This window comes from Vanessa atalanta, chromosome 6, assembly GCF_905147765.1.
Source record: "Vanessa atalanta chromosome 6, ilVanAtal1.2, whole genome shotgun sequence".
NCBI lineage: Eukaryota > Metazoa > Arthropoda > Insecta > Lepidoptera > Nymphalidae > Vanessa > Vanessa atalanta.
This window is the reverse complement of record NC_061876.1, coordinates 9,716,011-9,788,099: the sequence shown is the minus strand read 5'-3', so window position 1 is coordinate 9,788,099 and position 72,089 is coordinate 9,716,011. Positions and strand designations below refer to the sequence as shown.

General features: G+C 32.7%; 2 protein-coding genes across 4 annotated transcripts; one reads left to right on the top strand and one right to left on the bottom strand.

Moving 5' to 3' along the window:
* Positions 1 to 28,762: 28,762 nt before the first annotated feature.
* On the bottom strand, positions 28,763 to 39,924 carry LOC125064474 (armadillo segment polarity protein). 3 transcript variants are annotated; one of them, XM_047671534.1, is made up of 16 exons: positions 39,804 to 39,924; positions 39,440 to 39,507; positions 39,028 to 39,152; positions 38,203 to 38,308; positions 37,863 to 38,073; positions 37,132 to 37,714; positions 36,901 to 37,047; positions 36,671 to 36,793; positions 36,176 to 36,346; positions 35,647 to 35,817; positions 35,311 to 35,505; positions 34,876 to 34,990; positions 33,968 to 34,122; positions 33,512 to 33,578; positions 32,591 to 32,623; positions 29,893 to 30,104 (listed from the first exon to the last, which is right to left on the bottom strand). In XM_047671534.1, exons 2-15 carry the CDS (start codon positions 39,474 to 39,476, stop codon positions 32,619 to 32,621), a joined length of 2,211 nt encoding a protein of 736 aa, XP_047527490.1. In that variant the 5' UTR covers positions 39,477 to 39,507; positions 39,804 to 39,924; the 3' UTR covers positions 29,893 to 30,104; positions 32,591 to 32,618. The 3 variants fall into 3 exon arrangements, with proteins under 3 accessions (XP_047527488.1, XP_047527489.1, XP_047527490.1); XM_047671532.1 differs by lacking the exon at positions 32,591 to 32,623 and having other exon boundaries at positions 28,763 to 30,104; XM_047671533.1 differs by lacking the exon at positions 32,591 to 32,623 and having other exon boundaries at positions 28,763 to 30,104; positions 35,311 to 35,502.
* A 1,659-nt stretch (positions 39,925 to 41,583) lies between these two features.
* Positions 41,584 to 62,405, top strand: LOC125064688. Its single transcript, XM_047671871.1, has 8 exons — positions 41,584 to 41,764; positions 41,881 to 42,036; positions 42,640 to 42,763; positions 43,802 to 43,905; positions 52,508 to 52,657; positions 56,150 to 56,230; positions 59,103 to 59,261; positions 62,028 to 62,405. The coding sequence occupies exons 1-8, from the start codon at positions 41,756 to 41,758 to the stop codon at positions 62,403 to 62,405; spliced, it is 1,161 nt and encodes a 386-aa protein (XP_047527827.1). The 5' UTR covers positions 41,584 to 41,755.
* Positions 62,406 to 72,089: the final 9,684 nt, after the last annotated feature.

The following is a 72,089-nucleotide window of genomic DNA, read 5'->3' as shown; positions in this document are numbered from 1 at the left end:
TGAGAAACAAAGTAATTTTACAGGTAAGCAATCAGTATCGTCCAACAAACTCAGTACCTCCTGTAAGTAATATGAACCATTACATACAATGCGCTACTCTGCGCGGGAAGGTTATATAACATCTCGTTGCTGTAATCACATTGACTCACTCACCCTTCAAACCGGTAAATATCATTACAAAGTATTACTGTTTGTCGGTAGAGTATCAGATATTTTTTATTTTATCTTAACGGACGCTTGTCTTTTGTTTTACTTAGCTTAATTGAAGAAAGGTTATATGTATGTTACATTTTGTAAAAATAGAATTTGATATCATAAATTTATACGTTGTAACGAAATGTTAAATATTTCCAAAATGTTACACGTTACATTCATCTACTCATATCTTCATTTGCTAGTGTTAGTGCTTTTTAAGATAAGTATTTTATTCAATTTGACACTTCTACTGCACTCTACTTTTTTCTTCCTCTGCTGTCAAATTTTACTTAAAGTGACCAGTATCCAAAATAATTTATTGAATTTTATTAATTGTTATCATCTACACATATTTGACCGAAAAATTGATTATACCACATATTAGCGGCCTCACTTGCTTTTTAGGATGGTCATTAATTATTAGGCAAATAGCCTATCCTTGGAGTTCAAGCTTGCTTTCAACCATATTTCATCAAATTTGGTTCTATAGTTTGACCGTGGAAGAGCAACAGTATTAAATAATACTTAATACCTCCTAAAACAGATTCACCGAATCTTCAATGGTTTCGGATTTTCCTGCACAGTCACACTTAAACAATTATCATGTTAATAGATTTTTGTTTGGATTTTTCATAACTATACAATTATAGCAATAACATACAGTGCAAATAAAAAGTATGATACTATAAGTTTAAACACAATTTTATACATATATCTTTCTAAATAGTCTTCCATTCGGGTGCCTTGTCGATCAGAAATAGTTGCTCACCAATACTGTTCAAATTCGTTGATCCAGCTTTCGGCAAGCGTATCCATCACAGTCCAGTCTCAGCTACGTATTACAATATTGACAGACATTCGGTGAGTTGGTGGTTTCTTCCCAAACGGAGTTGCGTCCATATTATCGAAATTTCGATTGCACGGGGAAAGTGTAAGTTAGTTTTTATATTTTATTTTCTTATATATTTTTTCATATACATAAAAAATTATTTTATATACATTATATGTAAAAATGTAAATAGTTTGATGAATATTTTTTATGATTTATCTCTTTACCAATATCAAAGTGGATTTTAAATAAAATCATCGAGTCACGTGATTAGGACTTAATGTCATACGTAAGACGAGTAAATATTTTTTTTATATATTTATGTTTTTGTACGTTAGTTATTATAAGAAATAAAAGACAAGGAAGACAGGTAATACTTCAAACTGCCGAGTCATGGAACAGTCTCTTCAGCCAGCTTACATTCTACATATCCAACCGAAAGTGCCGTTCAAATAAAATATATTTAAATTTCACCAGACTTCTAATCCGTTCAAAGACTCTCAGAAAATAAATAGATATGTACTCAAACAATTACTTTCCTTCTATGAAAGGTACTTGGAGCTGGCTGTGACAAATACACATATAACAGAGTGCATAAAAGTTAGCCTTCAGCGTTACTCTTCACAAGTTGAACTTCGATTAGCAGAAATTAATAGACAGTTTATAACGTTTAAGTAACGTAAGTTGTCCAGTCTTATATTTAGTACCACAGTTCGAAATATCCTTGAGTACTATACTGTAAGTGTGGAGTCTCTGCTACGAGGTCCAGGATTTTTCTATCACCTCTTTACTCCAATAACAAATGTCACGAACTGTAATCATATACACAGATACTCCATTTTTATAGAGCATTTTTATATTTTTACCAATCGTTCTGTAGCCTCATTAGGTAAAATTAAAAAAAAAACACTTTGTAGTTAATTATTTGTTACAGAAATTTAAAATATTTTTAATAAGTTTAAGATCTTTGTTACTGTAGGTCAGATGACATTCTGTGTCTGCATCGAGAAAAATAAAATCATTTGTATGTTATATTCCCAAAATCAATTGTAACAGCATCCCTGTTTTGGTTTATTATAAATTTGTTTTGTGGACCAACAAACAATTTAATACATAAAAGTCAGATGTGCTGGACCGGATTTAGGCTCTCAATCTTCTGTAAAGAGCCACGTTTTTATCCACTTGTTTTATCATCATACAAACTCATACAAACTTCCTCTTCTTCTTTGTGCACTTGAAGGAAGGTCGTACTTGTCCTGAAATGCCTTTACTCATAGGTCGACTAGCTTCCTCCACACGACTCAGTCTTCAGCTTGTCTCAGGACGGTTGGAATATTAAGTTCCGTTATATTTTGAAACTAATCGGACCAGCGGGTAGGTGATCGACCATCTTTTATTCTCAATCTTCCCTACTACAATCAATTCTCCCAGATTTTGTGGTTGTCTCCAGACAATATCACCAATATGCCAACGAGTCCTTAGTTAGGACTCGTTGGCATAAAGTGGATAATCTGGGAGTCTGGTACATACTCTTGGCATATAGTTGGCATATAGTGGATAATCTGGTGATTAATTTAATGATTGGTGGTGATATAATGTTTACTTCTGGTAGTCTGTACCAGATGGATTTGTTGTTTTTTTTTTGGTTTCCACAGTATGCGCGAAATTCTTCACCACACCACCACATTTCGAAAGCCTCGATCTTCTTTCGGTCAGCTGCATGGATAACATATTCGAACCGTACAGAGGACTTTCCTGTTTTTCCAGATTCTAGTTAACTAACTCATAGTTGCTTTGGTCATCTTCATACGTCTCCTGATTTCTCTGTCGCAGATTCTCTAATTGCTTATAAATGATCCCAGATACACAAACTCATTTACAAATCCCAGGTCTTAGAGTTCTCCTGTTCGTGTAAAAGTTCCAGCTCGATCTACACACACACACATAAAAACTCACAAACTCATATTCTAAATGTGCATGACTGCATGACTCATGGAATATTCCTAATAGATTGGTCAGCTTTAATTTTAATTTCGGATTTTAAAAGATTTAGTTAGTTCTAACAGTAACATCTTTAAAATTTAATTTACTTTATAAATAAAGAGTCCGTAAATCGGTTAAGGGAAGTGCATTTTAATGCATCTTAAATAATTAATTTCGATATACTTAAATCAAATTATTTATGTAACATTACACGATTTCCCTTTCGTCCGGGTTTTTTATTTGGTGACAACTGACAATCTTAACCCTTTTCGTGCCGAATTAAATTATTTATCTTTATACATATTCTTTTAAATTTCAATTAACAGAATGGAATTAAAGGGTGGAAAATAAAGCGAAGCGGGACAACATACTGACCTCTATAGTTTGTTTGTAAAATTATCATATTCAAGCAGTTGCAATTTGTATCTTTTATTGCAATGTTATGTTGTTTTGTTTGTTTATTTAAATTTATTTTTTATTTATTTTTGTACATAATTAATTATTTTATTTTCGTCTCTTATTCCAAATAATGTTTACGTCGCAATTGCAGTTAAAACAATTGGACTAGTGCGAAAATCTTAAAAGTGTAACGTTGTAATTCGTATATAATTAAGACTTAAATGTTAATAATTGTTATGTAATAAATATATTCAGTCTATTATTTCTAAAGTTTATTTTCTTAGTACTGGGTGTAGACATTAGTAGAACTATTCTATACGAACTAACTCCAAATTCACTTGACTTTCAGGCAGGATATCTTATATAAACTGAATTGACATAACATTGTATTTGAAATATTGGTAAACAGACTACTTAGTTGTTTCGTCGGTTCTTATCGGTAATCTACATTGCGACTGGTGAGTATAAGTATTCAAATTTTTATTAATTTGACACAAACTCCATTGATGATTCATGTACTTGAGTTACTATTTAAAATGTTTTCCTTAATGTAAAACGATATTTCTATAGTTTATTTGCATGAATACAGTATACATTTCCAAATTCAGCTATATTCTGTTATTGTAATTGTATCATGATTACATCGAAATACAATCTGTATTGCAAATATGAAAGCATTCGCTTTTCTTCTATTTATCAGTAGGTACAGTGCGCCGTCCGTCTGAATCTATTAAGGGGATTACTATGCAGCCAGAAGACGAGGGTCGCTGAGCTACGTCTCATACGAATAATGTCACAGCGTCACACCGACACGTAACACGTTTCACCGGTAATCTAATTGTATTATGAGTTTGTTTAACGTTTTTAAAACGAATTTAAAAACTTACAACGCGTGTATGATTTAACATGTTGATATATATAATAATTTTTCTTTATTTTTTAAAATGTAGGTTCTATTTTTTATAATTTATAGTCATAATCAAAATAAAATTTATTTAAGTAGGCTTTTACAAGCACTTTTGAATCGTTATTTAACAAATTGTATTAAATGAAGCTACCAGCTAGTGAAGTTATAAATAGCAATTAAGGCTACGTTTTGGTACATTTATATGTATGTATTAAAGTAGTGAATACTTCAAAGTTATATCAAACAATTAATTAAATACGTATTTAATTTATGACTTATAGTTTTTAAATTGTAATGAAACGTATTCGTATAAAGTATAATTCGATTTTACATAATATAATTATACTAAGAGTGATAAATTATAATTTATAATACGAGATGGCCCAGTGGTTAGAACGCGTGCATCTTAACCGATGATTTCGGGTTCAAACCCAGGCAGGCACCACTGAACTTTAATGTGCTTAATTTGTGTTTATAATTCATCTCGTGATCGGTGGTGAAGGCAAAAATCGTGAGGAAACCTGCATGTGTCTAATTTCAACGAAATTCTGCCACATGTGTATTCCACCAACCCGCATTGGAGCAGCGTGGTGGAATATGCTCCAAACCTTCTCCTCAAAGGGAGAGGAGGCCTTTAGACCAGCAGTGGGAAAATTAACAGGCTGCTAATGCTAAATTATACTATCAGACTTCATCAGAATGATCATATTTTATTGTATTTTCCTATTAAAAATAAATATTTATTTCATTCAGAATTGAAAATGATATAATATTGTCTATACATTTAATGTATCGTGTTAAAATTACAATTATACAACAACGTTCATAATTTTTAAAATTATATGTGTATATTTCAGTATTTATAACGAATTATAAATACTGCAATAGTACGGTGTAAATGCTAAAGGTCTTAATCCTCATCAGCTAAATTATTTATGCATTTAAAAGGATTTAGTCTTAATATGAGGTGTAGCGGCGCGGTCACGACTTCCTGAATCTACGTCGGCGTTGAAAAGTTAATTAGGGTCGTCATTATAAATACTTATTTAAAAACTCGTCTTATATATAAATAAAACTGTATTGCGATACGGCTTTGCGCACTGAGGGTTCCGTACCCTAGTGGTACAGATATAAAGATACAGATACAGACGAAACTACACTGATGCGACAACAAGAACAAATATACATTTTTTTCTTACAAGTACAAATATACTACTGCTTCTCTCTTAATTTCATGAAATAGACATCCGTTGTATTTTAACGGGAAGTACCGTATATGTTTTGATTCCCTTTGCAAATGTATCGGAAATGTGACCTAAACGGCCATGTTTTGATTGCGTTGACACAGAGGGTTGACCTTATCGCAGACCTAATTATTGGGTATCAATTCCTGTATGCGTTCCTGAGAAGAAAGGTCTTGACGGATAGACATACAACAGACGGACAACGAAGTTATCTTATAAGGGTTCTTTTTTTCCTTTACTGGTACAGAACACAAAAAAGGATATTGTTATATCTGTTTTACATTAATATACTTCGACACCGTTAACCTGATCAGCATATAACATGTAATATTATTATTAATAATAGTTTTTTATAGTATTATATTTCTTATCTTTATTTAATTTAGGAGTAAAGATTTTAATTTCCGAGTGCAATGAGTTATTAGCTAGTTAAAATAAAACAAGGTAGATAGGCTAATCTTGTTGTCAGTATTAGACAACAGTGACTTGCCGAATTTCCCTAATAGCGCTAACGCTAGCTGCAAAGGTGAACCATGAAGGCGTGAAAGTATATCACGCGATGATTTATGTTTATGCCTATTAATATTTGGCAAGATCATACAGTCGATAATAACCATAGGTTACTGGCTCAAGTTTAAACAAGCGTCGTTGGGTTTATTTATGTTATGTACCACTACTAGATCAATACTAGATTATACAATAAATTTTTTTATATAATTTTCTAGAAGATAGAATTATATATTTATTTATTTATTTTTAGAATATATTTATTGGTTTTGTTAAATATTTTTTCGGTTAGGCTACACTTTACAAAAACTTTTTGTCAAGCGTCACACTGTAAGTTACGATATAAGTGTTTTGGATATCTCTGATTAGTATATGTATTAGATGTGTTTAATATATATGTTGTAGATGTACCTATCTCAAATAAATAAATATAGTAAGATATATATTCTACCGCCAAACAGCAATACTTTGTATTGCTACATTCCAGTTTGAAAGCTGAGTGAGCCAGTTAATTATAGTCATCATGTTAGCCGAAGGACGTCCACTGCTGGACATAGGCCTCCCCCAAAGATCGCCACAACGACCGGTCTTCTGCAGCCCGCAACCAGTCACTAGGGTATAACACCGTAGTTTCCAAGGTTGGCGGAGCATTGGTGATATAAGGAATGATTAATATTTCTGGCCGATATATTTGGATACTAATGACCACTTAACCTCAGGTGGCCCATTAGCTTATATGACTTATACTTATAAAAATCAGATGTTTAAATTGTAGAGCATAAAAAAACCCTAAAATATTGTATAGACCTTTTTGATGACAATTATAAATCTCGATTCCAGTTAAAGATTTTCTAAACACCGCACACACACACATAACTAAAAATCAGTCTTCTAGGCTCACATGTGATTTGAAAAGTATATAATGACTGTACTAACTAAACAATTAGAGTTCCGTATAATTAGATTGGCAGGTTTGGCGTTAATCCGTTATATATTCTTAGTATGATAAATTAATAACTCTTGGAATAATATATTTAATATCGGATTTTAAATTAACATGGTTATTTTTATTACTATAAGTATTTGAAACGGGATATTTACAATTTTTTTATCGGGTGGAGTTCGATATTTCGAGATTATCTACGAATGTCTCGTTCACAAGACATGTGAATAAGACATTCGTAGATAGTGTAGTATGAAGTAATATTTAATATCGTCTTGAAGATAACATACAAATATGCATTTAATTTTTATATCGATTTAAATTGTAATCCCGTTTTCAAATATCCAATTCGCTCGGTACTGACTCGCTACTCAGATTTCTAGGAACCGGAAATTACAATCGCTTTGTAGCAACAGACAGACGAATACTAGGAATACTATAATACTCCTGTAATATACAAAAATAATATAATTTGTCTTGAGTATTTTTGTAATGCATACTATCAGTCAGATTTGTTTTTTTATTGTATTTGATTGATTAATCCTTGAGGAATGAGGAGGATTATTAACATCATGCCACGAAATAAAGCGGAACATCTAGCTAGCAATATGTGATACAATTTTTATTTTTTGTAGCGCCAATGTCTATGTAAGGTGGGGAGCACTTAGCATCAGGAGGCCTATTTGCCAGGCTACCTACCTACTTTATGAAAGAGTGTGCAAACGTTCAACAGATTTACCTAATGAGAACCCAACGGACCTTGTGTTCCAAATATACCCACTCAGCTATGAATCTTAAGCTTACTTGCTGATATGTCTTTGTGTATGCAGATATGTAGGTTTAAATTATACCACCTGCTGATCACATTCTGCCGTCAACCATCTAAACTGAGTATTGTTGTGTTCTAATTTTGAGGGCGAGTGAGCTATTGTAACTTCAGACACAAGGGACTTAACTTCTTAATTCCCAAGGTAGGTGGCGCCTTGGCGATGTAAGGGATTTTTATTAGATCCTATATAGTCAGTATATCTTGGCGACGGTGACCCACCTACCGATATTAAATAAAAAATGAAATAATTGCCTACAATTCTAAAACAATCTATAGTAACAAAGGATATCTGGTTAAAAATAAAAAACGTTCAAAATAAACGAACGTCCATGACTTGTTACGGGCACCTTTGTTAACGTGTGCTGTTACCACTTCCCAGTCGAGCATTGTTCGTCCCGCTAATAACTCGACACCAATTATAAGTTGGGACACCTTTCAAAATGAAACACAAATTGCCTTAGGTTGGCGTACCGAAGTTGTCACTGATTGACGCAGCCTGTAAAGACCTCTGACAATACAATTTGTTCATTGTTATGATGTCACGGGGACTCGTGACGGAATCAATCGACATATTTTTTATTTAACAATTCGTTTAGCTGTGAACGGATTGGTTACAACAAAAAAATGATTGTAAGATATTTTTGTTACTAAAAATATCTTACAAAATATAAATCGTTTATGGAATAAAATGTAATTTTAATTTGATTTAACCGTCAATTGTTACAGTTAAACTAGTTTCCGCCCGTGGATTCACTGCGAGTGTGTGAAATTCTTTTGTATCTGTACATTTTTTTAAACTAATAAACGTTTCAAAATATATAAAAGTAATTCGATCCTTTTATATAATGGTTCGTCAAAATATTTTTCATCACAGAATTATATTTCGAATTATTTATAAATTGGTTGTTTGGAGCAATTGAATTGGACCACAGAAACGCTCTTTAAAGATTCTTTTAAATTTTACAATTGGTTATGTTATTTATTTTGATACAATACATTATACATAATATTATAATGTAATTTAATTAAAACATAAAAAAAATATATAATAAGAATTAATTAATCCTAATTTTTTTATTGTATAATATTACTTTAATGCTAAAAAAATTATAAATATTCTTTTTTCGAGTTTCTATAAATCAAAACATTAATGATTCTTCGAGTTACTGATGTTAAACTGTCTCTATATTTATTAATCAACAAAGGAACCCGAAGAGCAATTCATTACTTCATTCAACATCAGATTAAGATATTTTCTTTGAGTAGTATTTTTAATGCGACCGCGCGACCACAGCTTACCGAAGTTTTAACCTCGGGGGTCCCGAGGTTTTCTCTAACGAATAACTTAAAACTTCCTTAGTACATCTCTCTCCCCCCCTTCGCTACGTGGTCGGCTTTGTGTTCGTTGAAACAAGGTAAGATATACTTTGAGAGAAAGGAACAAATATTTTTATGGATTTGATTTAATTTCGAGATGTTATTTTGAAATTGAATATTTATTAACTTTCTAAGGTAACTTTTTACTTGAGGCTTATTTTAGGTGGAAGGTAAATAAGGTCAAGATAATAATCGTAACCATGGATATTGTTAAAAATGTATTAATAGAATGAAATTATTTATTATAATTATTACATATTTTGTCTCTGTCTCTGTCTCCTAATATGACGAGATAACTTGGTGGTAGGGCTTTGTGCAAGTCCGTTTGGGTAGGTACCACCTACTTATCAGATATTCTGCCGCCAAGCAGCAAATTTTGGTATTGTTGTGTACCGGTTCGAAGGATGAATGTGCCAGTGTAACTACAGGCACAAGAGACATAACGTCTTTGTTCTCAAGGTTGGTGGCGCATTGACGAAATAAGGGATGGTTAATATTTCTAACTGAGCCAATGTCTATGGCGGTGGTGACCACTTAACATCTGGTGGCATTTTTGCCGGTCCACCAACCTATAACATAAAAAATAATAATTATAGAGAACTTTCACATTGTATATACCAATACAATAAAAGCCAAGCCAAGCCAAGCCAGCCTTTTTTATTTCTTGATCAGTGATGAAAGCAAATATCGTAAGGACACCTGCATGTGTCAGATGACTGTCTGCATAATAGCGTATCCACAATAATACGGGCTCTCATTAGTTGAGCGTCGAGGTATTAGCTTAAAAATATATTCACAAGAAACAAAATGCATAATAGAATGGAATGAAATGGTCCTTTAATTACATTTACAACCAACATAAACTTATGAACTTGTCTCTCATAACTAAAAAACTCTACAAATTTTTAGTAAACTAGATTATTGATATTTATTAAAACGTTTATATGTATTTTTTTCGTTAACATAAGCAATATTCCAGTAAGAAGATAATTCTACAATGAATCGTTTCCCGGTACATCGGGTCACATCGACCCCAATTGTCACGATTATTTCCCAAAAGGCCCATTGTCTAGGACGGTGCTACTTCGATTCTTGCATCGGATATTCGACAATCATATACTTGTAATTGGCGCTGAGAGATTTATTGCTACTGTCTCAATGAATCCACTCTAGCAAACGTTTTATCTAATCTTACGCCTCATTATTCCTTGATTGAGTGCCTCGCTTTTGTTTGTTTGATACTTGTGTATTAGATTATGTTGGAAGGTGAATTAGTTCTATGAAGATTATTGTCAATGACGATAGAATATTGCAATCACTAGTACGTCTACTGGCTACTTGTTTCGGGTATAGATAATGAAGTCTCAAATAAATGTTATCCGGATTGGTAATTAGAAGTTATACTTCTTTTGGTGCGTTATGAAAATAATATGAGTGATTTTTTATGGTGTGCGTATGGAAACTACACTATGAAGTTGCTCGCTAACCCGCCTATTAAATTTAAAGTCGCTCTAGTCTAGAGAAATAGATAACTTCATACCTTATCTTGTTCTCCAAATTTAAATTGCGAATATTTTATAATAAGAAGATTTTATTTTTCATAAGTAGATTATTATTATTTTATCATTATAATTTATTAGAAAACAGCATGCAAATGAAAACTAATTATAATTAAGTCGAAGGAGTTGAACTTTTCATGTGCGTTTATAAGTACACGTGCCTTTTTATGTTTAATAAATTGTCAGTAACTGTTATGAGTTAGACAGTGTCACGCTTCAGTAACGTTTATTAATTTGTTGCGTACTCATTATCGGCTTAATTTTAATTTATGTAATGATCCATTTCTTTGATTATCGCTTTACCTATATCTATCACAAAAAAATATATTTGTACGTTCAACGGTCTTTTATAATACTTTTTCTTTTTTACATGTTGTATATTTCTTCGAATATTTCAACTGACTTCAAAATGTATAAATAAAATTTCAAGTAATTTTGTAACATCAATGTCTTGGATAAATTAAAGATATTCAGTAAATCATTCAGTAAATGGACTGAGAAACTGCGTCAAAAACCGTTATACATAGTCATTCAGGAATCCCCACTGTTTATTATCATAATATATACCATTTTTACATAATTTTAATAAAAATAATAAATTTACTCAAAACTTATTATTAACCTTCAACAACCTACACGCGGTTTTACAGACACCAATAGTATCACTTAGAACTTTTATTTACTGTTATATGCGACCAAGGTACGACTAACAAGTTACGCATGTAAAACATTATAAATTAAGATATACCCTTTTGGCACATGGCACTGCGTGACTTGTATAGACGTTAACGAAAACCCGCAATGACGTTTAATAATTTTGGATAGGGGAGGAGGACTAAACACTTAGGTATAGTAACGAAAAGTTTTACCTAGTACTCAGTATCGCTATAACCGTGCTATGAAATTTCATGCCATATGGGTGACAAAATCGCAAATTTAGGGACTCTAATAGTTTAAAAAGTTTATTACTTTTTCACGCAAAAACAACTGAAATGATTTCAATGAAACTTTTCAATAATATAACAATAATACGAACTATTTCGGCGTCTCCTGCAAAAACTGTTTGTTACACGAATCTGTACTATATTATAATATAATATTATTAGAAGGTCAAAATTATTTGTTTGTATGTAAGGGGTTAACTCCGATATTAAAGATCCAATTCTAAAAAGTTATTCACTGGTATAAAATCTACACTAGGCCTGTTATAGGGTATTATATATAAGTCCTTATACCATATCATTTTCTTTATTAATATATAGCACTTATGTGTAACCGGGGCAGGCCGCTAGTAGATAGATTTACTTGGTGACAGGGCTTTGTTCAAGCCCGTCTGGGTAGGTAGCACCCACTCATCAGATATTCTACCGCCAATAAAACAGTACTCAGTGTTGTTGTGTTGGAGAGTGAGTGAGCCAGTGTAACTACAGATAAAAGAGACATAATATCTTAGTTCCCAAGGTTTTCGACGCATTGGCGATGTAAGGAATGGTTAATATTTCATACAGCGCCATTATCTATGGGCAGTGGTGACCACTTACAATTAGATGGCTCATATGCTCGTCCAGCAACTTAAGGCATAAAAAAATGGATAATGATATTTTACATTTATATAATGCATTTATAAGAACCGCTATTTAGTTTCAAATGGATACCTTCAAAACAAACATACTACTTTTGAATATATGATTATCATAACTCTATGGTAATATTAAATTCTTAATCAAGTGTTATTTCATAATTCGAATTGGTGATTGTACTCGTGTAAATAAAACCGCTGAATCCCGTGGTTCTTTTTTAAATCGATTTTATGGCAACCAACTCGAATCAACTCCATGATTTGTGCGAGAAAGTTATGAAACAAATAAATGAGCCCATAATAAATCCACCCCGAGTAAATGAACTACCTAATCAGTGCAGAGGGAAAAATAGGATTTTTTGCACAATAAAAACAACACTTCTCTGTTCGTAAAAAAAAACTCATTTCGCTTTATTGCAATGAGCCTAATTTGAATTGAGTGCTATGCAGTTATGGCTCAAGAGAGTGGATAATTTTAAGTATCAGACTCCTAAAAAGAAAACAAGGGTGGAACGAATACTGATTATGTATCAAAAACTTTCACATTACATTTTTTTCTCGATAATAATTTATAAATACCTACCATAAAACACGTCGCTTATGTTTCAGTCGTATCTATGTCCTTCAAAAATACTTAACAGATTTTGATGCAGTTTTCACTAATAGAAAGGGATTTGTGACGGTGTTTTTGGAAAAAACTAACGCTGACTAAACCGACTCCCTTGTTCATTGTTTCGATGTATATCTGGTTTTAGAAAAATCCACAGAAAAGTCCGCGATAGCATGTGTCTATCTTTTGAGGTAATTTCATAAAAACTAATTTTATTTATTACAAATTACTAAAAAAAAACTGTATATAGTTTACAAAGCCATTTTCTTCAATCATTTATTAATTCTTATTCATCGTAAATATGTTATTTACCTTGGCCATTTAATATAGATTTTTTTTGTTACGCTATTCCAGAATATGTTAGAAGATAATTTCATTCTTTCTAAACTATTGCCAAAGAAAAACCGTCTGCGAAACAACTTTAAATGTATAAACCTTTAGATCTAAAAATATACTTATAATTAATATTTAAAATTTATATCATATATTTATAAACTAAATATAAATGCTTAATATTTTCTCGCCAAGCACACTTCTAATTTTCTTTATTAATCAGAGTGGGTCAGTTAGATATATTAATTCATTATTCAATAAAACTTACATGCTAAGATACCTCGTTCTGCATATGTAGTACGTATAATATAATCATGATATGCTTAGATGTGTGTGTACACAAGTATGTGAGTGTAAGCTGTTTACTTATAAGAAAAATATACAGAGAAGTATTGGTGTGTTAATGTGCGTGGATGGTAGTCAGAGCTAAAGGATTATTATTTAAAGATAAAATTTAGGTACTTTTGTGTGAAATTCGCACGTCCTATAATATTTGATTGACAAAAGCATGGATCTTAGTCTCTAATTTTTTATTTCACTCATTTCACTTGTAGGTTCTGCTGATTTATATACACAAGTAAGACTTTACTAATGTTAAGAATGTATACTTGACCGTTGTCAACTCACACACACACCTTACTGTTTGCTTTTTGTCACACAGACGCTACATATGTACTTGTAGGGTCTGTTATTATCGATAACCATAGGTTAGATTAACAACATTTAAAACATAAACAAAGGATGGTATTAAAATTTAGACATATCAAATATGTCTTTATAATATGTCTTAATAAGCTCATGTCACACAATCATTGATAAATAAGGCATATTATTCAACACAAGAATAATAATGATACAAAAGCGTGGACTTCGTATTTGTTTATTTGCAGGCAAGACGTATGTATATAATTTAAGATTTGCTTTATTGACACACTCTATAATTGGAATTTTAATTGGAAAAGAGTAACTACTGAGTTTCTTGCCGGTTTTTCTCGGTAGAATCAACTTTCCGAACCGGTGGTAGCTTTAAATTTAATTCTACGCTGTAATAAGACGATTCAATAGTACTTTTATGAGATGAGATTAACTATGTCGAAATGGCGTTTCTACTACAAAAAACCTTACCATTATTTATGCTGTAATATTTAAGAAAAAGTACAATGCAATCTAACTCTAATTTCATCAGCCATTTCGTAAGCAAAGGAACCCATTTTATCGGCTAAATTATAATATCCAATGAACAAACAATATTTAATTCGTAAATAGTTAAAATATTTTTGTATTATGTAAAATAAAGCTTAAATGATATTTGTTAAATACTTTCTGTATTCCTTTTAAATGTCAACGCCAACGATTACTTGAAAAGTAAATGTTAACAAACAACAAAGTAACAAAATAAATCGTAACAAAAGAATTAGAAACAATTTCTCATTTAACTTTTTAAACTCGAGAACAATTCTTTAAACGCGGAAAAATACTGAAACAATAAATGTTTGGTACGATCTTCCGTGAATTTAATTAACATTCCAGCTACGAAGTGGCCAGTTCCAATTGTGAACTGTCACCGCCATTCCGGTCACCCATCAAACTACAAGCTATTACATGTCAAAACAAGTTTACTTTACTTTTGCAACTTAATTTTGTCCGTGGCTGTTCTACATTTGTGGTCTGGCCGGCTTCGTTTATAAATTAACAATGAGAAATAAATCTTTGCAACGATTTGAAATAAAAATAGTATATGTTAAATTATGATGCGGATGGGTATATATGGAATAATTTCATCCGACATAATATAGAGTCGAGATGGCCCAGTGGTTAGAACGCGTGCATCTTAATCGATGATTTCGGGTTCAAACCCAGGCAGGCACCACTGAAATTTCATGTGCTTAATTTGTGTTTATAATTCATCGCGTGCTCGGCGGTGAAGGAAAACATCGTGAGGAAACCTGCATGTGTCTAATTTCAACGAAATTCTGCCACATGTGTATTCCGCCAACCCGCATTGGAGCAGCGTGGTGGAATATGCTCCAAACCTTCTCCTCAAAGGAGAGGAGGCCTTTATCCCAGCAGTGGGACATTTACGGGCTGCTAATGACATAATATAAGGTTTACCAGCGACGTTATAGTGAGATTAATAAAGTTTGAATGATAGATTTTGATCACTAAAATTCTGATGCTGATGCTTGAATATGTTATATTCGATTACGATTCATGTTCTAACCATTTGACCATTTTGGTGAGTCTTTCAATATATTACTAATTATATTTTCTAAAAAAGTACTACCTACTTACTACTAGTTCGTAATTAAAGGAATAAAAACAAAATTCCGAATATAAAAAAAAGTTATCAGAAAGCGGAAAAATTCAAATAACGGTTGGAATTCATTATTTCAAGTACATTTTACTTATTCTTATTAAATAGTTTTGAAATAATTATAAGATTTTAATTTGATATTCATTTGGACGAACAATGAATTGCAATGTGCTTGTATTTATAAAATTTACGAAATAAATGTGAACTGACATAATAAACGTTAAAAGTAGTTAAAAAATATATTATTGATAGACTTTTCATTCAATTTTAAAATGTCATAAAAGTACATTTAAAATTTACACAAATGTATTGGTTATATAATATACTAGTTGTATTTTTTTTGTACAGGTAAAATTGAGTCATCTGCGTCGCGAAAGGGTCTGCGTCTACATTAAAATTTCAAGCCAATCGGTTTTATAGAATTTCGCTTTTATATTATGCAGATAAACAAGCTTGGTCTCTTGAAAAACATACCTGTTTTCTATGACAATAACTATCTCTATGAACAATTTACATATGTATATGTTGAGATTAATAATTTAATTTATTATAAAATAAATATAATTCATATAATATTCTGTTTATTTAATTGTATCCACACTAAGCAACCTTGTATCGTCGATTGCTAAACAAAATTTAATAAATAGCGTTTTTGTCTCAGTATATATACAAATGGCTACAACAATCATAAACTACTTGAATTTTATTATTAAAAAAAAAATAACAAAAAAAAAACTACTTGATTTTTTTTTCTTCAAATTTAAATGGAATCATACTGGAAGCCATACCTACCAAACAGAATATAATAATTTCGAAAATCGGTTAAAAAAAAAATAATTATAAAGTCCTGACTACAAACATAAAAAGTACTACTGAATATAATATTCTTCTTTTTTTGAATTTGGTTAAAATAGAACGTGTGTTTATGCTGTCTAACTTTATTCTCAAATTTTCTCAGACGTCTAATGACTCCAAAAGATTCTTAAAAGGTAACATGTAAAATATATTAAGCGAACAATATCTTATTTAAGAGGACCATAAAATGTCGGAGTGCTTTTAAAAAGTAGTAAAGAAACCGGCATAAATTCGGTAACAGTTGGCAGGTGAGCCCCGACTCCCGATCATTGGGATCCTGTTTTGTTTGAAAATATTTAATAAATCTTGTTGCCCGTTAATAACCAAAGTATTGGTCATAGCAGCTAGCTTAGATATTGTTCAATTATTAAATCAATGGACGCCGTTGCTCTAGGTCAAATAAGTTTATATATCATTTTTAGTAAAGAAATAAAGACATTACATAAGTATTTTTCTGTCTAACGTATTCTCGTGATATTTTTGATATGTTGCTTCAAAAGTTTTTCTACGTGACTTGTGTTCTGCGCTTAATTTAGAAGTCAGATTACTTTTCAACTATAGATAAATATACGTAGTAAATCACACATCATTGCAGCTATATACAATCAAAATCCAAAACAAAATTAAAATTTTCTTTATTCATGTAGTATTTTATTTATTAACTATATATTATACTACTACTATAAACGTATTTCATGTAAAAGTGATACCGGCTTGAAAGTGGATTCTATTAAGAAGAATCAGCAAGAAATGCAGTAGTTACTTTTTTCCACCATTTAAATATAAATGCTGGAAATCAATAGCCGTGTTTATCAACGTTTTTTTTAAATAAGCTTTGCTTTTTTTAATCGGGCAAGTTAAAAATAACTTTGGAATCTTATTATTGCAAGGAATTCCGTGCCCAAAAAAGGATGTATTAACTTTGCGAAGACAGAAACTAAGCGAATATAGTATACTTATCCTCCTCGTGTCTATGCAAAGATACATTGTGAATATACATAATGTTGTTTGTTGTACAGGCCCCGCAGACCACCGACTTTATATCGGCCGATAGTTTGGTCGGGTTGGCCTGCTAGTACGCACACCGAGCCAACTAAACAGTTCAATCGGTGATGAGTGCGCTAACTATCCAACAGTCGGCTGACTATACTTTAACTATTTGCTAGTTTCTAACCAATTGATGAAAAGAGTGGTCGCATCGCACCGCACAATGAAAATTAATAAAATATTGCATAGAATTGTTATTATTGCTCTCATACACCGAAGGAGGAAAATTAAAAAGAGAGTCCGAGAGTATTTATACATCCTGTCTTTAGTGATAGATTATTAAATGGAAAATTACCCAAAAAAATTTTGAGCGAAGAGCGAAGTGAACTATCGGCTGAGTCGGTCGACTGAAAAATCGTCGTGTGTGCGCGTGTGGTAGTAGCCAATACTGATTATACAGTCGGCCGATAGATTGCCGATAGTTTAGTTTGAATTGAATCGGGAAGCCCTGCAAACTTGTTTATCGGCCGATACCAAATCGTCGTAGTGTGCGCACTTGCGTACATATGCGTACTGATTAAGCACCCGATCAAACTATCGGCCGATAAGAAGTCGGTGGTCTGCGGGGGCTCGTAAACATATGAAGCAACTGTCAGTGTACCCACTTTATTAAAATCTCTTTATTGTAGTATGAAAACAGTTTCAATATGAAAAACCTAATAAATTCATACCTGAAGCCTAATGACTCAAAAGTGCTTGGACGAACTTACTCGAATAAATCACATTTCGGTTTTAATTTTATTGTAATAGATATCTGCTAGCTTGTTCGTTTGCAGATCATGACAATTTTTTTTTTTATGAAATTGGCTGACGACAAGTCTGTAATCTGATGGTAAGTCACTACCACAAATAAACATTTGTGCAGTAAGAAATTTTAACCATCCTTACTTCTCCCTCACCAACATTGGGAATTAAGTTGTTATGCCCCTGTGCAATTGTTGCCGCTTTTCGGTAGGATATATTTTCGGTAGAATATATATACCGAGACGAACTAGCTCAGAGCTCTAGATCATAACTTATAAATTCTGACAACAATAAAGAGTTATGTTAGACACAGAATAACAATAGCATTGTTCCGCTACTTTGCAAAGGAAAGCACGTAAACCTGCTGTTTCTGCAGCTGATCTCTCCGGTACTGTCAAATGCCACCTCATCACACTTGAGCACTATAATATAAAAAAAGTCTTACGTCTTCATAAGGCATTTATAAGGCACGTACACGAATTTTTATTTAAACTCAGCAGTTCATACTGCAATTATCATAATTATTATTTAAATTTATTACGAACAAAATAAAACCTATAACTCTGTATCAGAACATATATCTGACAAAAATGCATTAGTTGAATGATTCTTGAAATATACGTAAATTTTACACTTTTTTGTTGATTTAAAAAAGAGTGTTCCTGATTTTATTGCCGGTTTATATAATCCGCTGATCGAAACGGTGGTAACGCTGGACGATAAATAACTACATATTTGTAAAATTATTTTTCTATTTGAATGACAATATTTTGATTTGATATCTCATGCAATGTTTTATCGAAAATAATTATCAAATATAATTTTTTTTTTTTACATTTACAGTATTTTTTTTTTACATTTTTTACATTAGCAGCCTGTAAATTTCCCACTCTACTTTGAGGAGAAGGTTTTGGAGCATATTCCACCACGCTGCTCCAATGCGGTTGGGTGGAATACACATGTGGCAGAATTTCGTTGAAATTAGACACATGCAGGTTTCCTCGCATATAAACACAAATTTAGCACATGAAATTCAGTGGTGCTTGCCTGGGTTTGAACCCGAAATCATCGGTTAAGATGCACGCGTTCTAACCACTGGGCCATCTCGGCTCCGTAATAAAAGTAAATTTACAATTTAACTAATTTATCTGTATTTAAGTATTTTAATTATAATAATGATGATTAAATTCCCTTGCATTGAGTATAATTCAGCGGTATAGTTAAATATTTCATACTAGTTTTAGTATTAGGTTTTACAATTGTCGAAACAAGATACTCCGATTTTAAAACATATTATTTTGTAAATGTTCATGATATTTTTTATTATGTATATCATTCTGTAATAAAAAAAAAGTACAATATCACTTTGAGTGTTGCTTTTAATCACAAACAACTTCTAATAATGATAAATAAGCTGGACGGATACGTATCACGTTGACCGTAAAAATTATGCTATCTACCCTCAAACAGAGGTTTATTAAAGAGTCGTAAACGTGAACTGCAGGGGAGATACGATGCAACCTATAATGAGGGCCGTAACTGTTGAACTGCTGCGCAATAAAGTCGTTGTATTTTTAATAGCTGATGCATAAAATATTTCCACATAAACCTACACGTTGGAAGGATAACATGTATAACATCCTGTTCTGGGCACGTTTAGCTTACAAAAACAGTAAATTTCTATTGTGCGTATAATATTATTTGGGTAGGTAGGTAGGTACATATGAAGTCAATTGCCTCGGTAACGTGATACAACCTGGACAATGTTAGTAGGTTTATTTTTTTTTTTTATGTTTTAGGTGGCAAACGAGCAGGAGGTTCATCTGATGGAAAGTGACTACCACCGCCCATGGATATCTGCAACACCGTGGGGCTTGCAGGTGCGTTGCCTGGTTTTTAGGAAGAAGTACTTTTCTTGAAGGTTCCTAAGTCGTATCGTTTCGGAAAAACCGTCGGCGAAAGCTGGTTCTACAGAGTGGTTGTGCGAGGCAGAAAATGTCATAAAAATCACGTTGTTGTGGATTTTCGGAGTATCGTATCAAACCCCAATGAATTGATACTACCGGAAATTCCGATAACACTATAAATCTCACCGAAAATACCTTTTCCTATAGCGGCTATAAAGCCATTTAATTCTTTACAATTTCCTCTTATAAAGATAGTTTTAGTTCTTGTTATAGTTCTAGTACTCTCGTACAAGCCATATAAATAAAAGTGCGCACAACAGTGATTAGTGGGCTTAATTTATGATAAACTTAACATATACTTACATATAGGATTAAACATACAAATTATATATATATATGTACATTGGCGTGAAAAGGGAATAAATTTATTGCGCGTGTGTTTTCTTTTAGGTGTTTCTTGGATTAACGAGTAACGTACAATAGTATAATATTGCAAATGTTCGATTTTGCTCTATCCTCGAGTAGAGATAAAATACACTTTTATTTTTCATTTCATTTAACTTCAATTTCAGTTTAATATTGAAATCAAATTACTGTCAATGTTAAGTTGTGTATAGGTACATTTTTAGCATTAGCATTAGCAGTCCGTAAATGTCCCACTGCTGGGCTAAAGGCCTCCTCTCCCTTTGAGGAGAAGGTTTGGAGCATATTCCACCACGCTACTCCAATGCGGGTTGGCGGAATACACCTGTGGCAGAATTTTGTTCAAATTAGACACATGCAGGTTTCCTCACGATGTTTTCCTTCACCGCTGAGCACGAGATGAATTATAAACACAAATTAAGCACATGAAAATTCAGTGGTGCCTGCCTGGGTTTGAACCCGAAATCATCGGTTAAGATGCACGTGTTCTAACCACTGGGGCATCTACACTGGGTATAGGTACACCACATATTTATATTTCTCCAAAAATTTGAGAAATGCTGTAGTTTTAAATATTGGACGCAATAATAAATGCTTGTTGAAAATAATTTAAAATATCTTCATTAATGTCGGATAAGTAATTACCAACAAAACAAGCGGATATACATTTCTTAGGAAACTCGGAAATTCGGAAAAAAAAATCGAGGTAACACTTAATGACTTACTAATAACAAAATATACTTTTTCTCGTGTAGGTCGTCCACTAGATGCAATAAAAGTGAGATTTATATTACTATATATTTTACAAAAGATACAATACATCATCCGAACATATTCAGAAAAAAAAGCAAAAAATCTCATAAAGAAAACACTTACAAAAGTGATAAGTAATAAAAGTATGTATCGTTTAAAATCTAACGGTTTTTTCTTAACATGACACATGTTGACCTTTATATTATGTAATATTACGTGGGCGAAGGGTCATATGAATATACGAAATAAGAGTATAGAACGCTAATAAATGTAGGATAAAATCGCTTGTCAAGTTTAATAATTCTTTCCGTTTAAATTAAAAGTACCTAACAGCCTGTATATTTCCTTCTACTGGGCTAAAGCCTGCTCTCTCTTTGACGAGAACTTGTGAAATTACGGGTCAGATACAATTGTGACAGAATTTCGTTGAAATTAGACTCTTGAAGGATTCCAAAGGTTGTTTTCCTTCAAAGCCGAGAACGAAATGAAATATAAACACAAATTAATCACATGAAAATTCAGTGATGCTTGCCTGGGCTTGAACCCGCAATCATCGGTTAAGATGTACGCGTTCTAACCACGGGGTCATCTTAGTGTCCAGCTCCCCTGGTGTACAGTTTTCCAAAAGACCAAACCAAAACGTTTTAATGATTTTTTTATGTTTATAAAATTACAGGTAGGATTCCACATCGGTTGTTATCTTCAGCGAAAATGTATGTGAAAATTGTGTCGATATTTCATTATTTAGATAGATCGATTTTCTTGTGAAAATGTGTGAGTTCTTTACACTAATGATTCATTTTGATTACTGAGGCGTCGACGAGGGATGTCGGCTTTTAAAGGAAGACTTGAAATTACATCACTCTGCTTGCTCCTACTTCGGTTCCAAGAAAATATAATTATGATAGCGCTACAATAAATATAACGGAATAGACAGATCGTACGGTCGACGACGGTCATACTACAAATAATTAATTAATTTCCCTAACAAATAAGTATAATCACAATTAATTTTTATTATGTACGTAATATAGTCAATCAATATTGTTGTATAAATACTGAGTGATACTATGATTTAAGCAATGTCTATTTCATTGGCTTTATGCTGACATTAGCTAATACCAATTAGCTTTCAAAATCTAAAGATAAATCTTGAATAGGACAAAGGCACATAAAATTCTGCCCAGGATATCTTTGGCAGAATTTAGGCAGTGTAAAAAGGTGTATATGTGTACCATTCAGTGGTAAGTTCTAACTATACCTGAGGAAAATCGTGCGTTCATACATTCTATGTTCGTAGAATAGTAAAATCCGATCTTTGTCTTTACAAACATCCCTTTATATTTAATTTAGTCAAAATACTTTAAAATAGCGTCGCAAATGGTTGCCAGTGATTCAAACTATGTTCTAGATTTAAAAAAAATATTAATTTAAAAAAAATATGTTTCGTCGATCCGGTGTTATCATAACGTACCATTAATGTCATACTTAATTTCATCGAATATTTGCTTTCAATTAACTGAAATTAGACAGCCTGTAATTAAAAAATGTAAAGCATTAATGTTGGTAAGAGCCCTTCTCTAAGTAATGGTTGGAAGTTTTACACTTATCCCCAAAGTTAGTCGTAACGCCCACAGTTTAGAAATGTATAATTATAAGCTATTTATTTATGCACTCCCTAGAAATATTGATAAAACGAAGGTCTGTGAACCATGTAGCCATACATGGTTCACTGACCTTCGTACTCATTATATATTTATAAGTTTCAATTAAATAAAATATCTGTGTTATTAATTTTATTTGTCTCGTTGGTCTACTGATTCTTATAATGCTTCAGATTGTGTTTAAAACCCCGCTTCGGTACGATTCAAAATTATTATTTTTCTCTTTCATTGACCAATTGTGATGAGCGGCCGGAAGTTTAAAAGTTGAAAGGGGTACTTTTCACTGCATCGAAAAAAATACAAAACTCTGATTTCAAAAATTAGCTTGAATTAAGCCTAATTAATTTAATTTAATTTAAGCCTAGAATCAAGGCCTTAAATTAATAGAATAAAATAAACGGTAACGTATAATAATTATAAATGGTTTCAGTTGGCTAATGTTCACATAAAAATAAAGAAGCCGAATTTATCCTTATAATTATTATTATTTAGTACTTTACTTTTTTATACATATAAAAAAAGAAATTAATTAATTAGCTTTTCCTTTTTGTGAATGTAATCTTTTTTCTTAATATCATGATATTTATTTTAGTATTCAATTAAAATTATATTTATGAAAATTCATACTCTTAATACGTAAGCTATACACACATACATCGATGCGTCGTATAAAGTTAATCATAGAACTAGAAAGTGGTAAACATACGCTACACGTTCGGAAACGGTAATTATCAACAACAGTTCACTCCTTGATAATAACTGACATTATTTACGATGTCGATATGACCTCTATTCACCGGCAATAAGAGTTAACAAATCAAATAATTCTAATTACAAGTCGTCGCATGGGAAATGACCGAAAACCATTTAACCGTATCAAACATACATAAGTAAATTTCACGATGATTATCGGGTTGAGGCTGTGATTTGGGAAGCCCCCTGTGAATAATGTACTTTACTGGCATGCGTCACCCGTCTACAAAATGTTTTAAGCAATAATACAAGATACGTTAAACTGTATATTTGTTTATGTTATTTAAGTAGTTGTTCAGCGCCTTGTTGGCATTGTGCTTATGTTATAAAGCTGCAGATTCCGAGGTATTTATTGGGTACAAATCCTGTGTTTGATTAATTAAAGAGTTCTGCGTAGTCTGGAAGTTGGCAGTATTTTTACACACGTACAATTGCTTAAGTCCAGGGTCCATTTTTGAAATTTATTACTATCGAGCTAATTTTCCATGAGTAGCTTATTTATGATGAAATGCAACTTTTTCTTTTACAGTAATTCTTCAATCAATCGTTAATCAATTGTCAAAATAGACCCGGGATCCTGGACTATTTGTATGTTAGTAGATTTATCTTTTAGCGTTTGTTTAAGGAAATAATCTAATATAAATACAATAATAACAAAGGAAATTTTCTCCGTATATTATATTCAGTTTTATAGGTTATTTAACTTTTCAACTTCAACTGGTATGTGAAGCGAAAGTGGAGAATAGTAATGAAGACAATTCCATGTAGTTCTGTGTTCCATCAAAGTATTTCCATCCATCTTATCAAATTGCTGTCAGAGCCGCAACAATTAGGCGGCAACTATTTTATGCATATCCCGCCTACGTTAAAGTTAGTGCAAGATTAGTGCCGCGTACCATGGTCTAAGTCCTAATTGTACATAATAACTGTCGGGACCAAGGCAGGGAAGTTGGCTCGTGCGGTCTGCGGTCGCACCTACCTTCACTAACAATTTGCGGGCTACGAGTAATGTCGCCGTCTTACGATATTCCTCGTGTTAGAAGGTTTAACTAAAACTTCTAATTGTATATTCATTTATTTAGAAATGAGAGTTAAGAAAAATGTAGATAATTATTAAACATTCATTTAATTAACGATCGTTACGGTTTTGAGTATTCTTTAGTACAATTATTTTTTCGTTACTTATTTGACTATTTTCCAAGAAGTTTCAATAGCTATGCAATTTTTTTTCAAGTGTGACACATCGAAGGAGAATGAACAAATTATGTACTTCTATATCCTCTAAAAATTACATTCAAAATCATCCATAAAAAAAATGCAAATTAGATTGTATATATTTATTTTGTTACTGCACGCCGATTAATTAAACGTCGCGAGCGTACCTGCGTGAGTAGATCTATCGAACACACGCCTATCATTAAAACTGTACATTTTATTTATTATATAGAAACTTTATAAATGTCAAAAAAAAATCGGAAGGTGTTTCGTATTGGAAACACACACCACACCACACTGCTCCAATGCTGGTTTGTGCGTATACATGTGGCAGAATTTTATCCAACACATGCAAGTTACGTCAGGTTGTTTTCTTTTAAACAAGGCACATGCACATGGAAATTCAGTGATTCTCACCAAATTTCAACACGCAGTCTATTGGTATGGTATTAAGATTAACGTGTCGTAATCCCTGGGAAATTCCGGGGAGATTATCTTAAAATAAAACTGAAAAACTAAGGATATACCTCTCGTAGCATGTTTTAGCCAATTATATATAAACAACAAATAATTTTTTTGTTCGATTTTCTCTCTAATTACGTATTAGAGAACAAACATTTATGAGTAGGTAAGGTACCTATTGCTTGTTGATGATACCTCGTTAGTTATCAAAATAATGATTTTGTGAGAAAATATGATATTCATATAGACAGGCACAAACACAAACACATTTTTTCTCCTGTTACTCGATTGCATAGACCGAGTAACTTTTTTATGGGGTTCAATGTATACAGTTCTACAATAGGAGAAAGCTACACTTGGTGGTAGGGCTTGTATAAACAAGCCTGTCTGGGTAGTACCATCCACTCATCAGATATTCTACCGCCAAACAGCAGTAATTAGTATTTTTGTGTTCCGGTTTGAAAGGTGAGTGAGCCAGTATAACTACAGGAACAAGCAGGGCCGGATCTACCATATGGCTTTTTGGGCTTAGCCCAGGGTTCCATTGATTCAATGGGACTAAGTCAAAAAAAGACGATAATGCGAAAGAATCCATAACTTTATTAAATTAAACAGATCATATGGTTTGCAACCCTGTGAGTCCTGCAATTAATCAAACCCATTCAATGAATTTAATTCAAGTTTACATTCAGATATGACTTAGGTGGGCCCCTAAGTAGTTTTAGCCTAGGGCCCCCTAAACTTACGTTTCGGTCCCTGGGCACAAGGGACATAACATCTTAGTTCCCTAGATTGGTGACACATTGTCGATGTAAGGAATGGTTAATATTTCTTACAGCGCCATTGTCTATGGGCGATGGTGAACACTTACCATCAGGTGGCCTATTTGCTCGCCCGCCAAATAATACCATAAAAAAGATGAATGATTGTAGCGGCCTTTGCGGCGTAGGCCTCTCTTAAACTTTATCCATAAAACTATAAACTAAATCTATAGGTACATCTCTTTCCCGATTCATGTTCTTTTGTACCCAAAGAGATCCACATCTCTGAATGAAAATATCTCTCCATATTTTATTTGGTCTTCCATTTTTTCTTTTCCTCTCTCGTGGCAACCAATCTGTCATATATTTAGTCCAACCAATGTTACACATCCTATAGATATGTCCTGCCCAATGCTATTTGAGTAATGTAAGTCGTTTTCCAACATCTGTTTTTTTTTTTGTTTTTCTTCTAATAATGGCCAAACAGTAAGTTAAAATCAAACATACTTCTTTTTATTTTACGTTGGCAGATAGCAATCCTTTCTTCGTCCTCTTTTTTCAATGATCACGTCTGTCAACCGTATATTAGACGTGGTACCTAATACTGCTAGTTCGAAAATCTTTTTCTGTAGTTTAGTATTGATGGTGTTGTTTTTCATTATTTCTTTCAATCCACGATTGTTTTTCCAAGCTAAAGGTATCCTTCGTTGTATCTCCATGTCTGTATTATATTGAAATTATATGAACAAAAAAAAACTTATACATAATTTTGCTAAATATTATTATAACCTAGAATATAGAAGTACTCATATAAAAGTTCATCGTAGTAGAAATAAAGGCTGTTTTTATTTATTTGGTTTATAATTCATCTCGTGTTCGACGGTAAAGTGTATGTTGCGGATGAGATTCAGCGACGTGTATCTATCTAACAAGTGTGTGTATATGTGGAGTAAACTCTAAACCTTCTCAACCCAGCTTATCTTATTCAATAAGCTTTGTTAATAGCTTTGCTATATTACAAGCAGCTTTTGAATATCTAATCTACCAAAGTTGCGATTAAAATTCTGACGTCATTCAAGACGCCCTTTTTTCGCAAATCCTTAATGAATATCATAAATTATTCGAATTCCCGACAAATAACCGCGTGAATTCAATGTGTTGTTTTTTAGGTGAAATATATCTGACAACAAATTTTGAGTGGAAAAGGCTATTACGTTTGTAGGATCCTTGAAGCTAATAATCTAATACAGGAAGCTTCAGTTAGGTTGTTTTTAAGAGGCATTTACAAAAAAAATCCACTAAGCTTAACGTCGTTTTGATTACGAAACTAATAATTACTAATAAAGATAATTATTGTAAGTTTGAACTGTATATAATGATAGTTTGTTTTATGTAATCTAAATGATCACTTTAAATGTCCATAACCTAAAGGTGATATATATACAAGGAAAATAAAAATTCAACATAATTTTAATTTTACTTTATTATCCATAGATAAATGGACACAAAACCTCAAACTTCAGCAATGTCTTCATAGTCGAATTAGTATAAAAACATTGGTAAAGGTACTTAAAATATCAAATAGAAAAATTATATATGAGAACCCTAAAAGGAATTACACAATAATACTAAAATCTTACATTTAGACGGTTACAATAATCTAATTCTACTAAGTGTATGTTGTTACGTTAGTGTGCATCTCCTAAACATTTCAATATCATAATTAACTTATAGGATAGAAAACATTGATTTTGTTAAGGTGGGTATACATTTTAATATGATCATAATTAATAACGAAATAAAGTCGGATTTCGTTTGAACTAAGCCTTAAATATAGAACAGTGTTGCAAGTGCAAAAATTGAAATAGGAAAATTCTTCTTCCATACAAATTAAGGCTTATTTCAAAAGACAAAACATATTATACCATAGGTAAATAAATATTAATCGTTTTGTTTTGGCACTAATCATCATTGGTTTATTGTGTACACACCTTAACATCAAATAAATGGTTACTAAATATTCATTTGGGTACAGACATCTGATTTTTACAACTATTAAATTCAAAGGTGTTCCAACATTTTCATACAATGACATAATAATTATTACCCACAGATGCCATATTATACACGAAATTTCCTTTGCAGAAAATCTTATTGCAATATTGATAAATTAACTTGGAATATAACAAATTAAGAGACGTTATTAATATCTTTATGTATTTAATAAAAGATTAACGTCTATCTTATCTTCATCGATCGCGGAGATCGCGTTTAATCAATATTTCAACAAGACATATTACGTTGAAAATTATATTCAATGCAAAGCTGTTTATTCAATAGTTGCAAAACTACCAGACATCTCGTACCCAATGTTACACCACGAGACTCGTGACTGTCTGACATAAAACACGGCACTATATGAATGTCGAACTACTTCCTATACCATTATAATTATATTGTTCAATCTCTAATTAGCTTCTAACAGAGAACTCATTCTCGAATACATGTTCCTAATTTTAATCGTATTATTATTTTTTTTAATGAAACATTAAAAAATTCTAATTCTATTCAATATGCGTACACTCAAACAATTATTTCCTTTGTTTTTTTAGTATTTTTTTTTTAATTTTAGTTTCCATGAAATATTGTATAAGGTAATATAAATTGTCGAATAAAATATTAATGCCTACGGTAACTCAAGGTGGACTTACGGTATTTCTGAAGCGATATGCCACTTATAAACTGTTTAAGTGTACACGTATTCAAGTTATGTCGAAATAAAAACAAAATGGCAGTCAAGCGTGAATATAAAATACAACCCTTACACAATCAAACAGTCTTATGCGTCATTTAAATAAAATAAAAAAAAATGTCATTCAGCCAATAATATTATAACAAGTATAAATCGCACTACAAATTTCTTAAATGCACGTATTAGATAAATCAAATTACTTAATAACGCTAGAAAATATTATTTTTAAAGCCTATTTATATCTTAAATATTAAAGTATACCCTATTTTCCGATTACACGCATTTCATACGTTCGCGTACAAAATTCGATATAACCAATGCAGGGCGACATTATAATTTGTATGCGTTGCGAATAAACACGTCTCATTTGTATATCTCAAACATAGCACCCATGTAATTTTTGACATTTTAACGTGTAATATTCCATTCAAATATTATCTAAAACATGAAATTAAATTCATACGTCCGTGAAAGCTGCCTTTATTGATATGTCCGAATCTAATTTATCACAGAATTAAATTGTTTATATTATGTTTCATTGACGAAACCTTTTTGGATAACTGTATGATGTTAATGCATTAAGATCTTAAACTTATTTGTAACAATGATTGTACATGATGTGTCATAAAAAAAAATGTTTAACAAACAATTTCGGTAAAAGATAGAGACATACTATATCAAGTGAACATTAGATTGATATGAACTCGGATCCGTCTTTGGGATTGAGTAAGATCTAATTAGCTTTTAGTGCTGCTCGATAGCATTACTATCAAACTCGGGAACTAAGATATTACGTTCCTCGGGCCTTCAGTAACATGGCTCACGTACTCTTCAGGCCGGAAGAGTAAGTGAGCCAGTGTAACTGAACCTCACCAGTGTAGCGTTAGAAGAGATATACAATTTCAAGCAAGTCGTAAAGCTAAGTGTGTCATTACAAGTCCACATTCGGGTCAACAGCGTGTCTCTATCCCTACGGTGCGGAGGCGCCTACAGGTCGGTGTCGTACCAGGCGGCCACGTTGTTGTTGTCGTGCGGCGGCTCGGGGAAGGCGATGTCGGAGGCGGCGCCGGCGCCGTCCGCCTCGCCGATGTCCATGTCCATGCCGAACCCGCTACCTATCTCGAGGCCCTGCATTGAGTCTATCGGTATTTGATCGTAGCCTGGAAGCAGATAATTATATTATTGTAAATGCGAAAGTAACTCTGTCTGTCCGTTGCTCTTTCACGGTCAAACCACTGAACTGAGTTGGATTAAATTTAGTATGAACCAAGCTTGAACTCCAAGGATGCGTAGGATATATAGAATACTTTTTCGTGTCTACTTCCTGTCGACCGATCCCTAAAATCGAGCAAAGCCGAGGGCGACAAGTAGTTATTTATAAATATGGTCACATCAGCTGCTGTGACGATATTATATAACTATCGCAGGATATACAAATTAAAATTGTAAAAACTTTTGTCAGTCGGCTTTGTTCCACACAGCAAACATTTCAGTGGACGCATTAAGCTACATTTGGAACAATTTCGATTTGCCAATTTAACTCAACGAGTCACTGATTGGTCTAATTTTGACATACGACATTTAAAATTGCACAACCAGCCAATAACAAACCCTAATGACATCACTACTAATAATTAAACTAAGTGAACTATATCACCGCAATCTTTATGTAAAATTGTCTCTTATTATTACATATAACAATGTATATGTAAAAATATTTGTTTAATATAACTTCGTCACATATGTATGTGTCTTAATATGCATTTTTTGGATTAGGCTTCATAGCAATCACTTAGTTGTGACTCGTATCTACATGGAGCATCATTATTAGCCGTTCAAACGATTGCCTTGACGTTTGGTTTATATATAAACAGATAGGACGTTTGAAAATAAAGATAATCCATCCAATTATAATACGTCATCAGATCATAAAAACCCTGCTAACCTAAGAACCAAATCGAACTTGGAATGTGTAATTTTTTATTGAATACTCTGAATATATATAAATTAAATAATATGATCCATACTCGATGATATAAGTGTAAATAATAAGATTTAATATCAGGTTATTGTGCACTTTTAAACGATTATATTACCATTCACATGACACAAAACGCATTAAGCTACAAAAACCACAGTACCTATTGATAAAAAAATAGGATATTTTTAGCAAAAATATTATTTAAGCTTAGATCAAGCTATTCTGCCAGTAAAATAAGATAATTCAAATAACTGTGTTATAGTTTACGAACGAATTAGTCGTATAAATTACAAACTTTGGGCAATAGTTTTTCGCAAAAACCTAATTTTGCACATGTTACTGATATTTGTAATGCGAAGCTTTGGATGGTTGTATGTTTGTTATTCAAGCCGGTCAGAGCATCTGAATCAAATTTGGCACAGAACTAAATTATAGTTTGAAATGGGTTACTTTTAATCCCTAACACTTGCAAAACAACCGCCCCGAACATCAAAAGTGCGAAGCCGCGAGAGGAAACTAGTATTTCATAAATAAATATTCAATAGAAAACATTACATTATTATACATTACATCTGGTCTATATTCAATGATTATAAGTATGCATTATTGTATGCATTTCATTTAGTGCAATGAAATGCATACAGTTCTAAAAAGTTCTAAAGGCCGATATTTCTTACGATCCTTGTAATACCGTACTAAAGTAACCGTCATGAGAAGCTATAAATTTTGTAAACAAGTGTTCAGGAGTTCACAACATTTGGACCAACAAAAAAAATGAATTTGTTTAAGATAAGATTTAATAAATTATTAAGTAACAAATATTAATTAACATATATTATTTAAGAATAATTATTCGTCAGATTCATAAGTAAAATTAACAATAACAACCAGATCCGCGATATATGTAAAGCAATGAAACAAACTCGTACGCATTCGAAACTCGAATGACGCGTTTATTTCAAAATGGCGTCCCGATAGTTTACAATCCCTGCGACGGACGCGTTCCGGTACCAAAAAACACAAACGATAGCGCTTTGCGTCGTTAAAATATGATCCGACTAAATTAAATAGGTTGTTACTTTCATATAACCCGTCTATATTTCATGTCGATTGAATATGGTCAATTTATTATTATATCGCAGTATAAAATGTTTACTTAGTAAAAGATGTTTGTTTACATAATTTATAGCTTCTCGTGACGGGTACTTAAGCTAACTTTAATTAGATCACATAGCATTGCATTGATTGCTGTGTAAAAATATGCATCCAAATTATGTAACTGGTTTGGTATAGTAGATTTAAGCAATAATGAACACAACGTAATGCTTTTATAAGTAATAAAAATTTTACGTATGGAGTTTAATTATATATATAGAAGAACCACTTACCACCAATTCATACCACCTTTACCGACTATTGCCTTTAGGAACAAATTTTAACTAAAATACGAACTTATTGAAACCATAATAAAGGTTAGTTTGGTGTAAAAAAAAAACAAAAATTAATTATACATAATTAGCAATAAAAGCAAAAATTCACAACAAATAAATAATAAAAAAAATTATTAGATATTGTTTGTTATGAATAAATAAACATACATAAATATATTAAACAAAAACAAAAAAAAAAAACACATAACAAAAATAATAATGATATTCCCATCACCTGTGTTTAGTGATAAATAGGTCCCGGATTAAGCTGCGTGTAAAGAAGAGAGAAAACATATATTTATACAGAAAACTTACAACATTCTTACGATAAAAAAAAAACATACATTAACATGGTGCTTACGTACTTAACAATGGAAAAAATGTTTAAAAATTATAAACTAATGTTAGCAACTAAATCATTAAAGACACGTGTAACAGAATTATTTGTTTTTTATTCTTAGCAATAATTTTATCCATAATAAAAAAAAATTAATAAATATAAAAACTTTGTATGCAAAAATATATATATTTTTTAATTATAACTTCTATGAATGCAGTAAGGATAAAATTCGAAAATTGAATTTGAGTACAACACTGTATGTCAAGCAATAAATATTTCAAATCTAACAACATTAAATATATATTTTTTTTTTTTTAAAGTTTATAATAATATATCTTGTTTATACATACAGCATAATTAGTAATTCTGAAACCACTATATATATTTTAATTTTAATTAGTATTGCAAAGTGCACTAAGCTCTTCATAATTGACAATAACAGTCTGACATTCAGGAGATCGTTATACGAGGACGACCCAATTTGTAAACTAAAATAATTTAAAGTTGACAGTTGATAAAGTGATCTGCCCTAGATGTCATATTATAGAATATTACTTATAACCTTTTTTAGGGAACTAGAGATTTTGATATTATTATTTTCAAACAACTTAACAAGCGCTCATACTAACTTATACTTTAAAATATTAGTGTAGAAAATTAAGAAAAAATATTTTTCAGAAAAATTTGGTGAAAATCAAATATTAGTTTAATCATAACTATCTGGAGTAACTGTAATTCTGTTACATATGTCATATACATTCTACAACTGGTCGGGTTAGTTTACCAAACAGTGTGTGTCACTCATCAGGTCCTTACCTTGCTGGTGGAAGGAGGGCCGCGTCCCGTACAGGCCCTCATAGCCTTGCTCGGGCCCGAGCATATCCTAGTAACGGTACTTAGTATCAAACGTCGAAATAAAATAAAACTTGTAAAGCAGACGAAAATATTAAAAAAAAAGGACACAGATGATAACAATTTGCAAGGTTCGAAATTCAAATAAAGGCAAAATAATTTATCACATTTGAAGCAATTAAATTTACATCGATTAAAAAAAAAATACGTCTTGGTTCACATTTAAAACACAGATGCAAAAAAAAAAAGAAGAAAATATTGAAAATACAATTATATCATAACTACTAAAAAAACATGACATGATTTGTGACTTTGTGGCTGAAATTCTGTACCAAATTAACTGTTTTAGGAGGAAGATTTTTTTATAACATTTTAAATATATCATTTTATTACGTTATTTGCAACATTAACTAGACTTACTTGCAAATCGGGTTGCATGGTGAGATCATTGGGCCACATCTGATGGTCGTCACGGAACAAGGAATTAGTTAACTCCATAGAGAGTCTCTTCTTGTAGTCATGAGGCTTATCTTCAGACATGCGGAACAGTACCGCGGCAGCGTATGTCGCTACACCTGAAAAAGTGATATCATTTGAAGAATGTTAATATTTAGAGGTTAAATAAATTGAATTAAAATTACACATATACTTCGGTATACTGGAATGAACTAAGTTGAGTTTATCTCTAAACTATTATTATTATTAAGATTGATGTCCATAATTCATAATTTTCATACCTTCCTATTCTTTTGCTTACATTATTAATGAAATTATTACAACTAAATGTAAGAATTTTGTTTTTTTCTCGTGAACAAGACATTTGTAGATAATGTCGAAATATCGAGCTCCAACAAATAAAAATAAAAAACATGATAAATATCCCGTCTTAAATACTGTTAGTAATAAATGTAAGAAATTACTTCTTAACGTGATTCGTGATGTTTAACTTTTGATGATATACGTGGGCGACTTAAGGGCACCTGATGGTAAGGTGGTCACTATCGCCCATAAACAATGGCGCTGTAAGAAATATTAAACATTCCTTACACCGCCAATACGCCACAAACCTCGAGAATTAAGATTTTATCTCCCTTGTGTCTGTAGGCATACTGGCTCACTCACCCGTCAAACCAGAACACAGAGACGGGGTACTACAGGCGGTAGAATATCTGATGAGTGGGTGGTACCTACCCAGACGGGCTTGCACAAAGCCCTAGCACCAAGTTTATTTATTCTATATGTTTTTTATTATTTCAGAAAAGTATTACCTCTTCTCAATTTTTATAAATATTATATTTGTAACAATTCCTAAAAAAATATAAGCCTACCTTCGTTACGCGAATGAAGTAATTCGGTTAGTGGCGCCGTAGCGCCTTCAGCTTCTATCATTTCAGCGCCTTCTTTGTCTGCAGCCAGTTCACAGAGGACTCCAGCTGCTACACGCTGTATAACGAAAGGGTATATTAATTTAAACAATGGTCGTTTAGTATGAAAACAATATTGTTATAAAATTTGGTTACAAAAAAGTGAGAAATGTTGGTTTAATGAGAAAAATCTTTGATAAAAGTTTTAGCCAAGTAGCAGTCAGTACTTGCATTAAATTAATGAGAATCCTTTGGCTGCATTAAGTGTAATAAGTAAGTATAATTCAAATTTAAAGCGAGTGTAACTGTAGACCACACAGTCAGTTAGTAGTGTAGACATGTAGATAGGTAGAAAAATAATACATCACTGCTAATAACTAGACGATAAGCAACACAAACCTGTATGTTCTCGATCTCGTTGAAGAGCAGCTGCACGAAGATGGGGATGACGTTCTGCTGGCGGATGAGCGTGCGGTTGAGGCCCTCGCGCGCCAGGATGTGCAGCGCGCCCACCGCGCCCTCCACGATCTCCTCCATGCGCACGCCGTCCGCGTACGCGCCGCCCGCGCCGCCGCCCGCCGCGCCGCCGCGCTGCTGCGGACACACGCACACGCTGCTTACGGGCGCATTCTCTTAACGAGTACGCAACATGGCACCGAGAGTATGAGCCAAATGACCGATATCAAGTTATCGAGTCGTCAGCGGCAGGAGGCAGTCGCTGAGCTGCGGACTCACCCGCTGCGTGTCGTTGAAGGCGCGCAGCAGCAGGCGCACGAGGTGATGCACGGCGCCATGCTCGCGCAGCGGCGCGTGGTTGGCGGGGCACAGCGCCAGGTTGCGCACCAGCCCCACCACGGCCTTCACCAGCGGCCAGCGCGAAGGCGGCTGCAGCAGCTTCACTATCACCTGAGTTAATAAAAAGTCATTTCATAATCAATTTTCGAAACAACAAAGGCCTACTAAGATTTTGAATGCATTCGTTTTTGTAACAATTAATTTCAAGCTAGGTGGTAAGAAAAACGTCGTGACAAAATCTGCATGCGTAGGGCGTAATTTTACAACCCGTAATGAAGCAGTGTAATTTATATAAGCATAAAAGCCTCTCCTTTTACAGGAAAAACATTTACGAGGTGGTATGGTTTGACATGCTTATACTGTTACAAATACTTATACATCATTTGGACATCCTTACTTATACATATTTAAAATCCATTTTTTTATCAAAAAGATTTAACAATGCTTTATACATAAATGTGTAACTCACCGGCAGTCCATAGTGAAGTCTAACTGCATTTTGAGCCATCTCACTCTCCACGTGACGCGATGTGAGGTGTCGGAGAGCGCAAACAGCTGGTTCGGTTATTTCCTCTCTGTCCCCAGCAGATACTACCGTGCGTACAAGCGCATCTACACCGCCAGCCTGGCAAACTGTCACCTGAAAATAGTAATGTGTTAATTTAAGTCATAATCTATATTTATTTTAGGCCCTATGCCCCAGGTTCGGTTCCCGAGGTGAGATCAATAAAAAATTATTGGATTTTTCAGTAGAATATTATCACTATGATCTAAACTTTGAAAAAAAAATGACCAATATGTAGTGTTTACACTTAAGTTCCTCAAAAAGCACGTCAAGACGAGTGATTGAAGAAACAGAGGGAAAGTGCACTTTATTATTTCATCAATATTGACAACTTGACTAATGAATTTGGAAATATTTCAAGGTGTATCGGTTACATTTGGCTATACAAAATATTTATACCTTATTCCTTTGATTGTTACAAGTCAAGTTCGAGAGTATGCCAGCAGCACAAGTAACTATGTTAACATCAGTTGAAGCAAGTACTTGCACCAAGCTCTGAAGGAGAGCTTCCAATCCTTCGACCTGTAAGAACAATAACATTAATAACACAACAATTAACATAGATATTAATTTGGTAAACATTATAATTGAGTTCAATTTTTTTAAGCGATTATGTATGTATCTCTAACCTTAGTAGCAGCATCGGAAAGATTCCTCAAAGTCCAAAGGCAGTTTTGTACTAAACGGCCACTGGGATTACCCAGATGCATGGCAAGAGCTTGCATGCCACCAGCTTCCACAATTGCTGGCTTGTTGCTTGAGCACACTGACAGAACCTGATAAGGATTATGTATTAAAACATTGTGGACTAAAATTTACATGTATATTTTTTTCAAATATATTTGTACTCAATAACTCGCCTTAAGAACTCTTGACGTAGTCCACAGCAACTTCTCATAGTCATATGAACGCATAATGCGTACTAATTCGATAGGTCCTTGAGAGGCAAGAATAATTAGCTTAGATTCTTGATTTCCATAAGCCAGAATCTGCAGACAATCTGTGACAATTGCTAGGAATTTCACATTATTTCTTTGCAATAATGCTACCATCTTTTGAAGGCCCCCAGCAAGACGTACTGCCATCTTAGATCCATCTTGATGTAAAAGTAGATTATGGAGGGTGGTGATGGCATAAAACAGCACCGACTCCACTGGAGAGCTTAGAAGTTTTACCAAAGCAGGAATTCCTCCACTCTTGAAAATGGCAAGTAAACCTTGTCTATGGTGAGACAAGTTGTGCAAGGTTCCAACAGCACCCTTAGTAGTTTCTAGATCATTGCTATTAGAGATTGCTCTAACTAAAGCGGCAACCATTTGTGGTGAGTTCATAATAGCATGGCGAGATGCCTCTTTCTTTGACAACTGGTGTACCATCATTGCAGCTTGAGATACTACAACTTGATCTTCATCATTCAAGAGTTTTATTAATTCTGGGATGGCCCTAAATAAATGAAAATATATTTTTTTGAAATTGTAAGAATTAAAATATTTAAAAAATAAAGAGAAAAAATTTAATTGAATATTAAGAGAATTATTCAATTTATGTCATTGATTAAGTAATTTTTATTTTCTGTGGATGGTTTTGATACCTGGTAGCCAAATCTGCATCATCTTGATAGTTAATGAGGTTGACAACAGCATGTTTCAACATCTGAGACGGTTCAGACAATCGCTGGACTGCAGTTGGTTGAGCAGGATCCAGTTGGGTCGATGGTATCTCAATACCTTCTTCAAGAGTTTCAGGAAACATAGCAGCACGAACACGTTGTGAACGAGTCTGCGACAGCTGCTGGTTCATGTCTAAGAAAGAAGATTTATTAGAATACTACACAACAAAATATTGTTTAGATATTTTTGATGTAATATAATTTGAGAATATTTTGAATTTGATATAAAAATATTGGCAAAAAAAAATAAGGATCAACATACCATCAACCTGCTCTTGAGTGAACCCTTGAGCAAAGCCTTGGTCCAGATCAAACATGAGTTGATCACCTTCCATTTCATCATCTTCTTTGCCAGTAAGTGATGGCACCTGTAATTTATTAAATATATTTAAAATTTAATTACTACATACACATTACACATCAACATACCGAACATGTAGATAAAATCAATTTCAATATTAAATACAGGTCACAGGTATCAAACATTATTAGTCATGCTAAAATTACCTACATTTCACAACCTTATACTACACTACTAAAACATTGCTTACAGAAATTATCTATTTGCATTTATAGTACGTCATTTCTCTAAAATTAAATGTCAAACAAGACCAAGGTAATATAATTCTATGATAATTTAAAAATATGTGTAAAAATATGTCTCCAACAAACAACAGGAACCACATTCTTGTATTGCTAGTATTAATACAATTTATACTTTCATAATCATTACAATATTATACTGTTATTTTTACATATTATATTGCGACGGCTAAAATGTTATATAAAATTATAAAAACTTTCTGATGGTCTAGTGAATTGAAGATGTCAAACATAAAATTTGCATGCATACAGCTATTTTCATGTGCTTTATTTACGAGGAACCTAAATTAAATATACTGCTGTATGAATATCCTCCAATCCATATTGTTGTGGCACCATTCAACTAAATCTAATCCTACACTTTATAAAGAGATAATGCCTTAGCCTAACATTACTTGTATCTTCTACTAAATTATTGAAGGTTTTTAACTTATTCTATTTTGTCTAACATAAGAATACAAATAATAATGAATATAATTCATACCTGAGTAGCTGCTCCAGAGTTGATGCCAGAATCCACCAAATATGAATTCTGCTGCCACATGAGAGTTTGCTGTTCCTTGCTGGGAGCCATTGGCACATCAGAACCACCATAATTACTGTGAGACACTGAAAAATGTGTTTATTATTATACCATATTTGTTCAAAATGTAAACAAAAATAAATTATGATATATTATCAAAGATTAGAACCTTTAACACAAAGAAAAAAACTGTAGCAATTAACAGATAGTGTTCATTTTTAACTTAAATACAATATATCTTACAATCCTATCTTAAGAACCTTACACTTGCAATAGGTAATACCTTAACAATGAGTCACAACAAAATCATGTTTTGTACGTTTCTGGTCAATATATACATATTTATTAAGTTAATAATTCAATAAATACTTACTTGTTCTGCTCTGTGACGATGGTATCTGATAACTCATGGTTTAGCGGATGCAACGGTGCACCCTGCGCCTACAAAAAATAAACTATGAACGATCGTTCACGACGCAGCCGTGGCTATTGATTTAAAACAATTCATTAATTTTCAAACAGATTTTGTAAAACACATAAACACTTCCATCTACACATTTTTATACACAATCAATAAATACCCTTTAATTAAAACAAAATAAACAAAGTACCTATTTGAGATGAACTAAATACCACACCCGAGAAATATCCGAATTCAGAAATTGTTTGATCGGATTCTTTGATTTTAGTTATGTATAAAGTTTAATGATGCGCATGCTATAATGTTTATTACATACCTTAATTTTTTTAGCAATTCACAATATATTATAAACGTTTATTTTAACAACTTTAGTAAATAAAAGGCAAGTGCTTTCACCACCTTCACCTAACCTGACATTACAATATGGCGTCGTGTTCGGTAAGGTTCGTATACATTCGTCAATAACGGGACGCTTAATTTCCTTCTCATTTTAACTTATAACAATTTACCAGTAATAGTAGTCACTATCTCTCTCACATTCCGTTCGTAATGTTGGATAAATTGCAATAACACAAAACGTTTCTTTTCATTCAGAAAGATAAAAATATGTTATCTTTCAATTATTAAAAAATATATACTATTAAAAAAAAATTGTCACGCACATACTAAATTATGATTACAATGAAAATAAAATGTTGTCATTATAAGTTAATAATAATTTGCAAATATTGAATCTATTCAACTATGGTATTCTATAAAATTGAATAAGTAAATTAGATGGGTGAAAAAGGGTTTACTTTAATTTTGTTCTTCTACTGACATTTATAATTTTATTCCCTTTCAGACTAAAGTTATTTTAATATCTTCTATGATATCTAGCTACCGCTAGATTTACCAATGAGGAGGAAAATATAATTATATTTGAGATAGAACTTGATAACATGGCATCGAGCCTTTATAATATATCAACTTATAGCCGATTTAATTTATCGGAGAGTGAGTCTGATATTCAAGTTTTCGTAAGGGAATATGGCTATCGAATAAATAAACAGAGATTAAGAGAAGAAGAGCATGGAATTTCAGGATTTACCTCTTTTGTTGAAAAAAAATCAAAATTGGTAGAAGACACTTGGGTTCAAGAAAATTATGAAAGATTTTTTAAAGATACTCCAAATAAGAGCCTTGCCTCTTTAAGTTATTTGTCTGAGTCAGGATTCATTACCTCTTTACTGTACTCTCCGAAAGGTGAATTTCTAATCGCAGGTCATTCAACAGGTTTAATTCAGGTAACCTTATATCTTCCTAACATTTCGTAAGCACAAAGTCAACCCACTTTTTAAATTTCTTATCATTGCAATTTTTCTACCAATGACTGTCAATATTAAAAGCCTGGGCAGAGTCCTCTTCAAAGTTTATGGAGAAGGTTTGGAGCTTACTATAGCAATCTGCTCCAATGAGATACTCGTGGGAGACATGGTGAGGAAGAATTTCATCCATATGAGGCAGAATTCTTCCTCATAACCAAAAAATGAGACGAATCATAATCACGTAAAAACTCAGTCTCATTATGTATCTACTCTATGTTTAAACGGCGAATCTGCGATCTATCCACTGGTCCAGCTGGGCAAGTGGGTACAAAAATGAAATCTTGGCTCTAACTTAAAATAAAACGATAAATTGCATCAACGCGTTTTTTACCCAATTTTAACGATATAACTAAATTTGATATCAGGTTTATAGTGTAACCTAAAGCTTTAAAACACAAAAGCGTCCTTTGATTTATTATTTTTATCAATTTAGCATTTGACTTATACTGAAGATTAATTTGAAATAATCTAAAACGAATAATTTCGGCTGTCGCAATTATATGCCTAATTTAGAAAAAAATCCTAGTTTTTGCTTACCAATAAGTACCTAGAAATGACAGGCCAATTAATTTTGAGTAAGATTAAAATGTAATTATATATAATCTGGTGAGTCATGAAAAATATGGAGGAACAAAGTGAAATTTTAACGGAATATGTCAAACATATTTCATCCTACTACAAAAATGAGGATGTTCCAAATATTTGGTATCCTATGTTTTATCAAGGACCTAAAGAGCAACGTAATCGCTTTGCTTGGATAAAAGAAAACGAAAAAAAATTCTTGCACAATAGTAGGAACGAGATATTGTTCAATCGATGGTATTGTTCTGAATTGGGTGCCATAACGGCTTTGACCTACTCTCCTAACGGAGGCCATATTATCGTTGGTCACACGTCAGGGATGATACAGGTAGTTTTATCGGTGACTGGTTTTATTTTAACGAAGATGAGAATACGCTATACAAATTTTTAGGTATAGGTACCTAACCTAATACACAAATTCACAAAAAAAATATATTTTGATAGATGCGCCATGGGAGTACAGGCGTGGTACTCTGTACGCTGCGTAACATCCAGTACCCGCCGAAGCCTGTTTATGCTTTAGAATACAGTCGTTCAGAAGAAAGAGTTTGCTATGCTGCGTGCACTGACGGTGCTATTTATCGAATTGAAATACCTAACGTAAGTTTCTTTGAAATTATTCCATGTTTTTATTTTTATAACATTCAGCTTAGTCCAACTTAATTATGCAAGCTCTGGTTTTCCTGTAATCGAAGGAACGCACATTTTAATTATTCTTTAGATCTATTTTTGCTACTCATGTTTAGTGGTATGTTTTTGGAAATGCTTAAATAATAATTAAAAAAATGAAATCATATTAAATTGCTTTCATATAAAGAAACAACATCTGAACTATCACTAGAAATAATTATAAGAACTTTTTTTTATTAATTAAAGCCTTTAGACGGTATTATTATTCCAAGATTTTATTACTTCAAAAAGTATCATTACTGACATTTCCTACCAATTTTATTTTGAATTTAAAACAATTTAAAAAATGTACTGATTTTTTTTATACTATTATAGTGATAATTAATTACTTGGTAATTAACTTTTAATTATTAATTTAGTCGGTTTTTCTAGGTCTTTTAATATTAAACTACTAAACCTCCTTAACTTTAGAGCGACGAAAGTGTTTTCTGTATATTGTGCAAATATTTGTGTAGCAAAACTAACATACTACTTTAACGGCTTAAAGTACATACAAGTGCTTATCACGTACAGCTTCATACATCGATAGATGACCCTCCAGAATATTGCATCCGCGCAAATCCCGCGCTAGAGTGCTATAACACACAATTTTACGGATCTCCTGGTATTTCGTCCTCTTCGACGCCGTTCATAACACGTACGTATACATCATAAATATACGTATATCAACTATAATTTGAACGATAAGTCAAATGATTGAAAGGATAAGCTAGTTACGAACGTTAAAAATGATGTTATAAAGCTAATGATTTCTTAGATGATAACACACCTTGGGAATGAAGCAATCGCCTCTAGGCCGATGAAAAAAGTCATAGTAAATACAATATTATTAAAACAAAAAGAAAACTCCCACTGAGTGTCTTTCGCCGGTTCTTGGTCACCTCAGATCTGAGGTGGTTCTCTTCGATTCGTTGGTTAATTTTTTCTGTACAATTAAAAGTAACTAGTACGTGTGCTAAGTATTGAATAAAGATTTTAGACTTTGGTTTTGACTATTTGCTGAGTAAATTTGAATTTATTTCTATTTCGGTGCATTTTCTGCGATTTTACCACTTTATAACGAACTTTAAAGAAAACTGCTCGTTTTTTTATAATTATAGTATATTTTTAGTAAACGAAACGTATTTTTATGACATCGGGCTACCAAACGGACCACCTGCTGGTAAGTGTTAACCACTGCCAATAGACATTCACGCCGTATGGAATTTTAACCATTTCTTACATAACAAATGTGCCTCCATCCTTGGGAATTGAGATGTTATGTCTCTTGTGCCTGCTTACTTACTACTTATTTGGTAAATTTAACCTCCATACTGGAACAAAACATTATTTAGTATTACTACCTGGTGGTAGACTTTATGATGAGTGGGATCAATTCTATGTATCAACCGGCTTGCACAAAGCTATACTGCCAAGTTATATAAGGTATAAGATAATATATAAAATATTAGGATATTACTTATAATATATCAACAAAATTTCGATAAAATTCCAAACAATGAAGCAACTTCATAATAAATACTTCTTTGCAATTCAAGTACAAAGTGCAATATTTAATATAGTTTAGTGCTGCTAATAGCAAAATACTTCGTTAAACTTACTACGGTAATAAAGCGTTCAATTACTTAGTAAAAGGAATTAGTTAAATATTTTAGCAGAATGTTATTTACCGTAGAAAGATGCCCGGCGCTCTCCTTGGGAATAATGTCTGACCAGACTAAAATGGCCGTCGGTTACGCTGATACGTCCATAAAAATCTACGATATGGAAACTCAAGAGGTTAATTAGCATCTAGTATTATATAGTTAACATTATTACTTAGTTAAGTTGCTATTACAAGTTATTTATTATCATGGATATAAAAAAAGTTTTTTCAGCATCCAGTGCATCAGATTTTACTTTTTCAAAATTTACTGGGTACCAATTTTTTACATACATATTCTGCCGCCAAACAGCAATACAGATTATTGGTGTGTTCTGGCTTGAAAGGTGAGTGAGTTAGTGTTGTTACTGGCACAAAAACATCTTGGAAACTCATAAGGCTAGTGGCGCATAGGTGATGTGAAGGTATTTCTTAGAACGTCAATTGGGGTAGTGTCCATTAATCGTAAGACGACACATTTATGAGTCTCTCTAACCATATAAAATTGCCAAAAGGAACGTAATTTGTCTAGAAATGTTACTAATTTTCATTATTAAGTAAGGCGAAGTCCTTTAACTATAGAGGATTTGGGGGTTATTCCATGTTCCTCTACTGGTTGGTAAGGCAAGGTTTCTAAGTGACTAGACTAGATACGAACGATAAAAGTTCAGTGCGGGTCTCTAAGTGCTTTCTGCCTCGTATGTGTAAACTCTACCAACTTCCAAACTTCAAGCAACTATTAAGAATTTTTGACGGAAAAACAAATAAACTTTTGATTAACCCAAATCGGGGCTCGTCGCAGAATCACGAGATCTACGGCTTTATAAGTTAGACACAAGGAAGACTAGACCAACGAGTCTGTCATCATAAATTTTGCTTTTATTATATACCTATAGCTATATAATATTCGCTTATTTAGAAAAATTCTAGAGCTTGGTCAGAGTATCGTATAAAGGTGTAATATTTTAAAATATTTTTTTTTCCTGTCGAAAAGTGTTCGTTTTTTGTTGTAGCTGTTTTACATTTAAAATTTATAATCATTGGATATTTTATTAGAGAGTATATTTTACAATCTTTGAAATCTAAATAAAATATCCTCAAGAAACGAAATAGTACGAATGAAATACGTCAGGTGTTAAATTTATTGTTATTAGCTCTAAAACATTTACATTTTCTAGTTACTGTTCACTGAATATGCATTAGAATTTACATTTATTACTGAATGAGAGAATTTTAATACGTTTAATTAGAATAAAATAAACAAATAATATTTTAAGCATATTGTACTGTATTACTATGAAAACGTAAACATATGAAAACATTTTAATATATTTGACTAAGTATTTGCACTTGCTTCTTCTGGTTTATCTGACCAGCAGCATCAGTCTAATTAAGACTCTTTAGTTTTTGGACTTCTTTACGGCAATTTTTTTATGACTTAAAATATTGTGTTGATATTATATTCACATTTCGTTATTAAATACATATGCTTAGTAACATGACACATAAACGGCGGTTATATACATTGACTATATACCTACTTCCAGAGAAAATTAAAAAAATTATATCAATAAATGCAACAAGTTTCAAAATTTCAAAAGGCATTTCAATTCTAAGCTAAAAACCAACCAACGGTAGCGTCATAATAAATTTACAACAATATTATTTATACACAATAAAATCGACTAGTTTGTTACAAAACAGGAAAACGAGACCAATTTTTCGTCTTCGCAAATACGTATATTAATAAATATATATTTATATAATACATCTAACTAAACTTAAAAATATATACATATTGATAAGTAATTCATCGTTATGACACTGTACTAAGATTGTATATATAATAAAAAAATAGCTTGAAGTTATTATTCGTAAATTTTTATACCGGATATAGAAATTCAACTGCATACCAATATGATTGATTAAATCGTAACTACAGAATTCATAGCTGATTCCTCTTTGCTGAATCTATAAACCGATGGCTTTAAGTTTAATTTATTTAGAAAATGCTTTAAAACTCATTCCTCGATCAAAGTATATTTTTAATTGTGTAAACGATTTATAGGTATAGCAGAAGAGATTTTAATTTGTTGATTGGTATGCTGTATTAGCTGTATATTCTTAGATAACAATTGTATATTACAGAAAGCGTTTAAAAATGGTTGATCGTAAAATATTTCAACATAATCTCACTTTATTGGCAATATGCGATATCATTTACGACTTATTCGAGAGTCCTTAACCCGTGTGAAGTAGGTCGTCGGTCAAGGATTCTGTAACCATGATGCAGTACTGAAAATTGTCGGAGATAAGATTTACCTATTTCGTAACAGCTTTTACACGCGGTTTCACCGTCGTGCATTTTCCAATAAGTGGCTATTGTTAATGTGCAGCCAATATAACTGCCCGTACAGTCAACTTAACCAACAAACTTTCGCAATAGATGATACAGCTCCGCTTGCACAGCATCTAATGCAAAGATCGTTAACTTGGACTCAAATGTCACGTTATATTAGTTAGTATGGTTACGGAAACTGTGGAGTCTTTTATAGGTAATTCTAATCATAAATCAAATTCAGTTTGGTAATTTTTGCGTGATACTGGAACTAATAGACAATATAGAGATAAATTAAAACAAGTCAGCTTACTTTATGATCTTGGTGTGTGTGATAGCTTGACAATCTCCAAACGCCAAACTACTTCACCAGTGTGCGTTTACTTAGTGCCCAACCGGTGGCCACATTTTGTTCGACGCGTTATCAGCTTTGTCAGTCTTCCTTAGATATATAAATCAAAATAATAGATATAAATAATTGGCGAGTTACATTGCGCGAGACTTCGTTCAGTTGGACTATATATTAGAGTATATAATTTATTTTATAATTTCATTAAAATCTATGAATGTAAACAGGTTTATCTATCTCGTTCTCATATGTAGGATAGAAGAATATAGCAAATAATGTTGTCTTAGATTTTCGCGATTATTACACATTGAAATAAAACTAGTTTTTAACGGATTTAATCTGTTTAGTCTGCCCGTGACCACGAACACTGCAAAGTGCTCGAAACGTCGGGATGTTAAAATAATTAATATACGCGATTAAATCCGTTAAAAACTAGTTTTATTTCAAGAATATAGCAAGTTTAGTCCTCTCAAATTATTTGAATATAGAGTTTTTATGCAACCAATAAACTGTTGTCCGCTTAGACTATTATTTACTGAAACATTTTCGCCTTGAACGAATACGAGAGTTATTTCATACACGGTTTATTTATTTCGTCTGCATTGTAACATGTTTTTAATTAATCTTTTGTAAAGCTTTGATATCGGTACCGATATTTAAATATTCCGTAATAAATGTATTTATAAATAACAAACATGAATAAAAAAAAAATTAACTCTCTCTTATGATATATTTTTGTACTGAAATTTATTTACACTAGCCTGGGTTCGCATGGTTGCAATTTTTTATTTAAAAAAAACGAGAAGTGCGCTTTGCAAGAAAACATTAAGTAGTTATTATTTGATTTCGTTTATTGTAAAAAAAAAGTTGCAAGTAATATCTAGGTATAAATTTAGCAGAACATGGTTGAAATTGTAATATTTTTCTCTTTATAATTGTTATTTATAGTTATTTATTTATTATTTATTTATTATTTACTGCTATTTGCTAACTATCTGCTATTTACCCCCTTTGCTAGGCGTAAAATATAATTTACATGATTATTTATTTACTTACAAGCTTCGATATGCATGAATTGAAATTTTATATTTTTCATATGATTTACATTAAAAAGAAAAACATTCACATATTTTGTTTTCGATAGCAGGTTAATATAACTTAAAAGGTAGAGAGTCCTCCCACGTAGGGAGTTAAATTTAATTCGAATGTGACTTGCAGTTTTATCGATTGTCTACAAAATATCTAAACACATAGTCTATTCAAACCACAAGAAGAAAATCCAAATACGAGTAAATAACATTCGACATCAAATTGACACGATATCATTGGTCGAGAACTTATATTATTCATCTATGATTTTCATTATGGATTCGACGAAATTGTTATCGGAACTTTGGAATTAAATTTAAAGTGGATATAAGTGAAATAGTGTTTTGATGTAAATACATTATTAGTCAAGAACAGTTTAGTAGTGTACAGTATAGTTGAGCTGTTAGAAAATCGCGTGGCATACATAAATCTTTAGTCCTTTTTCGATTGGAAAACATAACAAACTTTCGTATTTATTATAAGCAACAAAATTTAAAATTTAAATTTTTTTTTTGCTTTAGACATAAACAACAGTAGTTAGGTTCACCTTAAAATATGACAGAAAAGTATTCTCGTCCTTTTACGTAATCGATGTCTTTGAAATCCATTTATATCATTAGTTAGAGAAAATAGTAGTCAAAACGTAATTAATTAATTTTGAATTTAATGAATACATTTTCACGAGTATAACTCATTCATCAAAAGTGAGTCGTAACGGAATTTTACAATCTGAGATCTGTAGACGGGATGTTTTTAATAAAATTGTATACTAACGGTGGCATCATAATATATTTACAACAATACTCTGAATATCCATAATCATATATATATCCATAATAATACTGATTATTTTGATAAAGCAGTGACAAACATAATGTTGTCTTAGATTTTCGCGATTATTACACATTGAAATAAAACTAGTTTTTAACGGATTTAATCGCGTATATTAATTATTTTAACATCCCGACGTTTCGAGCACTTTGCAGTGTTCGTGGTCACGGGCAGACTAAGGTGACATTTGTCTGTTTGAATTAAAAAGAAATATTATTTACAACTACCGCCAACGATTTCTTAATTGGTATCTTGAGTAGCGTTTCGGTTGCACGCAGAAGGCACTAACTGTATCTTTAGGTCTTGCAGTCTGTTGGATTTGGGATTTTAAATTTTTAATAAGTGGATCCCAAGTGTTAGAAAGTCTCCAACCATCTTCTCTATTGAAGTTCGGATGTTTTTGAATTTCAATAGCCTCGCGTATCATTCTAGGAATGAATCTGTGTTCTCTAGCGAGGATCTGTGGTTTATCAAATCGAATAAAATGGTTAGGTTTATCCAGAGCATGTTCACAGACTGCAGACTTTGAAGAACGCCTATTTTTGACATCTCCTATATGTTCCTTGACCCTAGTACCGATACTTCTCTTTATTTGGCCTATGTAAGATAAACCACACTCACATTCGAGTTTATATACTCCCGCAGTTTGTAAAGGGATATTACTCTTGATAGGTCTCAAGAACTGGCTCACTTTCTTATGAGGCTTGTAAATGGTTTTAATCGAAGCTCGCTTCAAGATATTGCCAATCCTGTCTGTAACTCCCTTCACATATGGTAGAAATGCAGGTTGTCGCTCAACTGTGGGTGGTTTGATACGGCTTCTGCGATGCTGGCGAGGCACGGGCAGCTTGTTCTGGTGGAGTGCAAGCTTGACCTGAAGTAGCTCGTCCTCTAGGTGTTCAGCATCGCAGAGATGGTGGGCTCTCTGAAACAAAGATTTGCCAACGGTAGCTAACTGACTAGGGTGGTGGTGCGAGTCACCATTGAGGTATTTATTAGTGTGTGTGGGTTTCCTATAAACTGTGTGACTTAATGTATTGTCAGGATTCCTGATAATAAGGATGTCAAGGAAAGCTAAAGAATTATTTGCCTCTAATTCCATAGTAAATTGAATGTTTTTATTTATAGAATTGAGATGTACTAAAAATGCAGATGTCAGATCACTAGGTAGTATTGTGAAAGTGTCATCTACGTACCGTTTATAAAACCTAGGTGTTATTGGTCCGGAGCGAAGAGCCCTCTCCTCTAGGTCTTCCATGAATAAATCAGCGACCACGGGGGATACTGGGGAACCCATGGCTACTCCGTCAACTTGTACATAGAATTCATCATTCCACAATAAATAACCAGATGTGAGGCAGTGATGTAACAGCTCTGCATATTCAATAGGCATGTTGTGTGTCTGTAGCTTCCTCTTGACAATTTCGATGCAGTCTTGTATGGGTAAGGATGTAAACAATGACTGGACATCAAAACTAACCATTGTCTCGTTGTTGGTTAATTTAAGGTCTTTGATTTCACCAACAAACTGGTAAGAATCCTTGACATACGCCGCAGTGTGTCCTCGGAGGGGTGATAATATCCTTGCTATGTGTTGAGCCAATCTATATGTTGGTGTATCGATTTGGCTTACAATAGGACGCAGCGGAGCACCAGTTTTATGGATCTTAGGTAACCCATACAGTTTAGGTGGCTTTGCACATGTAGGCACGAGTGATTTTTTGTCCAGATTTAATTTTCCTTGATGTTTGGATATTAACGCGGATGTATTTTTAAGAATATTATTGGTAGGGTCTTTAGTTACTTTTTTATAAGTTTTTACATCCGATAAAATCGCGGAAATTTTCTGCTTATAATCACAATTGAAATAAAACTAGTTTTTAACGGATTTAATCGCGTATATTAATTATTTTAACATCCCGACGTTTCGAGCACTTTGCAGTGTTCGTGGTCACGGGCAGACTAAGGTGACATTTGTCTGTTTGAATTAAAAAGAAATATTATTTACAACTACCGCCAAACTCGAATGTGAGTGTGGTTTATCTTACATAGGCCAAACAAAGAGAAGTATCGGTACTAGGGTCAAGGAACATATAGGAGATGTCAAAAATAGGCGTTCTTCAAAGTCTGCAGTCTGTGAACATGCTCTGGATAAACCTAACCATTTTATTCGATTTGATAAACCACAGATCCTCGCTAGAGAACACAGATTCATTCCTAGAATGATACGCGAGGCTATTGAAATTCAAAAACATCCGAACTTCAATAGAGAAGATGGTTGGAGACTTTCTAACACTTGGGATCCACTTATTAAAAATTTAAAATCCCAAATCCAACAGACTGCAAGACCTAAAGATACAGTTAGTGCCTTCTGCGTGCAACCGAAACGCTACTCAAGATACCAATTAAGAAATCGTTGGCGGTAGTTGTAAATAATATTTCTTTTTAATTCAAACAGACAAATGTCACCTTAGTCTGCCCGTGACCACGAACACTGCAAAGTGCTCGAAACGTCGGGATGTTAAAATAATTAATATACGCGATTAAATCCGTTAAAAACTAGTTTTATTTCAGTGACAAACATTTTGTAACACGAGAAGTAAAGAAAACCTTTTCGTCTACTCAAAGACAATTCATCCTTGGGCAAGGTGTTCGCTTCTATCGACACGGTACCGCTGGTTTTTTAGTAGGTATCCCAGTGTACCGCCAACATCTTGGACACCGGCGAGTCCCACATACCCCCCACTTCCACGCGGGGGAACGCGTAACGCGTTTTTCCAGCAAAAAAAAAGGTGTTCGCTTCTATATAAAATTCCTCACATATGTATAGCCTTGTCAATTAACCCCTTGAATCCTCTTGTTACATTACTGTAACAAACTAAAAAAGATCCTACAGAATCCATACGGACTGTTTTTTCTCGCTTAATACATTTAAATGAAATTTAAAAAAAACTTTGATCAATATGACGTATTACTCGTTAAACGAATCCAATTCGATCCAAGTTCCATGCGAAATAAGTAATAACACAGTTATTGTATTTAATAGTCTATAACTGACTGTTGGAAAAGAGTAACTACTGATTTTCTGGACGGTTCTTCAAGTTAAAATCTACATTCCGAAGATTGGGATACTGTCCAGTGAGCATGATACTAGGTATGCTCCTGACACAGATATAATATTAATCGTTATAAACAAAATATGGTTTTATTAGTGATATATGATCATATCTGTTTATCTACATAAGATAATAATTAATCAAATATTAATAATATTTATCTTGAGTTTAAATGTTCTGCATTAACGCTTATATAATAAATTATGTATACTCAAATAAATTGTCAAACGGAATGATCTTTGATTGTACATTTAAGTCCTCGGGTTCTCTGTCTTAAAAACAATCAAAGGATTAGGAGGATTATCTTGATGAAACAATGAGTATAAATTTCAAACAACGCTGTGTTCAAAATCCTGTATCATAATAAAGGATTTTATTAATCATAATTAACTTTTAATTTTATCTTTGCCCGTTTTTAAAGAAATTAATTATATACACTATAAAAAAATGAGCCAAGATGGCCCAGTGGTTAGAATGCGTACATCTTAACCGATAATTTCGGTTTCAAACCCAGACAAGCACCACTGAATTTTCATGTGCTTAATTTGTGTTTATAATTCATATCGTGCTCGGTGGTGAAGGATAATATCGTGAGGAAACCTGCATGTGTATGTTTCAACGAAACTCTGCCACATGTGTATTCCACCAACCCGCATTGGAGCAGCGTGATGGAATATACTCCAAACCTTCTCCTCAAAGGGAGAGGAGGCCTTAGCCCAGCAGTGGGAAATTTACAGGCTGTTAATGTGTGACTTTAAATAAACGCTTAAACTTGTACTAGGAGTATGGTCATGTTAACTACGATCGATGTCTGTTAAGTTTTTTGATTGAATATATGTATGTAAATATTTACTGTATTAACGAGTAAACTATAATAACTGTAAACAGAAAGTTATTTGATAATAAATTAATTACAAAGGGTCATTACATTGTTTGCATATAAAGTAAACACGAACTAACAACTCGGTACTCATGCTCGACGACTGTCGACAAAGTTTATTTCTGTGCTCTTTCAGGTGGTTCTAACGTACAAGGTTCACAAGTTACGTCTGCAGTTCATACCGAAGAAACTTCAGAGGATGCATTATGGTGCCGTGTGTGCGCTCCGATGTCACGATCAAAAACCATACATGTTTGCCAGTGGAGCTTGGGATAACACTTTGAGGGTAAGTTTTAGAGAAATATGCATTATTTTTTACAAATTCTATCCACAGTACTTCGATATCTGGAAATACACAACAGCGTGATTTTTAAAGCATTTTCTGCCACGCACTTCCACTCCATGAAACCAACATTCGCTGGGGATTTTACCCAACCGATAGGACTTGAGAATCTTCACGAAGAGATTTCTCGTATACTCTTAAAGCCGGCAAAGTGCACGCCTTCCGGTGTTGCAGATTGGCAGTTTTAGTTATCTTCTAACAGATGATCAAATCTATCTTCTATCCTGCAAGTTTTTTTCCCTATTGTATAAAATGCCTCTGGTTTACTCGCAACTGGACAAACGATTTCCAAAGTATCAGATTATCTTGGGTATGTTTTTGGGCTTCAGAGTACGAGATGAAAAATAAAACTCAATATAGGTAATTAAAGTCAGTTCCGTATATTGAGTTTATTTTTCATTGTTTTTTTTCAATAATGAATAATCATTATTGAAAAAATGTTACCATTTAAGTTACTATTTAATTTATTAAGAGATTAGGTGTCAAAATGACAATTTGAATGTCTATAAACATTTTAATATAAATGTAAATATATTAATAACACTTTGTTTTAACAAAACGTGGAATGTCTTATAAAATTTAAGTAAAAGATGTATATGTACCAGAGCCGGGCTAAGGTCTCCATTCTTGAGGAGAAGTTGTAATTTATTCCACCAGGCTGCTCCAATGCGGGTTGATGGAAACACAGTGAAAGTTTTTTATCGGACACATATGCTGGTTCCATCAATTTGTTTGAACCACCAACTTTGCATAAAACAAGTTCAAGTGTTCCAGCCTCAGGGCCATCTCGGTTTATTTCTTAAAGTTATTAGGAATCACAAATACAGTTACAATTAATGCATCTAGTCTTCATTTGGATGTCTTTAATAGATATTTTAGGAATAGACTCTCTATTTTAAACCACCTCCTCATGTGGGGAGGCACTCGTAATAAATATGTCTACTATAAAAAGTACTACAAATGTCAAGTTAGTCCAGAGACAACTAAAAAAAAAATAGTGACTAATAGGGACAGTGGTATACTCAAGCTCAAAATATGAAGTAGGTATCGCTTGTTTTTAATCGGTATACCGCATAAATACCACCATATCACGTGTAGGAAGCGCGTAAATTTTCTAGGAAAAGAAATAAAAATAATGGTATAGTAACTAGATAGTGAGCAGAATATCCTAAAAATAGAATTTTTTACAAAAACGATAATATATCACGTTTAATCTATTTTAATATCACATTTTTTTCTAATACATAAATAAATTTAATATGAGAGTTCTTTTATTTTAAATTTGGAATATTTAATATGAAAACTTTGCCGAGCTGGTGTCACTCTACAGGTGTTAATGCCCTTTACGAGTCCATTTATGTATGTACGTTCCACCCTCACTGTATATTCTACCGACAAGCAACAATAGCTATCAATTTGTCCTAATGTGGAGGGTGAATGAGATGAGTGTAGTAACGTTATTGACATAATAACAACAAACAACAATTTACGTTGTGTCCTTGTGAGTACAATATGGACTAGATCCCTAATCCTTCCAACTTTATCGATGTATATACATATATTATAATCGACCATTTACTAAAACATTTTAAATATATATTGACGGACACTGCTTAACTAAGTTTTAAACAAAATATTATGAAAATTAACATGAATGTAATTTCACAGACAGTTCAAATTTTTTTACCACCGTAAAAACCCAAGTTGGAATGCACATTTCTTTTTCTACGTCTGAAAGGTGGCGTCACTTCCTTGACCATGTCACTCTGTTTTCGTTCTACAATAACATATAAAGCATTGGCGCGTAGGAAATATTAACTTGTATTGTTGTTGGCGGTAGAATATCTGACAAGTGGGTGTTACCTACCCAGACGGACTTCCTTATATCGTCATAACGCCATCAATCTCACTTCACTTACCCTTTGCACTGTATCACAACAATACTAACGTTAAGCTGTTTAACTGTTTAGCGTTAGAATTATGATGTAATAATTCATTATTGATGAGGTTGTACGTTCCTAGACGAGCTCGCAGATACTCCTTCCACCACCAAAGCAAACTACCCGTACATCTAAATGTACTGATGCATTTATTTAATTAGATTTCTTTTTATAATATAGCACCTGACTAAGAGAATTTATTACGTCAAACATAAACTTTTTCTCCAGTAATGCGATAACATATTTAGCATGAAACAAAAAGTAATGAAAAAAGTATCTTTGACGCAGGTCTGTGGTCGACATGACTATTAAGTTAAATGAAGCTTCATTTCTGATGCTTCATTTAGACCTTTCAAGTAGCTAAGCGAGCTAATATCCACATTGTAATCATACGTTTAAATAATTTTGTAATGGTCGACAATGTCGGCGTATTCCTTTAAACATAATTCTATGAGGTTAAGCGAAGCTTGTAAACGCTCCTCGAATTAAAAATGGCGAACAACGACCGCTAACTCAAAGCGTCTCTGTTGAGATTAAAATATTTTGCTTGGCAGTTAACTGTTAGAATTATTTATTGAGCGTTCCTTTTGACCGTTTGCATTAATAAAGAATAGTATGTGTATATTTTAAGCTAATCTACAATTAATGTATATATGTTTTTACTTATATAAATTTACTTTGTCTCTTTGATAGAACATTATACATATATTGAAAGGTGGACTGTTTAATTATTATTATTACTAAAGTGTAATCTGTATTGGCGCGCCTTAGGGATAAAATCGAGTCAATCACATAAAGACTCTCTTACAGTATTTGTTATTGTGTATATTTTGTAACGTTGACCTATATTGTTATCATAAAAATATGAACCTCGCTAAAGTATATTATTTAAAAAAAAAAAAATCTTTACTTAAACTTTTTTTATTAATCTTGTTGCATATTTTTTTTAAATTTTTAAACCGTCGAAGCTAATAGCCGAAGATAGATTGGCACAGTGGCGTGTAATTGGCGAGGCCTATCCAAGTCCAACAGTGGACGAGTCCCATACTCAAGCTGATGATGTATAAAGACATGTCTGTAATTTCGGTAAATGGCCTAATACTTAACTAGGGTCTCTTAAAGAGAGATCGACTTTGAGGAGAAAATTGGGGGCTAATTCCATAATCTTTGTGGAGGAGGTGAGGAGTTTTAGTTGCGGGTTTTCAAAGGAAGATTTTTTGACCGGCGATCATGATATAGATTCTATACATGAATTATGAACATGAAATGTGTGGTCCTTCCTTCCTTGAAATACCATTCTTCGGTTAAAATGAATATGTTCATAACGTTTATTTTTTCATGCCGTGAAAACCTTCAGAAAGGTACACAGGCCACCATACCGGGTTATGTGTGATTCTTACTCACTAGCTCACTCAATAGGCACTGCGGTGCTGACCACTAGATCATTTCCACTTTTCAAATCGATAAGTGAAATGACGAAAACTCTTCATTACAGATTTGGGACGTAAGATGCAAAGTCGGTTGCGTTATGACATTCGAAGGAGTCAACATTTGCAGCGACAGCATTGATTTAAACGTAAGTATTATTAAAAAATTAAATTAAACATTTTATCTACAGTATTTACATTATTTATTACATAGGACATGTAACCGATTAAAAAAAAATAGAAATCAAAAAATAATGTTATAGATTTTATAGTACAAAAAAACATATACAAAATAGGACTTTAAAAATTTTGAACATATATATTTTTAGCATATTGATTGTATCCGTTATGTAGATATAAATGTACTTTGTTTTAAAACAAGGTCAAGATTATGTATAAAAAAACTTGTTTTTGATAGATTTGATAGATATAGTAATTATTAATAAGTATTTAAACGGGATCAATGTCTTATATTACGAGATTCGTGAACATTTGTAGATAATGTCGAAATATCGATGCATCCATATTTATTGCTATTGTGTAACAATACAACCTTTATTATTAAGGACAAATAATACAAGAAATTTTCGAAGTCAGTAGTAATTTAATAATACAATTCTTTTTAACATCAATAAGGTACCACGAAAACTAAAATATTGGCGAAAAAATACACGTCTCAACATGTCGTAGTTTCACTCCGAATATGTATAATAATGCTGATTGCTGTCTGTCTACTTGTCTAGTTTTGTACGATCTCTTGGTTAGTAGACACATCATTACGACAAAAACAAGATGTTGTTTTTTTTCGTGACAGACGATCTCGCTAGATCTCTTTCATGCCATTTTTGGCATTATTTCAGCAGTGACCTAGAAAACGTTTTTATTCTACCTCGGATGAATTGTAAACATTTTTTTTTTGTTTGTGTATTTTTTGTCCGAATGTTTTATGGAACAATTGGTTTTTAAATCAGTATCTATTTATAGAATCATGACTGTTTAGAATAAACATAATCTACCATATTATGGTATTCATTTAACGCATATAAGGTTAGTACACATACTAAGCTTTAAATAACGACACATTTGTTATGATAAGTGTTACGTTATTGATATACAGTATATAACTTGTGTTTGTTAAGTGTACCGTACACATAAACAGAAAACGAAGGGAGGCTCTTCGGTATCGTAATGATAAAGCCATTTTCGTATATTTAATATATTACGCGGATTTTGTAAGATTAATCGAAAAATATGCCGCGTTTTACTTGTATCATGAAAGCGAGTGATAAATGAAGGCTGTTATGAAATTACGCCTGTGGTATTCATGTCGTGTGCTAAATTTTATAGATAGGCATTTTAACGGCTCTGTATAAGGCATGTTTTATTCAAAATATATCGTATTTGTGTAAGCAAAGATAAAAGGAGAAACGGCCCTGTCACGTTCGTTTTGTCATTTGACGCGTTTCCAATCTCGTAAATATTTAACGCGTAGATATTTTAATATGTCTGTATAAATGTTATTATTTTAATAAATTCGATATATTTCAAGAAATGTCACAATACCAGAAAAACAGAACCATTTTTATTTATTCTATCTACTCGTCTTGGCTTCGCACGTGTAAAAAGGGTCACTTAAACTTTAAACGTTAATATTGAAGGACAAGCATATAAAAAATCAGGTTTATATTATTAAAAAAGGAAATCCCTGCCTTTTGTTGAAGTCCGAACCAAAGTTTCACCATAATCGTATTAAAAGCTTAGGAACGCATTTTATAAACATGAAAATATTAATTATTATTTATTTTTAAGATAAAATAATCAAACATCGTTTAACGTAAACATTTTTAATATATAAGATTTTAAATTAACATGGTTATTTTTATTACTATCAGTATTTAAAACGGGATATTTACCATGTTTTTTATTTTTATTTGGTGGATCTCGATATTTCGACATTATCAACGACTGTCTTGTTCTCGTGAACACGGTAAATATCATATTTTTAATATAATTAATACCCTAATACTACCCAAATACCTCATTCGTTCCTCGTTCCTGAATTATGTAATTTATTAAAACTTTCAAAGCGAATACTGGTTGCTTTGTGACCTTTAACACTTACATGTTTAAAAAATAAAAAATGCGCCTGCCTAACTTGTATCTTAAGCTCCACTCTGTCTATAGATGGTAACACTTGAGATGTTTATAGAGCTGAGACAAGGTAGTTTTAATTAAAAACTCCGCCTTTGTCGTGAACTTGTTCTCATCCAGTTCTGTCCCTCGTTATCAACTTCGACGCTCCTTCATAGTTTGTTCAGAGCCTTTGAGGTACATTATTTTTAATACTTTTCATTAGTGTGTGCTCGTGAAGAAGTTCGTCGTTGCTCTCGCTTATTTCGAATTTATAAGATGATCTTTAAAGATTATTGTGAAACTCTCTTTATTTGATAAATCACGAATGAAAAGGTCAGCGACAGTGAGTCGCTTTAAAGTGTTTACCTAAGATTAATCCATTACAATTCCGTTTCGGTCAACAGAGTTGATTTAAGCTTTTACTGACCTTTAAAGTATAAAAGTAACATTGGTAACAAGTAAAAAACATTGTTTGGCGGTTGAATATCCATTGAGTACACGTATTACGTGATAGTTATTTTGAATACGTACGGTTTATTTAGTAAATAGGATATATGTATATAAAATATACATAGCTTTCACATTATTTTTAATATAAACCGACCTGACACCACTTCTTCTTGAAAAGGGTTAAAGCATTTTTCATCACGGTACTTCAATGGTGTGGTGAATATCATGAAAATATGAAAATTCAATGAAGTTTACCCGAATTAAAACCTGTTATTTTTTCGGTAAAGATTCACATGTTATACCTTTGAGTCATTGGTTCATAATAAATTATGGTCTAATTTGTCGCAGTTAATCATAGTATATGGAAATGTCTTGAAATAAATAAAGAGTAGTTTAATCGTACAAATATACACTACAACTGACGCATACAATGTCTAGAGGGATCACTGCATTGCCGGTAGCTGGCAGCCGACACAGGCCCTTACGGTATGGGATTTAGTTGCCAAGAAAAGACTGCACATCATACGAGCTCAGAACAGGCGTCCTAACGTCGACGGAGAATATATTTATGCGTGTCGATACTGGAAATCGAAACAGGTACTTATTGCATTTATTTCTAATAACACCGTTATCATATTCCCTTTTAATTTGACTGCTATCTCATTTTATAATCTTAATTTAATATTAGCGTTGTCTCGTACTTATTTCTTGTTGTGAATCTTCTATACTATATATGTCTTCGATACTAATATTATAAATGAGGAAGTAACTCTGTCTGTTACCTCTTCACCTTTAAGCCTCTGAACCGATTTAGTTGAAATTTAGTATGGATATAGTTTGAGTCCCAGGAAAAGACATGCTACTTTTTTTAAATACACTGAGGTAAAATTTGGGTGACGGCTTGTGTGCTATAGGTAAAGCTTTATAAAATTCGCGCGGGTAAAGCCACAAGTTCAGCTATTTAAGTGTAAATCGTACTTAATATTGAAAATGAAAGATCGAGTTAATCTTTTTCTTACACTTTCACATATCCACCATTCAAATGATCTACATTAAATTTTCATTATACGTTGTCAGGGGTTACTAAAACGGACCCTATGACCTGACATCCGTACCACATGCCCCTGTACATCTCTCCTCCCACGTGGAAGAAGCCATGACACTAAAACAAAGTCGGCAGAACAAACGAATTTAACTTAAGTTCTGGGTATTTTTTTTGTATGGCTCTGACAGCTCACAATTTATCTTTATAATTTAAGAGTATATGAGTCCGGAGGCGATTATTTTATTCCGAACGTGTGTTATGATCGTTTAAGCCGCGTTATAATAATCGGCTTGCTGTGAGTTTCATTAATTAATATAAATTTAATATCATTATTATATTCTTGGAATATTGGATAAGGCTCTCTATACATACTCACTTTATTTTCATTCTCAGAAATCCGTGTCATAATTATATTGTGTCATATTAATTTGGAGCACGAATAAATTTTATTATAATATTAGTATTTTGTACCATTATAGATATTTTTGACACAAATATCTAAAATAGTACAAAATACTATATTTAGTGACTGACGTGCAAATACATTAAATATTACTAACAAAATAAATTCTAGAGAGTGTGTGGAGTAGAAGTCCCTGTATTAGTATAACTACATAGTTTTTTTTATTATTAAAAAAGTCAGAGAAACTGGCAAATGGACCATCTGACAAGTGGACCAAACGTGGACATTTGCATGTGGATGATGGGTTAAACCATCTCCACTGGCATCTCAACTGGCAAATGGACCATCTGATAAGTGGACCAAACGTGGACATTTGCATGTGGATGATGGGTTAAACCATCTCCTGAAAAGGGAGAGCAGGCACCACATTAGTGAAATATTCGTAGTCTGTTCCTTCCTTAAGAAATTCTTACAGTATTACGGTATCAGCGAGGGTAACCACTTACTCTAAGGTGGCCTATTTTAGTCTTAGTATCACTAACAATTTCACTGTTGATTGATTATCATTATCACTATATTATATATATATGATTTTGAAATAATGGCTTAATCAGGAATTTATTAGTGGGCAGTTAAATTTTCATTAGAGAATAGGAAAGATGATTCTATGAATTTTTTAATCAATTTATATATGGAAAGCTGGTCTCTAGCTTGTCTATGTAAGATAATAAATGCTGTATATACAAAATAAACTGTAGTGCTGTTTTAAGTATCGTTTCAGTTAGGTTGTTTTCCTTTAATTCTACGAAAATTACTAAGTACGCTGTAAACAGATATTAAAGTTTCTGCTTTGTAAGGTCGAATGCGGTTTTGTTTGAATATTATTTGGATAATTCGATTCAACTTGCTCAAGTTTTGGACGTTGAAATGTTAATTGCTTTACGTGAGGTGGATTATATGCCATCTGGTAATAATTTTGTTGCAAAACAATTTAAATAAGTATTAAAATTTTACCAGTGAAACTTAAACAATTTAAAGTGAATTTTTGAAAGAATTTTAATTAGTGGTTTCTTCTTAAGCTCAGTTTCCTAAATCCTTTTCTATCTATTCTATATTAAACTATACTTTCTTTTTATATGACATTTATTAAAATCAATCTTTTACTTAGTGTGTTTTACGTATACTTCGGATCATCTTATTTTTTATAAATTAATATATACGTCATCATAGATTTGAAGGCTTGTCATGTAAATATTGTAATTTTAACAAAAAGTCCGAAGTGCAGCTACTAATACAATAATTATATAATGACTAACAGTATTTAAAACGGGATATTTACCATGTTTTTTATTTTTATTTGTCTCGTGAACAAGACATTCGTAGATAATGTCGAAATATCGAGCTCCAACAAATAAAAATAAAAAAACATGGTAAATATCCCGTTTTAAATACTGTTAGTGATAAAAATAACCATATTAATTTTAAAATTATATAATGAGTCCGAAATTCGCTTTATCTTTTGGAATTAGTTATGCATATTGGCTTAGTGGTTTTTTTAAGATAGGCATTATAAAAAAACATTTCTTCGTTTTTACTATAAACAACAAAGTTATATAGATCGATATTAGAATCATAATTAACACGTAGTTTCAAATCAAATAAAATTTTGCTTTTATAAGCACTTTTGAATCGTCATTTAACAAACTATTTAAAGTAAAGCTACCACCGGTTCGGAATGTAGATTCTACCGAGAAAAACCGGCAAGAAACTCAGTGGTTACTCTTTTTCAATATCTAAAAATACAGTCATGTTAGTTATGTCTCCTGCCTGGAAGTCAACAAGCATTAACCCCAACAAAACATTAAATGAAATCGTTGCTATTAGTGTTTAATAATTAATTATTTTTATTTTCTAGTTCAACAGAAAAGGTAAATACGCTATCATCGGCGGTAGCGGTACAGACTGCCTCGAGGTTATAAACCTGCACAACCGGTACATATCGTGTTCTTACCCAGCTGCTGGCGCAATTTTCGCTGTCACCAGCCATGAGGATAGAATTGCTTTCGCGGGCGCTGCCCCCGTTTTCAACATTGTAAGTTTTCATGACCCGAAGCACGAACCATACAAAACAGAGGATGCGGATGAGAGATCCCAGTGTGAAATCAACATTAAAGACCTTACGTGGTTTGACGAGATCGATCGGAATAATTCGGTAGGTGTTGCCGACCGTAAGTCGCAGACTACTAAAGCTAGTTCAATAATGAGTCAAGCTCCTGTGGAAACTAAATTTTGACTGATCGAAAAAGTCAAAATTTATCTTGATAAATTGAGTATTCTAAAATTGAATTTTAATTATTTAATTATATTAATAATATTGAATTAGTGGTTTTAATGTATCTAATAATTACTAGGTATGCCCAGTATTTAATTTGTGTCATAATAATAATTATTTCCAAAGTACGGTTGGCGGACGAGTATATGGGCCACCTGATGGTAAGTGGTCACCACCGCCCTTAGACAAAGGCGCTGTAAAAAATAATAACCATTCCTTACATCACCTATGCGCCACCAACACCACCACCTTGGGAACTAAGATGTTATGTCCCTTGTGCCTGTGATTACACTGGCTCATTCGCCCTTCTAACTGGAACACAACAATACAGAGTACTGTTATTTGGCGGTAAAATATCTGATGAGTGGTTGGTACCTACCCAGACGGGCTTGCACAAAGCCCTAACACCAAGTGAAATTCCGAATTCTTTATTGTACTCCACCCTCATTGGTTCCATAGCCTTTACAGTAAAATTGACTACTATATCATTTTCAACTATGTATCCCATACAGATGCTTTAGAAACAGCACTATTTATGCATCTTTATTACAAGTAGAGCCGTGATAGCGCAGTGGTTACAAGACGTGAATCTTAACCGATGAGTCTGATGTCAAATCTGACGCAAGATTCACTTAACTTATGTAAAAGAAAGAAAGAAATATTTTATAAAATATATTATGTGCTTAATTTTTATTTATAATTCACCTTAAGCTCGGTGGTGAAGGAAAACATCTTGAGGAAACCTTCACGTCCACCGATTAGAATCTGCGACGTGTATCCACCAAACCGCTTGGTGGAGTAAGGCCAGCAGTAGCAGACTGTTGCTTTTTATGTTTACTACACCTGTGGGCCAAAAAATTATCTCCGTTATGAAAACCCCTATTAATATCGTAAAAATATTTACTAGCCCATAAATTTCTAAAAAACTAGATAACTGAGCATGAGCATGAGCATGAGCAGCCTGTAAATTTTCCCACTGCTGGGCTAAAGGCCTCCTCTCCCTTTGAGGAGAAGGTTTGGAGCATATTCCACCACGCTGCTCCAATGCGGGTTGGCGGAATACACATGTGGCAGAATTTCGCTGAAATTAGACACATGCAGGTTTCCTCACGATGTTTTCCTTCACCGCCGAGCACGAGATGAATTATAAACACAAATTAAGCACATGAAAATTCAGTGGTGCCTGCCTGGGTTTGAACCCGAAATCATCGGTTAAGATGCACGCGTTCTAACCACTGGGCCATCTCGGCTCTTAACTAATACAAAATTTTTTTTTGAATAATGCGAGTACATGTAGTTACTTGGATTAGCTCGTTCGGACATAAAACTCACTAGTTCTATTATTTCTTATTTATTTATTCTTAAACAATCATTAAGATTTTGTTATTAAAATAATTATGATTTTTTAATAAAATCAATTAAAATGATTATCAATTATATACTCGTAATAATTCTATGCTCAAATATTAAACATTGACCCGTATTTTTTCGAGAGGTATCATTCAAATTACAGTTTATGAGCCGGACCGGTTGGATCAGTGTTTATAACAAGTTAATTTCACCAAGACTAACTTGCTCCTAGGCGGTTAGGATCGTTGTGTTTCGTTTGTGAGTGAGTCAGTTTAACTACAGAAACTAGGTTCATTTTATTTCCCAAGGTTGATAGTGCATTGGCGATGTGGTTAAGGAAAGGTTAAAATTTCTTACGGTGCCAGTCTATGGGTCGTGGAAATCACTTACCATATGTATGTACGTTCGCCTACAAATCTTATATAAAAAAAATGTATAACAGAAAAATTCATTTATTTTCCTTATTTTCCCTGCCTTCTTCTACACCTGAGGGACCTGAGCTGATTGATTTAACTTTTATTCATATGAATAGTTTGAGATACGAATACAAAAATTATCTATGTTTTATTCCAGTCAAAGAAGAAGTACGATTTCAAGTACAGAAACCTATATTATAATACAATTCAGTTATTTAAAATCTCTATGCATGAATTTTAGCAAATTCTAGCAAAACACATATAACGAAGATTTATAGTTTGTTATTTACTAATTCGGCTTGACTAACGTTATTTATCGAGAGATTCTGAATATGTTTCGAAAGTTTACGATTCCCATCTTCATGAAGCGCCGAAATCTCGTCGCCGTCTGATAACATCGTTATTTCTCGATTGCCTCGTTGGTTTAGTAGCTAGATTGAGAATTAAAAGAAAACCTGTAACACGAGGCTTCCATCTACGTAAATTTATCCATCCTTGGTCATCAAAATTATTTGTCTGAAGAGAGTATTGAGTTTAACCAGCGTTATTCGAATAAATAACGAATAATTTTATCTTGCAAAATGTCTATCCAAATGTGCTTGTCAGATCCTTCTCGAATAAAGTATATTTTGGTTTTGGTCTTAATTTTCAATCCCCAATGGTGTTAATAGAATGTAGTGAGTGTTCTTCCGACAAAAAAGAGCAGTCAATCGGTTGGAAGCATTTGAGGTATGCCTCTGGAAAGCCTGTAAAATCATTGTTCCTGCTTAAGCTATCTTTTGTCGTCTTAAAGTATTGTCAATGGATTATGAGAGTTGACTTATTCTTGTCCACATACTTGTGGTCAACATTACTACTATACCAGTTAACCAAACGAACTGCACAGGAGTGTGCAGTTCGTTTGGTTAACTGGTGGTTAGGGTGATGTCGTCATTACTTGTTAAGTAAATTAGCCTAGCCATTTCTTGAAAGACTAGCAACGTACCTGCAAGCGCTCCGGTGTCGCAGATGTGCACCAGCCGTGGTATTCATTTTCTATCAGGTGAGCCTCAAGCTAGTTAGCAACGTACGCTATAAAAAAATATACTTATTACTATTGATAAATATGTACCTATATTTTTTATAAATTTAGATCATGTCAATATAAAATTCTTACAGTCTCATATGGTACAATAAAATCAGAAAAAGATATTACATATAGGAGGATTTATTTATAAATGTAATATTAAAATGTGTTACAAATAAATTATGAAAGAGAAAGGTGTGGAGTATGAGGTAAGATGTATTTATACCACTGAGTTGATTAATTTCTTTTTATCACTATATTTATATAAAGCGCTAAAAAAAAATGGTGACGACTAGGACTATTTACTTTTAAATGTTATTCAAAACGCCGTCTACTTTGACAATGACCAGCGAAGCGTTCATAATATCTTATGACATTTAAGTTATGATAATTAAAGTCAAGAGCTTTTGTAGTCAGATATTAGTTTTACAACTATAATTTTTTAGACATGTTATTAGTTTAAATAACTGAATTTTTAAATTTATTTGATTTTAAAGTACCTAAACTTAAGTTATTTTAACGATTAAGTTATAATGATTGTCTTACGCTAGTATGTCGCATTGAAACTATTCCAACAAAAGCCATCACAACGATGTATGATATAGCAAAAATTACGTCATTCCAGCCCATTCACGCACGCAAAATTACCCATCGCAGAAAAAAAATAATATGTATTCATTTACTTCAATGGTAACTCATATTTTCAATGCCCATCCGACCAGTAAAAATATTGCTTTCATCAATGTTATAATTTCGTACGCTCGTTTGGTTAAATTGCTGAATGTTGCCATAACAATAAAAACTGAACACACTAATTAAGCTAACTCAATTCAGTATTATTGGTTTAAAGGGCAACATTGGCATGATAAACTAATCGAGATAAATGAAGAAAATTATAATAATTATTTATTATCGCATATTCATGATGATGATGTCATCCTGATCTATTTCTATCACGGCGGGCATCTCAAGAGAACTAAATACACAGAATATATCATAGTGTACAAGTGTGTACAACTCAGTCGCAATCTCTATTCATTCACTCTAAGAATCTGATTGGATGTCATATCCGACAGCGGTTTTACGTTCTTTCCCAGGTACTACCAACTTCCAGACTTTGGGATGTTACTAAGAATTTTTCGATAGGAAAACCCAATAATTTTATATTTATGGAATTAATCTAGAACTTCGGGATCTGTGATCTTATATCTAGTCAGTAAACTAAATAGACAGTCAAACTGAATCTCAATGATAACGACTTTAAACGAAATAAATGCTAACTATATATTCACATTAGAGGCAGAGGTGATAGATGGTCTAGTAGCTAGAACAAGTGAATGTTACCGAAGATTGCAGGTTCAAATCGTCGTTCATATATCATGTGCTTAATTTTTTTTCATAAAATTATCATTAATCATCTCTCGCACCGTTGTGAGGCAACCATCATTGGGAAACATGTGTTGAATGAAATTCTGTCAAGTGTATGGCCAACGCAAAGGGCAAGGGTAATAGAATAAGTCACAGCCTTCTCTTCGATGATACGAGCTATTTCTCAGCCGTGGGACGTGATTACATTAATTTACTTAAAAATGTTACATAAAATAAACTTGTGAGACGAATATTTGTCTTATTATTTGATAACTGAATATTTTTTTTATAAATTAATGGTCAAACAGTGGAAATATTATACGTATATTTTAAGCTACTTTAAGAGATTACTATTTGTCGGTATTGTGTGATTAGTTAAAACTACAAACGACGAATAAGTTGCAATGGCATTTAAATAAAGAAAGCGTTTTTCAACAGCGCGAACTCGTGTGCCGGGCGTTGGTGAACTTTCAACTTTTAGTCGCTTATGTAGCGCGGGAACTCAACCATTCCATCTACCTGCCTCCTCATTGGGTGGGGGCGCTTTCCGTACTTGGAGCGAATATTTACAGCGCAACCTAAATATAGCGTGCCGCTGCTCAGCTGGCACGGCCCGAAGAGGGGGCGGGTAAACATTCCCCTCCGACCCCCGGTACCTAACGGAAGGCCATTCGGGCAGCGGCATCGTAGATGAACGGACGTCGCTCGTTTGATGCACCGATCGTACCGCGACCATGACCGTTTCAAGTTAAAGGGTGGACGCTCGCGGTAGCTATAAAAGCATTCTCAAGGTTACGATACTAGGATTGTTTTAGAATTATGAGTGATAACGACGTCGAGTAAAATATCATAATATAAACAACATTATACTCTTTGTTATATGAATTTTAAAACCAATAACATAACATCAATGTATACGATTAACATTTTCTATATTCCCGAAATACTTTTCATAGTACATACATGCGACTGTATTGTGCCTTTGAAGTACAAAGGCAATATTTTGCATGTTCTATCGTTGAATTCCGGGGATTATACGCTGACGCATTCCATCTTTCTATTATGCAGTATCTATCTATATTCTATACGTACGTTCTAAATTGGAATTTCGTAACACACCTGCACCAGTTATTGAAGGGAAAATTTTCACTTTGATTTCGCTTAAAATATTTTTAATATTCGCTCTATTCTACCTGATTTAATACAGTTTAAATGTTTTTAAAAAAATATATATTTTACAAATGCGCTACTATTTTAAACGCTAGGAATGTAATTTTCATGTACTTGGATGGAATGGTTCTGTATAATTGTTGAAGTTATTTAATCTCTTTGCCAAACATATAATAAAAAGATACAATTTTTAATGTTCATAAAACGAGAACAAACTTTACACGAAATGGGATACACTTCTAACAAAGCAAATGACAGTTTGTTTGCTGAAAACGTATAATGTTGGCCTTTTTTTGTTTAATTTTTTATTTCGTGAAACCCTAAAATTGTTTACGTAATTTCAGTACGCCGTGTCCGAAATGGGCGCTGTTTCTGACAATAACTCATTTTGTCTTTTTGTCCTGAATGTGGCATTTTTTACACCTGAAATTCAAAGTACATCAACAACTTTAACTTGGTGCTAGGGCTTTGTGAAAGCCTGTCTGGGTAAGTAGTCGTCGTATATTCTATCAACAAGCAGCAATGGTTAGTTTTGTTGTTACTGTGTGAAGGGTGAATGAGCCTGTGTAGCAAGCACAAGGAAAATAATAACTTAGTTACCAAGGTCTCGTGGTGCATTCGAGATGTAAGGGATGATTAAAATTTTCTACTGAGCTAATTTTTATGGGCGGTGGTTCACTTTCCATTGTTGTTGTCGTTTCACCTACCTATTTCATAAAAAAAAATGGACATCGTGCTACTCAACTTAACGCTAAGAGTGACTGATTTAGATTGGAATATATAAAATTTAATGCTTGTTTTTGTTGAATAAAGGTTTTTGGCATGCCATCAACGTACAATAGATGGCATACTTCAAATATATTTTATAGAAAAAACCTAAGGAGCCAATTCAACTCATACCAGACCTTAACTAGTTAAATATAAATTGTTGTTAATTTATTATTAATCAAATTTAACTTGCGAATGATTATAATTATAAAAACAAAAAATTAAAGTATTACATTAGACTTGTGGAGTTTAGTAATTTTTTTATTATATTTTTATTATAATGGGTGCGCTTAAGTTCGAAAACATATTCATGGGCATATATATTTATTTTTTACTTACTGCTAATTAGTTAATTTAATTAAGCTAAATGTTTACGTTAATCCGTTCTAAACTAGAATTTATAGTGCACTATTGAGATTGTACTAATGAAGCCTTATATATAAATATAATATTTATTTATAACACATATATACATATGTTCAGAAGTATGTATATTAAAATAATAATTTACCTTTATATTAAATTTAACCAATGAAATGTGAGATGTGTTCGTATCGACAGAATCAAATGGAAGCAATCTCTTGATTTAACTCGATACAATTAAATGTGTATATCAAAATATATACCTTGTGCATGTAAGCGTATATGTAGAAAATTATATTTATGTTTATTGGCTCTTTGACACAAGGGAAGTGTAAATGGTACACAACTGCAAATCAAATATGGCAATATATATTTGACAAACATGGCGCCGAGTCAAATAAATATTTTATACTAATATTAAATAATATATATTTTTTTCTTAATAAGCAGTATATTTAAATAATTGAATAGTATTTAACAATAATAAGATTATTATTAGTTTTAAATGCAATTATATTTGCCTTTAATGTTTTTTTATAAATTTAATGACTAAGCTAAATATAAATTACATATTTATATTTAACATAGTATCATTTAAAAGCAATGTGTAAAGAAACTTTAGTTACGTAGCGTCCGGAACGTCGTAGCAGCACGGCGTAGCGGTGTAGAGGGGGACACAGGGACGGGCCGGGAGGGGCACAGCTGCATCGATCGACGGGCCGTGACCTTGACCCGGCCGCGTTCCCGGATGTGCCCCTCGCCTAGTTGCGCCATTGTCGCTCATACTCCTAGCTTTTATTAGCCGGGATTTTATTTTGCTAGCTTTGAATTTGAGTTCAGCAATTGTAAGTACATTGAGGATCTGGATTCAGGTGAGACTTATTGTTTCAAATCGGTAAATTACTTTTTTTAGGGCGCTCATTAATATTGAAGATTGGATTTCAACCGATGTTAAACTTTTTTTGCTTGTAAAATATATAAATAACATAAACGTTAAAGACTATAAACCTTAAAGACCAAAGAAAAAAAAATATTTTAAGCTATATTTATGTTAGTTAATTCTTTAATAGAGTTGATAGTTTTTTTCAATTGCTAGGGTTGTGACACCTGAAATCGAATCAAAACCTCGTTCAACATTACACTCTTTTTTGATTATCAATATGTAAAACTTGAAAAATAAGCATTAATAAATAATAATTATATTATTATGAATACTTTAAACAAGAATTGTAATGTTGTTTATTTTATTAACAAAATTAAAAGGTAACTTGCAATACATAGTATCACAGTATTTAATAACTTAAATATCTAACTTCAACTTACAATTATTATAGGCATTTACCGTAGCATAATTTTATTTTTGTTTATTAGGTTTTTTTTAATACAATTAATGTGTGATTATTACGTGCAAGAGTAATTTCTTAATTAAAAACATATAATAGATGATAATAATATAACAAGGGAAAGTTATTTAAAATTACTTTACTTAATACTTACAAAATTAATTCTTTATATTTGCTGCCATTCTCTTGAATGCCATAAAATTTTGAATTTTAATGAAATCATTCCATTACTGAATTGCCATCACTTTCAAACTCAACTGACGATATCGAGATATATTCGGCGTGTCCAAATAACGAAACAATATAAAACGATAACGAAAGATAATAACCTGATAATGAAACAATGATTAACAAAATAAATCAACCATAACAAAGACAAACGGAAACAATAATGGTTTTAGTAACCGACTGTACGGCTAAGAGAGACTAAGAGAGACAGAACAATAAACTACTGCTAATGAGTGACAGAGAAAGAGAATGTGACTATCCAATGAAATTTGCACCTAAATTTGTCCAAGGAAGAAGTTATTTTTGTCTTTAAGTCATCTATATTAATATTATAAAAAGGTGAAATTTTCTTGTTTGTAAGGGGTTGTGCATGTAGGGGATCATCGCCGTATAGTAATACAATTTTAACATTCGCACTGGTAGAAAAATACATTATTCCTGAGTGTTGTAGGGTATAATATTAACGATACCAAAACGCGAATATATCATTAACGTAAATACGAAAAAGAAACGAAACAACGTCTAAATAATAAAAAAAAAATCCTTATTTTTCAAAGGTGTGTATTTTTACAGCGCCAATGTACACGGATAGAGGCGAGCACATACTGCTAGGTGCCCTTAATCTTAATGGCCATCTTCTCCTTAAAATAAAGACTAAATTCGTTTTTTGAATGATTAATGTATACGCTACTAATTCAGATACTCTACGTGATCACGATGAAAACACTTTGAGACAAAAATAAACGAATTATGATTTAATGAATGAAACAAACGGCATTCAATTAAGTTATTTCGAAACTCTCGCGTTGGCGTTGACATATCAACTGAAATAGACGATAGAGTAACAATTTTAGCAATTGAAAGCTTATTTCTTTATATTTGTGTCCGCAAACTGACTTTGTTAAATAATATACTACTAGTTTTTGGCCGCGAGTTAGGGGCGGGTGGATAGTCGTGGGATTCAGGTATGAAAAAGGCTATGCTCTTCTTTGGTGTTCAAGCTTGCTTCAAACCAAATTGCATCAAATTTGGATCAGTAGTTTGGCCGTGAAAGCATAACAGACATAATTACTTCAGCGTTTATAATATTAGTATACATACTAACTCATAATATAAATGTAAAAGTAAGTTCTTTTTTTTATTGTATATTAGATAGGCGGACAATGGTCACCGCCGCCCGTGGACATTGCCGCAATTTCTTACATCGCCATTGCGCCCCTAACATTGGGAACTAAGATGTTATGTCTCTTGAACATACACATACACTGTCTCACCCTTCAAACCGAAACAGGACAATACTAGGAACTGATGCTTAGCAGTATCTGATGAGTGGATGTTATCTACCCAGATAGGTTTTCCCAAAGGCCTTCCACCGAGAAAAAATTACTTTATTTGTTTGTTACGCTTTCACATCTTAACTACTCAACTAATCATTATGAATTTTTGTATACACATTTTCAGGAATACAGAAAAGGATAAAGGGTATATAACTTCTGGCAAACCTCTCTCCCCCGTCTTCAAGCATGGGAAACTTAGTAGATTTGTAAACAAAAGATAGATCTTCGTGAAACTC

Excerpts from the sequence above, each read along its gene's own strand:
- LOC125064474 (XM_047671532.1), bottom strand. The coding sequence starts at position 39,476 with ATGAGTTATCAGATACCATCGTCACAGAGCAGAACAA. Across the intron at positions 36,347-36,670 it reads GTAACAATCAAAGGAATAAG|GTGACAGTTTGCCAGGCTGG; the intron begins GTATAAATATTT and ends TACTATTTTCAG. Across the intron at positions 34,123-34,875 it reads ACTTCATTCGCGTAACGAAG|GTGTAGCGACATACGCTGCC; the intron begins GTAGGCTTATAT and ends TCACTTTTTCAG.
- LOC125064688 (XM_047671871.1), top strand. Across the intron at positions 42,037-42,639 it reads ATCGAATTGAAATACCTAAC|CTTCATACATCGATAGATGA; the intron begins GTAAGTTTCTTT and ends TATCACGTACAG. Across the intron at positions 52,658-56,149 it reads CTTGGGATAACACTTTGAGG|ATTTGGGACGTAAGATGCAA; the intron begins GTAAGTTTTAGA and ends TCTTCATTACAG.